At 48.8% G+C, this 70940-nt stretch overlaps 1 protein-coding gene and 2 long non-coding RNA genes across 7 annotated transcripts; 2 read left to right on the forward strand and 1 right to left on the reverse strand.

Annotated features, from left to right (window-relative positions):
• Positions 1–3636: 3636 nt before the first annotated feature.
• LOC121498073 lies at positions 3637–5227 on the forward strand. The gene is made up of 3 exons (XR_005989603.1): positions 3637–3821; positions 4085–4225; positions 4370–5227. It is a non-coding gene; the product is annotated as an uncharacterized LOC121498073 (long non-coding RNA).
• An 11511-nt stretch (positions 5228–16738) lies between these two features.
• On the reverse strand, positions 16739–35354 carry LOC121498109 (phospholipase A2 group V). 5 transcript variants are annotated; one of them, XM_041768110.1, is made up of 6 exons: positions 35085–35351; positions 23118–23375; positions 21807–21856; positions 20145–20289; positions 17867–17973; positions 16739–17139 (listed from the first exon to the last, which is right to left on the reverse strand). In XM_041768110.1, exons 3-6 carry the CDS (start codon positions 21844–21846, stop codon positions 17015–17017), a joined length of 417 nt encoding a protein of 138 aa, XP_041624044.1. In that variant the 5' UTR covers positions 21847–21856; positions 23118–23375; positions 35085–35351; the 3' UTR covers positions 16739–17014. The 5 variants fall into 5 exon arrangements, with proteins under 5 accessions (XP_041624044.1, XP_041624045.1, XP_041624046.1 ...); XM_041768111.1 differs by lacking the exon at positions 23118–23375 and having other exon boundaries at positions 35085–35185; XM_041768112.1 differs by lacking the exons at positions 23118–23375; positions 35085–35351 and adding an exon at positions 24891–28747.
• Positions 35355–36144: 790 nt separating this feature from the next.
• LOC121498110 lies at positions 36145–38726 on the forward strand. Its single transcript, XR_005989614.1, has 3 exons — positions 36145–36342; positions 36565–36615; positions 38669–38726. It is a non-coding gene; the product is annotated as an uncharacterized LOC121498110 (long non-coding RNA).
• Positions 38727–70940: the final 32214 nt, after the last annotated feature.

Here is a 70940-nt window from a genome sequence, read left to right on the forward strand (position 1 = left end):
GACAGAGGCTACATCTCTCATCTTTGTTTCCTCTGCTCCCGGAAATAATAGGTGCTCAATTAATGCTTATGGACCAATGAGCCCATAATGGATGGATGGATGGATGGATGGATGGATGGAGGTTGTGGGAGATGTTGCTGGGGCCCCACCCAGATCCCCTCCCAGCCCAGTCCCCCAATCTCCAGCTAAGCCAGATGTTTGGCTGCTGTGTGCCCACATCTCCTTCTCCTTGTCTGCTGGGAGCTACCACGTCTCCCACCCTGCCCACCTCTAACCTGTGTCTAGGGAGTGCAATACCAGAAGGGAGTAATTGCCCAGCCCCTGCCTCCATGCAGGACCCCCTGGGCAGCACATTGCATGTCCCAGAGCTCCTCCTGGGACCAGGCTGAGGCCAGACGTCTCGAACACCTCTTTGCTTAGCTTCATACCCTAGTCTGGCCTGTTTCACTTGTTGCCTTACAGGTTTCTCCTGTGAGCACGCCCTCAGTAAATTACCCATTTGCACAAGAATCCTGTCTCAGGTTCAGCTTCTGGAAAAACTGACTTGGGATGGATGGGTGGTTGGATGGATAGATGGATAGGTGGATGGATGGGTGGCTTCTTCACACAAGGATCCATGATCTATCATTTGTATGTGATTAGCTGTGTCTCCAGCAACAGGGCTGGAGGACCTAGAGCCACTCACACCCTCCAGCCTGTGACATGTGTAAGTGAAACAGTTGACCAAGCACTTATCCTACTTCTACATAAAGCTCAGTGGCTCATGTGAGGCAGGGTAGAAGAATTAAGAATCATGGGCACTGGGTTCAAATTCCAGCCATACCACTGACTAGCCATGTAACTTCACCTCAGGAATCTTGGGTTTCCTCCAGTGTAAGGATGAAAGTTAGAAGAAAATAAGATGAGGTCAGTGCAGTGCCTAACACATGATAATGCCTCTTTATTTTTTTTAAAAGATTTACTTTAGAGAGAGAGCAGGGAAGAGGGGCAGCAGGAGAGGGAGAGAGAGTCTGGAGTAGACTCCGTACTGTGCACAGAACCCGATGCGGGACTCGATCTCATGACCCTGAGATCATGACCTGGGCTGAAACCAAACATAGCTGACTGCACTGCCCAGGCACCTGGTAATGCCTCTTTACATGTTACCTGTAGCATTTTTGTTCTTGTTGTTATATAATGACCGCATCTGAAATCAAGATAAATCAAGGGAAAATAGTTAATCAATGTCCCCCTCCTTTCCACCCAATTCCTCTGTCCTTTCCACAGGACCGTGCAAGCTGGGTCAGTGAGATCCTGAGGCACGGTGATCATTGACTCAAGAGTTGACCACCCCCACTCCTCTGTTGGAGCTTCTGTGTGCCAGGCTCTGTGATGGTGACAACATCATCATCTGTTGGCAGATATGAGCATTATTATCCCGATTTTACAACCTCAGGCTCAGATCAGGGACTTCAATGTCCAAGGTCCCACAACCAGCAAAAGGGAGAACCAGGGTCCCACCCTGACTCTCCTCACTCTGCTCCCTGGCACCCTGTCCCATTTGTACCGATCAGGACACTTCCTATGACTTGATGGACTCCAACAATGAGGGCATTTATGACCTCACATGACGAGAAACCCAGGGGAAAGGTGGCCCTCCCGTGGCCTGGAGATGTCCTCAGCACCGGGTGTTCTCTCCTACTCTTGGCCACCCTAGCTGTGCTGCTCTGCCCCCTGGGTGGCTCCTCCCAGCTTCCAGATTGCAGCTGTGGGCCAGACTTCAAACCTGGACGTGACTACATCCACCAGAGAACATGCCATCCCTTTCGTGTCTATTTTCAATGAGCCCTACTGCCACCACCTGGCACATCTCCCCCAAGGACGCGCCACCTTCAACCATAGTGCTTCAAGGTGACGGGATCACTCTGGTTGGTTTCAATTCCTCAGGTTTTCCTTACCCTGGAGAGGAGAGAGTTAATGTCCCTGAGTGGTGGGTAGTGGCTGCAACCAGAGCTGTGGGGGTTGTTGATGGCCTTGGGTGAGCAAGTCCAAGGCTGGATCAGGAGGAGGACAGTGCCTAAAGCACTCCTCTCTCTGAGCTAAGCACCTAGAGCAGGGCCTGCTGGTCATAGAGTAGGTGACCAATATTATTTGTTATGAATGAATGAATGAATGAATGAATGAATGATGAATGAATGAATCCCAGGTTGGTCAAGTCGTGGGACTTTGGACCAAGAGGTGGGATTGGCAGATGGGATCTCAGGGCAGCCAGGACTGAGTCCCCAGAGTGAGGCAAGACCCTCTCCCCCTCCCCACCATCCTGTGAGTGCTCATTCTGGGCCCTTTTCCAATTCCTGGGATTGGGTAAGAGGCACCAAGGAGGGAGAGACTCACCGGCAGCTTCTGTTCTCCACGCCCATCTCTCAAGTAGCCTGGAGGATGTAGGAGGCAGACAGAGGACACAGTCACGGTGCTCCCCATTCCTCCCGGGGTCAGACTCACAAAGGGACAACCACGGGGGGGGGGGGGGTGGAGCCAACACTGAGCACCTGTGGTGCCCCCTCGCCCACTCCCCTCACCTCCCTGGGGCTTGGTATTGTCACCTGCCTCTTCCAGCTGCAGAAACTGAAACTCGGGGTGAGTCACTTGCTGCTAAGTGGCAGGGCTGGGAATCGAACCCAGTTCTCTCTGCTCCAGGGCCATGTCTCACCCTACCTCCCACACTCTTTCCTGGGACAGCTGGTGAGTCAGCCCTGGGTGCCCCTTTAGTGGGTGAGAGCCTCCCCCAGGGATGAGGAGGTGAGGCAGGGGCAGGTGGCCAGGCAGGAAGCAGCTCGGACAGAAGGGTGGCGGGTAATAATTGCACCCACCGTTAACAGTAGCGTCCTCACATTGGGAGCCCTTCATCTCACAGCTGGCTGAATCCAGTCCCTAGGCCACCTGGACCCCATGGGCCACCTCCAGGGGGCGGGGAGGGGCCAACCTGGGGGGGGGCACGATGGGTAGCTGCCTTCTCCATGACTTTGCCTGCTTTTCCAGCAGAGCCTCTCCCAAATGTCCATGCTCCTTTCACGCTTCTCCCCATCGCTGCGCTGTGCGGTGGGGCGGTGGGTCCTGTCCTCCCCTCTGCACCCCGCCCCCGTGTCAGTGCCCACTGGGGGTATTCACTTGGGGTGCACAACGCCCCCGCTCTTCCCGAGGTCAGCCCGGAGCCGGCCTCACTGGGACAGCCTGGATGGGAGGGCCTGGCTGGCTCTAGAGTGGGGGGGGGGGGGTCCTCTTTATCTTTTTTTTTTTTCACTTAAAGAAGAGATTTTAGAGTAGCTGGTGAAAACTCAAAGCAAGTCAGAAAAGGCAAGGCGGCGGAGTTTCCTTCCTTTCTGTCTCTGCTTTAGGTTCCTGGCCAAGCCTCGCTGGCTTTGGGGCCTCTCCTGGATGGACTGCCCTGGGCTCCTTGCAAGACTGGCCCCTTGGGTCATCCAGGGCTCAGGAGACAGTCACCCCCTGAGAGAAGGTCCCTGCCTCCCAGCAGAAAGCAACCACCTCTCACCCTGTCTCCCTGCCTTATTTCAATTCTCTGCTTACCTTTTCTGTGGGTTTTCTTAATCACTGACTCATTCAGCCCTTTGTATATCTTAGATTGGGAAGCGCACCTGCTTTATCACCTCCCAGCCCCTCCCTCCGAACTATCAGAAACCAGCCGCCTCCCTCTGCCAAGACCACTCCCCTACTGGCAGGAGACCCTGCAGGCAAAGGTCATTCTCACGGTGGGCTGCCTCTTCTGGAAGGATCCAGCCCCAAGATGAGGCTGCCACAGGGCCCGGTTCTGTCGATGCCTGCAGGTAAGTGCCCCTCCTCCGTCCCCAAAACCCCAAGTCCGGGAACCACGGAGCAGAAGGAAGAGGAAATAATTCAGCCAGGTGGCCTCTGGTTTCTTAAGAGGGAGATGGGAAAAGATCCTATTTTTCAGGGTTTCCCTGTGCTAGGAACCTTAAACACCTGATCTCATTTACACCTCATTACACGGGCCCCCACCAGCTGGGCACTTTGCCCTTCTTTTCCGGGGGAGGATCCAAGCTCTGATAAGTAAAATATTTCGCCCCAGGTAACTCACTCAGCAAGAAAATACCAAGATTTGTTCCTCTTGTGCCAGCACAGCTCATTGAGCTGAAAGATTGGAGACCCACCTTCTAGATCAGACTCCATGCGAGCCCCGTTCTATCAGGGCCACTGCTTCATCTGCCAGGTAGGAGGGGGGAGGATTACCCCCAAACCCCCAAACCCCAGCCTTTCACATATCACCTTCCAGATGTTTGGTTTAAGATTTCAATTTTCTTCTTCTTCTTCTTCTTCACTTTTATTAATCTAAATAATTTTTTTTTTTAAGCAGGAAATTAATTCCACTCTGGTAGAGTGAAAAACCAGTGTCACTTGTCATCAACGGAAAATGACCATAAAAATAAATGCAATGAAAATAAAACTCTTATTGGAGAGAGAAGTGCACGATCAGTAGTTGGGTCAGCTAGCAAGCACGGGAGGGGTGCCGAGGACCCCCAGGCTCCACATGGAGACCGCCTTCGCCTCAACATATTCTGAAGGACTGGAAGGAACTAGATAGGGAGCAAGTCATGAGCTCTGTGAGCAGCCCTGTTTGTCTTCTCTGGAGAGTCCCAAACCAGGCTGGAGGTGTGTGGGGGGCACCAGCTGGGTGATGCCATGGAAGGTTCTAGAGACGAGGGAGGAGGAGCACAGGGCCTGCTCTTGGGGAGCACAAGCACAGTGGGGAAGAAGGTCACGGAGTGCTGGACTGGGGGCTAGGAGACCCCCAGGCCAAGCCAGCTTCTGTTACTCTCTTGCTCCAAGGCCTCAAAAGGGATCAGAATTTGCCAGCCCCGAATATGACACTTTGTATACAAATTATTTGGGGCTGGTGGCAATTGAGTATCCACAGATGCAGGAAGAGGTCTCTGCCCATCCCTTATCTGCCTAAAAACAAGACACGAACTTCTCTTTGAGAAAAGTGCTCCCAACCCTTGTACTTGGAGAGAAGAGCAGCTCTTATCATCAGCGCCAGGGAGTCAACACTCCAGAAGCCGACTTTTCTAAAATAGCGTGTCCTGCATTAGATCCCCCATGTAGCTCTTAGTCATTTCCCCACAAGTTATATTCCTTGAGGTCCAAGCCGTCTCTCCTTTGCTAAAAAGGAATCCTCTGGGGATCCCTGGGTGGCTCAGCGGTTTAGTGCCTGCCTTCGGCCCAGGGCGTGATCCTGGGGTCCCGGGATCGGGTCCCACATCGGGCTCCCTGCATGGAGCCTGCTTCTCCCTCTGCCTGTGTCTCTGCCTCTCTCTCTCTCTCTGTGTCTCTCATGAATAAATAAATAAAATCTTAAAAAAAAAAAAAAAAGGAATCCTCTGAGTCTCACCACTTCTTTGAGTTTCACTTCTTTTCGGTGAACCCCTGTGCATGTCAATATTAATAAATACCACATGGCTTTTCTCCTGCTAATCCATCCTTTGTTAGTTTAATTTGCAGCCCCCCATGGAAAACATCTAAGAGAGTAGAGGGAAAGTTTTCTTCACCAACACTGACCTGCAGTTTTCCATTGGTACCAACATGGTCAGGGTGGAAAGTTCCTATTAAATGGAACGGTAAATAAAATAAGATGTACAACACTATGTCCATATTGAGTCTATGGGGGAAAATGTACTACACGGAAACTTGGCTGGAAAAATGGTCTAACATAGTGGGCAAGAGTGTGGCTCAGCAGTTGAGCATCCGCCTTCGGCTCAGCATGATCCCCGGGTTCGGGGATCGAGTCCTGCATCAGGCTCTTGCAGGGAGCCTGCTTCTCCCTCCGCCTGTGTCTCTGCCTCTCTCTGTGTGTCTCTCATGAATAAATAAATAAATAAAATCTTTAAAAAAAAAAGGTGTGGGCCCAGGGTCCTGCACAGAGGATCTGCCAGCTGTTGGGGTCTCCTGACTCCTGGATGTAGGATCTTAGGCACAAGCCACTGAACCTCTTTGAGCCTGTTTCTTTACCTGTAAGATGGGAATTATCATACTGTCTTCACAAGGTGTTGTGAGAGGTAAATGACAGACCCCCGGAAGGCACCTTGCACCCCGTCCGGCAGGTAGAGATCGGCCTGCAGAACACACAGCAGTTGCCGTCCTGCTCAGGGTTGAAGGAACGTCAGCAGCCGTGGTCATGGCCGTGGTGGCAGCATCTCCATCTTTCTTCTATTGATGTTTCCTTCCTTCTCCCCAGGGCTCATGCTCAGCCGGGCCTGCTTGTCGGAGCTCTATGGCATTAGCAAGCAGGCCATGGAGAGGTGACCCCTCCTTAGCCACCTGTCACTGTGGCTCGGGGGCCCAGGGCAGCCCATGGATGCCAGCCACTGGTAATTCTCCCCTCCTGGAGCAGCACACGTCTGGCCAAGGTCTGCCCTGAAACCTTGTCTGGGCGTCATCCTGAGAGGGCACAGCCATACAGAGTCAGCACATCTGTCCGGGGTGAAGAGGGCAGGCTCCGGGGTTCATTCCCATCTGCACTGCTTACCGCTGTGGTTCCTGGGGCAAGCTCCTTGACCTCTCTGTGCCTCGGTATCTTCAGACACAGGACAGGGTGTTCGTAATACTTCCGTGGGTTAATATGAGGATTCAGTGGAACCGTGGGGAAGCACACTTAGGATACTGTCCACACTGGGATCTGCTCCATCGTGTCAGGCACCAGACAAGGCAGTGGGGCTCATAGAGGAGTGCCAGCCCCAGCCCCCAAGAGGTCCCCGTTCCCATGAAGGGGAGATTCCCCCAGACTTTAGGATCTGAGAGGCCAGTTCAAGCCCTGGCACCACTAACGTGGGCAGGACCCCAAGCAGGACATTTTTTTCTCTGTCTCTCTGTTTCCCATTCTGCAAAATGAGATGTTTTGAGGCTGTATTGGGTCATGGATTTGACGAAACACAGAAAAGCATAAAATATTAAAAAGGTCCAGAGCGTTCTACATAGAAAGGAAGTCTGCAAGCTGAAGCATGTTAGAACTTTGACTGGATGCTCAATGTGATAGCACATCTGTCCCAAGATAAAGAGATCCTTAGAGAAGATAATAAGAGGTTCAAGGTTTACAACCAACAAGTTTATTTGAAACCTGAGTAATCTCAGTGTCCGGCAGCTGGCTCACTTTGATTTATAGGAAACCAATTGTGCAACATTCCAGATTTATTAAATCAGCTGTTTAGAACTGATGACTCAAAGAGTTTTTAGACATGGCAACCAAACAATTTTCAGATTCTCTGCTTCAGGGGCTCTCAGACTTGATAAATGAGTTGTTTACCAATTCCCACAATCTATCATTTTGGTCTTGATGGACCGATGAGTTTGAGGAGTGACTTTTCTGTCTAAAAGACCCATCTCGGGCAGCCCCTGTGGCTCAGCAGTTTAGCACCGCCTTCGGCCCAGGCCCTGATACTGGGACCCAGGATCGAGTCCCACGTCGGGCTCCCTGCATGGAGCCTACTTCTCCCTCTGCCTGTGTCCCTGCTTCTCTCTGTGTGTGTGTGTGTGTGTGTGCGTGTGTGTGTCTCATGAATAAATAAATAAAATCTTAAAAAAAAAAAAAAAAAGACCCATCTCCCTTTTCCCCCCTGCTCCTTGCTGGGTGCAGAGGAATGACCACAAGGACCAGGAATCTTCCAGGAAAGGGTTAAGTCAAAGGAAAAACCAGATCTGGGCAGTAGTTAAAAGGTTAAAAGCAGATCCCAACCAGGAATGATTGCAATGAGAGACAAGAGACAACTGAGCTCGGTTCAGAATACAGCGTGGACACATGAAGATCTACGACTGTAGATCTACGGAGCAGGTGGGGATGGGAAATCACTAAGAGGATACATCAGGGGTAAGGGAGGGGGATCGTGGCTAAGCCAACCCAACAGGATTCTTGCCAGAGGCAGGCCTGGGTGATCAGACACCACCTGGAGGATGACGAGGGGTGAGGAATTTGATTAGACATCAGGGTTATCAGATATGGAGGGTGAGGGTTTTGGCTAAACCTACTTGACAGGATTCTTGCTCTTAAGGATGAGGCTGCATCAAAAAAGATCTTAGAGGAACCTCACTCATTTTGGTTGGGGAGAGTTTTCATCAGCCCCTCTTCCTGTCCAAGGAAAGAAGAGACATTCTTTCCTCTGAACAGCAGGAGTCCATTTGTCCATTTATCCTTTGGTCGCCTTTTGTTCATGAAGGATCAGCCAACCCACCGCTTGGGACTTGGTCATAGTGGCTATTTGCTAGCTGTCAATGCGAGCGGTGGGGCCCTGAATGGGGGAATTTCTATGAAAATAATAGGAAGGCAATGATTAGTCGTTGGGAACCCAGTTTCTAAGGGTGGAAGTCGGGAAATTTCTAGATGTTGAGCTGGAGGCACCTACACGATGGAGTGAGGAAAGCAGTGGTGACCCAACAGACTTGCTGGCTTGCAGTTCGACGTCCTTGGTGACGGCATCGGTGTCCCGGTAAACTTTCTGAGCGGCTCACACAACAGCAGACGCCATCTATTGTGACTTCTCTGAAGCTTGTTTCAAGTCAGCCAGCTTCTGTTTACGGGGCATCGGGAAAAGGGTAGTATTAGTTCTCAGTGATGTGGAGTCAGGGAGGTGGGAGATTAGAAACTTTCATCTGGAGAATTATAGTCAGATACTGGAGAACCCCAATGGTGGGCTCTAGTTTTCCATTAAAACACAAAATTTCTCTCTACAGTCACCCCTCTTTCTGACCAAAGATAATCAAAGTACGGCTGTTCTTATTTACAAAATAATTATTCCAGTCTCATTTGATTTGGTACGATTATTTACACGAGGGCCGCAAAAATGAAGATTGACCCCATAGGCCTTTTTGAGTTTGCTTTCCTAGAACCTTTTCACTGGGAATTTCAGATTAGACACTTAAGAAGCCACTTAAATAATTCTGTATTTACTAGGAAGGCACACCTCTGGGTACATCTATAGATTGGGGGACTTCCTCTCCTCTCAAGGTCCCCAAGATATCCTACGTTCCCTGGGTCTGCCAGAAAGTAACCTTCCTTGCTCACCTGCAAGCCAGGTACCAAACCATTTTTATCAAGAGGGCTTTGTGAGCTTTGGCTCCAGAAAGTCAACCTCACGTCCCTAAAACTGTCTGGTCCTAGCTGATCCTATGCACATCATTCTCAGATATTCCCGTCAGAGCCTTGATTATATCACCAATGTTTCCACTGATGATCTGTTGCAAGGAGAACCGATTCTTAGTGAACTCAAGCAAATAGCTATATTGCCATGGAAATAAGAATACTCAACACGAGTTCCCGAACGTTGGAGGGAGCAGGTAAGGAGAACACATAAATATTTCATTTCTGTTTACAAAAGTAGAGCCTCCTAAATTGTTATGAGCACAGACAACCTACAAGACAGGAAAAGGCAGTTCATTACATCTGGAAAATGCCACGTTAAAGACCCAGCAATGTTCTCATGATCCTTGCTGAAGTGACTTAGCAAGATTCTTGCCCTTGGGGACGAGACTCAGGTACAGGGCTCAGTCAAACAAAGGCGTAGAGGAGCCTGGGGAAAGTTTAGATAAGCAGAGCCTTTGCAGTAACAAAGTTACTGGGGTGTTCTTGGCTTAAACAACAGAAATGTGTTAAAATTAACACGTTTTAAGAAAACATTCTATCATGAAAAATGTTCTAAAGATTTATTTATTTATTTGAGAGAGAAAGAGAAAGAGAGCGTGGGGAGGAGCAGAGGGAGAGGAGAAAGAATCTGGAGCAGACTCCCCGCTGAGCACAGCCCCCCCCCCATCTCAGGAATCTGAGATCATGATCTAAGCAGAAATCAAAAGTCAGATCCTTAACAGACTGAGTGAGCCACCCAGGCGCCCCCCGAAATGAAAAATGTTTCAAATAAATTGTTTCATTCCAAGGGAAAGTTATAAAATGGACATGGGTTAGGTGGACCAGGATGGTAATATATAATCCATTCCATATTTATTAGGAGGGCACACCTCCTACGCCTTTACCCCTGGGGGCCCCGCCCTGAATTTAGAAATGTATAAAATTAGAGCCAGGACCAGGGGTCTACGGAGTCTCTGTGGACGTCACCGGGCTATCCCCACGGACATAGGCAAGCATATAAATAAGCTTTGATCATCTTTTGTGACCCACGCAGCCTCCCAGTGTCCCCACACCTGACTGCTTTGTGCCTCCACAGCCTCCCCACACCTGACTGCTTTGCTCATCCCGGGAGCTTGTTTACAAATACAGATTTCTTCTGGTCCTCAACCAGAAGCTGTGATCTAGCCTGAGGATGTGTATTTGCAACCACAGGAAGTTCTGAAGCAGCCCTTCTACCTGCCAGGCTAGAGGGCAGTCCTGGGATGCACCTGGCACCCTGGGGCAGAGCTTTCCCAGCTCCACTAGGACTAAATGTTTAACCCTTTCTATTCCAGCAGAGAAGATGCACGAGGCCAGGAGATTGAGGTGGAGTCACAAGGTCCCCCTGTATCAGTGGTGAGGCCTGGTGACCTGCCCAAGGCCTGAGCGCGCACGAACTGGGGCCTTCATGCACAGTGCTCTTTGCTGGCTTTGGTGGAGACGGAGTACAGCTGTCGGTGCCAGACCCAGAGATCTGCGGTCTAACCCACCACCTTCCTGCTTAGACAGTAGCCTCTTGATTCAACTCAAAACCCCTTCATCGGCCATCTCAGGCATCTCATTCTTGCCATGGTGGGGAGCCCCTGTCTCCTTCCCTGCACTGAGCTGCTTGAGGGAAAGATTTGTATTGTGTTGTTGCTGCTATTCTGTGTCCTCAGGCCTCACCCTGATGGGCAGGGAAGGCCCTGATGGGAGCACTTGAGTGGACACATGACTTGTACTCCATGAGAGGCCCGGAGAGGAACGATGGCCCCTGGTGGGGACGCTGGGACAGATGTCACTCGGAGGAAGCACACAGCTGGCCTGGGCAGATGGGAGGGATTTAGCTGGGGGGTGGGTCAACAGGTGGCACAGGGTACCTCACAAATAAAGGCTGGAGGTGCCAAAATGTGCAGCCTCTGACCGGATGCACGGCCCGCTGCCCCAGGCCCAGCTTGGGGCTCCCCACAAGTGCTACCTCACCTATGGGTGCTTCTACTCCCGTCTGAGAGCTCGCCAGTGCTCCTCATGGGATCACCACAACCAAAGCGTCACCACAGCCACATCCACCACGGTAAGTGCTTCAAGGGCCAACCTGGTGCCACCTTCCACCCTGGACACCAACCAACCCCTAGGCCTTGTGTTTAGAGCCAATTCATTGGAGTCTTGGGCTTGGGTTTGATGGTCCTCTCCCACAATGGGTGCCATTATTGAGTGCCTACTGTTGTCAGGTGCTGCAACAGGTAATTTATGTGCATCGTATCATCAAACATTCCCAACAGCCCAGTGAGGAAGGTGTTATTAGCTCGTTTGACAGCCAAGAAACAGGCTTGGAGATTTGGAATCACAAGGCGAAAAAATACACAGAGCTACCACCTGAGCCCCTGTCTGGTCCAAAACTCTTCAACACTGGCTCCTCAGGATTAAAACTCGTGGCTTGGCTCTCAGTGTCCCAGTGACATACACTGTGTGTATGTCCAGTTCCTCTGCTGGGTGGTTCTAGGACGTTCGAGGACTGATGCCGATCACAGGCTTGGAGATCCACAGTCAGAAGCCCTGTTCTGATCTAACGCTTGAGGAGAATAAGGGGGTCCAGGGGAACTGGGCCCCAGGGCGCCTTTTGGGGGTTTGTGCAATTAAGCACAGGCAGGCCAGGCAGGCCCTGAGAGGTCATGCGAGCTATGGCTTCTCAAATCCTCTTGACAGCAACCCACAAAATATAATAGATTTCATGCCTGGACCCAGTTAGCCCCCCAACACACACACACACACACACACACATACACACACAACAGAGACACAATTTGCTGAAGCAGCACTTTACTGCTTGTGATACATAAACATATATAAGCACACACACACGACATACACACACACGTCATATGCAACCCTCTAAACTGACTTCATGACTCACTCATGGGCCATGGCTACAGGGGAAATTATCCACCAAACCTGCTCTTGTAAAAGGGGAAGGGAGCTGCCCAAGGTCATCCAAGATGCGTGCAAAGTCAGGACCAGAACCTCATATCTAGTTCCCAATACTTCTCATTTCCCCAATTTATAGAATGTTAACTCAGTTCAGTGTAGACGAGGTATTTGGATGGTTTGGGGTACAAAGTACCTACAGCCACCTACTTCTCTGAGTGCTGGGGAGGCATCTGAAGCATGGCAGTGCCTTTGGGTCACGGCTGTGGCCGTCGGTTCTCACTGAGCCAGTGGGAGTCTCGGTGGCCAGCTGCTCCCCTTCCCCAAAACCAGGTTTTCTGTATTGACCTGATTCTGACTCTGGGCTGTGGTTCCCAAGAAGATGCAGATGTGAGCCCTGCTTGTTCCCTGGTGTCTCTGCCCTGGTGTCACTGCAGTGCCAGCAAGGCACAGACCCTGCTCCTGGGGAGTTCAGGCTCTGGATCCGCACAGTCCCAGGGGTTCAAGTCCCCACTCTGCCCTTCTCAGGTTGTGTGGCCAAGGTTCCATGCTCAGCCTCCATCTGCTCACCCATTAAGCTGGATAATTACACCTGCCTGTCGGCTGTTGGGAGGACAAAGCGACATAAGCCGGAGGAGTCCCTGGCACGTGGCAGGCAGGCGGTAAGTGGTAGCTTTCACGGTCATCATTACCGATAAGGAAAAAAGCAACTCACAGGTAAAGGAGAGGGGACAACATCCCAGAAGGGAGGAAACAGTGAGAAGAGAGGCAGAGCGGAACACACCGGGCAAGACGGGAGGAGTAGAGGTTTGGGGAAGTGGGGAACAATTGGGAGACCAAGTGCAAGGGCAGCACAGCTGGCAGCAGAAAGTGCTAGAACGTCAGGCTAAAGAACTTGGCAATGAGGGGCACCCGGGTGGCTCAGCGGTTGAGCGTCTGCCTTTGGCTCAGGGCGTGATCCTGGGGTCCTGGGATCGAGTCCCACATCGGGTTCCTGGCAGGGAGCCTGCTTCTCCCTCTGCCTGTGTCTCTGCCTCTCTCTCTGCATCTCTCATGAATAAATAAATAAAATCTTAAAAACAAAAAAGAACTTGGCAATGGGGAGCCACTGGAAGCCTTAGAGGAAGGGAGCGCCTGTAGAGGTACAGTTGGAGTATGTGAAAGAAAGGATGGACCGAGGACCAGCAAACCTCCACCAGGACTTGAGTTACGCCATAGTCGTGGGCTTTCTGAATTCAGCAGGGAAGGGCGTTGTCACCATCCTGAGAGGCCTCCAGGAGGCGGTGGGATTTCTGAGGCTCCCAAGGGAGGCTCTTGCCACCTGAGTGGGATAAGTTGGATCTCTCTGACTGCCCCGGAGGTGAGCACTCTGGTTTCCTTCCCGAGCTGGTCCCGGGAGCAAGTGCCAGAAGATGTGCACATGTGACCAGAAGTTGGCCTTGTGTCAGAGCAGGCTCTGGACACACACAGCAGGCTGGAACCTCATTTCGAGAAAGCCATGCAGGTAGACCATGCCCCTGATAGACACTGGGGCACCGAGCTGTCTCCCCTGGCCCCTGAGGCCTGTCCCCTCACTCAGCGCTGGCCAGGCTAGGGAGGCATCAGGGACCGGGAGGCCAAAGGGACAAAGACAAGCCAGCGCTCGTCCAGACTGTACCAGCAGCCTCTGTGCTGCCCTTCCTCCTGCCCAGCTCCTCAGGCCTGTTTCCACTCTGGTCCGTGAACACCCTGGGGGCAGGGACTGTCTCGTTCACTCATCTGCCCATGCGGTCACTCATTCAGTCAACAAACACTTGTGAAGCACCTGCTGTGTGCCAAGCACACTGGTAGGCACCGGGAAGCCGGCTTTATCAATCAGGGTTTGATCGGAGCCTCGGAACGGCTAGGAGATCCCAACATATAAAATAAGGGACTTTTTTTTTAATTCTATTTATTCATGAGAGACACAGAGAGAGAGAGAGAGAGAGAGAGAGAGACACAGGCAGAGGGAGAAGCAGGCTCCATGCAGGAAGCCCAACGTGGGACTCAATCCTGGGACTCTAGGATCCCGCCCTGGGCCGAAGGCAGCACTAAACTGCTGAGCCACCCGGGCTGCCCTAAAATAAGGGATTTTTATGTGGATTTGGCTTCCATGATTGTGGAAGCCAGTTAAAAAAAAAAAAAAAAAAAGCAAGCATTCTGTGAGATGCTGTTTCTTTTTCTGCTGGTGCTGCTGCCTGAAATGCTGTGGCCCAAGCGACAGGGCAATTGGACCGGCAGGGATGAGTGGAACCCACGAGGACAGCCCAGAATGCCCTTAACCATCTCATCACCTCCAATGGAAGGAGCTGAAGCAGGTGGCCTGGCAGGACCTGGAGTGGCTGCAGCTCAGGTGCTCCCCGACACCCACACGGTGAGCCAGTAGATAAGGGCCCACACGCATCACCCGCGACAGCCTCTCGTGCCCCGCTCCAACCCTGCTTGTAAAAATCCTACCACTCCTACTCCACATCTGCTTCCGCATCTCATGCAAACATCTCCGGAGACCCACACCAGCCTGGAATTCTGCGGGGATGGAATTTCTGGGAAATGCAATTTCCGTGTAGCTAAAGGACACACGATAGATCCAGGACAGTGCACCCCTTGGGGGACCATGCAATTTTGAGAGATGAGCCCCCTGATGGGTCTCTTGTCACCCAAGAGTTGGTCAAATAACAGAGTCAAAGAGACCACCTCCTCCTGGGTTTTGGCGATTCCTGGATTTCATCATTTCCCCAGAGCTGTTCGCTGCCATGACAGGGGTCCAGGGCAGCCTCCGTGGAGGACCTCAGTGGGGTACCCCTCTACAGAGGATGAAGCCAGAGCCCCTGCCAGACTAACAAGCCGGGGACGGCCTCTGCTATCCAAGGCAGTTAGAGCAGAGAGGAACCTGGCCCTCGGATGGAATCCAGGGGATCCTCCTGAAAACCCCTATTATGGATGAACCCCCGAACCACCCCAGCTTCTGTTTTCTCTCTACGTGCGCTGGAGCTGAAGACAACGGGCTGGTAGTCAGGCCCCAGGGTTTAGAACCCGGATCTGAGATCTACCTCTAACTTCTGCTGTTGCTGTGCTGTGTGACTTTGGGAAAATCTCCCAGCCTCTCTGCACCTCCATTTCCTGGTACATAAATAAAAGTTCCCCAGAGGCCCCTCCAGCTCAAGCTCATCTCAGCCTGTGCTGTTGCTTTTGTAACCTCGAAGCTTCCCTTGTCCACAAATGCCTGCCTGTGCCTGTCTGAATGCAGGTGCCCTGGGCTGGGACGCCCGGAGAGGACAGCCTGCACGCAGCCCCTCCTGCAGAACCCCAGCGGCAAGACAACCCCTGCCCGCCACCTGTCCCTGACGGGGCTGGGGTCTCCTCTCCATCATTCGGGAACTCTTAACTGGGGAGAAATGGCATCAAAGTGAAGCTTCTGACTCTTCTGTGTGCCTATTTCACATTGGACTTGGGGAATGGTTTTGATTTAAAAAAATTGGGGGGATCCCTGGGTGGCGCAGCGGTTTAGCGCCTGCCTTTGGCCTACAGCGCGATCCTGGAGACCCGGGATTGAATCCCACATCGAGCTCCCGATGCATGGAGCCTGCTTCTCCCTCTGCCTATGTCTCTGCCTCTGTGTGTGTGTGTGTGTGACTATCATAAATAAAAAAAAATTTTTTTGAAGAGTAAATGGGACACGTGAGCTCCATTCTATGCAACACAGTCAAATAGACTCAAGTCGGTATCACTTTTCTAAGGCACTAGTACATTCAGAGTCGTCTCATAAAATTACATTTTATTTTGAAAAGTGTTCAGTGTTGGGAGTTTTTTAAAAATATAGATCCCATTTATCATGTGGTTATTTTGGGGTTTGTCCGCATAAGGAAGCCAAAGGTCCTTTCTTGGAAAGGACTCTCCTTTGTTTCGGAATGTGTGCTTTCTTCCCGCAGTCTTGGTATTAGATCACCCTTTCTTTTATGAATTGATAGATGAGGTGGGTTTTTTAGAATCCTTACATGGTAAAAATAAACCCCTCCACTGAACCCTATTTTTTTAAAAAAAATGTCCAGCTCTGCGGAATTCCAGAACCTCAGCATGCCCGTGTCAGCAGCAAGATGACCTCCGGATTACCCACTCTGCATTGGAAGAAACATTCTGGTTTCCTTTTTAAGGAAACTGGAAGTCACAGAGGTTCAGTAACAAGCCCGAGACCACGCGACTAGAGAAGCCGGTGCTGGGATTTGAACGCAGCCCTCTCTGGCCCGGAAGCCCAAGCTGGCATGATTGCCAAGCACCTTCTCCTCACCTCCTCAAGGAAGAATGGAACCCGGTGCTTGGCCAGAGAGGACCCCATGGTGTAAGAAGATGAACCCCAAAGAAGGCTTGGATCCCAGAAAACCTTCTATTTATGAATCCTCACCTTCTATTCCTGAGAGTCTCCGGTACCTTTGGGTCCAGTGCCCCAGTGGCAGAGGAAGAAGGGGTGCAAGGCAATCCCCAAGAGCAGAGACAAGTGCCCATGTGGTTTTATTTAAGAAGAGATTTTATTTAATATCTATATGGGGTCCATGTTGCTTTTACCTTGAGTAAAAATTCTCTAGAGGGTATAGGGCTAATCTGACTGCTGAAACTGAAAAGTAAATGCATCTTCCTGGAGAAGGAACGCGGTCTTTGGGGCCAAGGGCGGACAGCTGGCCTGGAGCTGGGGGCGAGCTCCCTGCATCAGAGGGGCCGACTTCATGAGTCGGGGTCAGGGACCCTGACCTTACCAGGTCCTACGAGCAGAGTCACTCTCCTGGAACTCTGCGGAGTGTGAAGTGTGGCCAGGGGGCTCCCCCAAGCCCCGTGGCCAAGACTGGGGGCCTCTCGCAGGAACCCAGCAGAGTCTGTGGGCTCCGTGTTGTAGGAGAAGGGGGCAAAAGTCCTGGTCAAGTAAGAGCTCCCTGAGGGTGACTAGGAGCAGAGGATGTTGGGGAAGTATTGGTAGCGAGGGTTGTAGCTTCTTAGGTTCCTCTTGAGACAGTAGACGAGCTTCCGGTCACAGGTGCAGAGCTGCATCTGGCAGAGGGGTCCATATTCTGCAAACAGGACACCAAAGGCACAATGAGGAGGGGAACGGGGGCTCCACCAACACTGCCTCCTGGGCTTGCTTCTATCTTCAGCAGACTCCCTGGTCTGTGTCCTGCCCCAGGAGGCTCTCCGTCCGATGAGGGAGGCACAGCTTCCACACTGGGAAATGCATGATCCGATGGAAGCGGTCTAGCTGCTGCCCCGGGACAGGTTTCAGCCCAGGGAGACACAGCCCCTGCCCTCTGGGAGTTCCCACCCAGTCTGACTGGTGGAGACACGTTCTCTCCCCTTGGACGTTCCCACTCTGACGGTGGAGACGGCCTCTGCCGGGAAGAAAGTCCAGTCCTCAAGGAGGAGACACGGCCCCCAGAAGGAGTTTCGCGAACTCAGATGGACCTGAGCTTGAATCCCAGCTCTAGCCGTGCTCGCTGGCAAGGCTCTGAATTCTAGTTTCCTCACTCGTAAAACGGGAAGAGTGAACACACTCCAAAAGGTATTTGGGGGAGCAAGTGAGAGGAAGCATGCAAAGCATTTGGCACCTGGGGAATGCTCCGCCTGCGAGGTTTCAGCCCTTCCCCAGAGGTCAGATACACCTGCGATAATCCTGCCCCTCCTGCCCCCAGCTCTGCCCTCCCAGATACAGGCCCGGGCCGGCTGACCCCGGGGACAGCTGAGCTCAGAACCAGCAAAGACCCAGGCTCTATCAGTGGCCTGAAGGGGAAGCCCCAGGCTTACCACAGGTGACCAGTCCCCGTGCAAATCTGTATTTGTAGGACTGTGTCCGGATGTGGCAGCCTTTCTCCTCCAGCCGCCCGTAGCAGTGATCATGCACCCAACAGCACCTGCCAACACAAGAGACGTAGATCCTGGATGGAAGGGGCATGTCACATTAGCGGGGGCCAGCTAGGTGGGTGAGCTCTGGCAAAGAGAGAATCTAAGGGTATGGCTGAGCACTTCTCTGCTCTTCCGCTGGGGCCGCCTGCCACTGGCTAGTGGTTCACTCACCTGCTCTCTCCCCCAGGGTCACTGTGAGCCTATGTTTCCCAGCCTCCCTTGAGAGTGGCTGTGGCCACACAACTAGGTTCCGGTGGGGGCATAATGGTCAGAAGTGATGTCCACCACTTCCAGACCTACCCATGAAACCCTCCCACACTGTCCTCTTCTTTCTCTCTTTCCCTGTCTCTCAGATGGATGGAGATGACCCAGCAGAGGACTCTGAGGGCACAGGGGATGGCAGAGCCACAAGATGGAAGGAACCTGGGTCCAGGCATTAATATGTGAGTCACAAGGAACTGTGATGTGAGCAAAAAATAAACGTCCAGTGTGCTAGGTGTGGAAGATGGCACTTTTTAAAAGTTGATTTATAGAAAAATAGAGAAGTCGTATAGAGTGTTCCTTTGTACCCCACACCCAGTTTTTCCCATTATCAACATCTTATATTAGGTGTTACAATTAACAAACCGATATTGATATCATAGATTAAATAACTAATCAGCTAAATCATGATGCACCACTATTGATTCCTTAATTGTAAAAAGTCCCTAGTTTATTTAGATTTCCTTAGTTTTTACTTAATGTCCTTTTCTATTTAAGGATCCTATCCAGGACACCTCATTACACTTAGTTGTCAAGTCTCTTTAGTCTCCTCTTGGCTGTGACAGTATCTCACATTTTCCTTGTTTTTGATGACCTTGACAGTTTTGAGGAGGGCCGGGCTGGTATTTTGTAGGATGGCTCTCTATGGGATTTGTCTGATGTTTTTCTCATGATAAGACTGGGGCTATGGGTTTATCTTGCTGCTCTAATCACTCCAGCTTTGGCCACTGGGAGCCCTTCCAGTTGGCTCTTGTGCTCCCTGACCTATCCCTATCTATGCGGGAGGTGGTTCTTTTGAATACTTCCTTATCTTTTGGGCTCACATGAAACTCCAGGCTCCTCCTATATATTTTCTGTCCTGGTCCTAGAATCAGCCATGTCTCCAAAGAGCCTTGGTTCATTGTTTTGGAGAATGGTGTTAGAGACCAGATCTGGGTACTGGAAGTTGCTTATTGCTCCTGGATGTTGTTTCTACTAGGTCCTCTCAGCTGAGAGAGCAAAATCTGTGTCCATATTAACCCATGTTAGTAAACACATCTGTACCTATTTCTGTATGTAACTACCTGCCTCTATATTAAGCTAAACAGGAGTTCATACTGACATCTCCACCTCTAATCCATCACCGCAGGGAGAGAATGCCCCTTCCAGCAGTGGAAAACTTGGCTCCCACCATCTGCCATCCACTTGCCTCATGGCCTCATTCCACTATCCACATCAGTTATCTCAGAATTTTCCAAAGTACAATCTCTTCTGCTCACATGTTCTAGAACTTTGACACTTCCCAATCAGGAAATGGAATCTAGGTCCCTTTCCTCTCAATGCCTTTGTGACTGCCTCCACCAAGTGACACCATAGAATTTCTGAGGCTAGACCCTTTTGCCCTGCAACCTTGGGATACTCACTCTTAGGGAATCCAGCAGTCACTGTGCTGTGGGGAAGTCCCAACAGCCTTGGAGAGGCCTAAGTGAGAGGAGCCGAGCCCCCCAACCCCTCTCTAGCCTCAGCTGAGCTCCCAGCCAGCAGCCAGCCACTGGAGTGAGCCATCTGGAAACTGGATGGTCCGGCCTCATTCAAGCTGCCCAAGTTGAAGCCAGGGGTAGGGGCAGGGGTGCAGGGACAAGCCATCCTGCCAAGCCCTACCCAAAAGGCCAATTCTGAGCAAAATAAATGATCATGCTCACTCTAAGCCATTACATTTTGGGGTGATGTGTTATGTAGCAATAGAACAACTGACACATTAGGTTACTGAGAAGTTACTAGATGTCTCTTGAGCAAGTCAGCTAACCTCCCTGGCACACAGTTTTCTTGCCAATAAAGTGGCGCTTTGATACTCCTCTTCCAGAACTGACGTGGAATTATGTGAGATAATGCGGGTGCAGAGGCTGAGAGCAAAGGATGATCATGATGACCAGCTCACCAATCGGTGCCATCCTTGGGGGTCCCCCGACCGCCCCAGCCACAGTAGCAGCCATAGAAGCCGTAGTTCGTCAGGGCGGTCTTTCCAGTCACCTTCTCAATCATGGACTTGAGGTCCAGCAAGCCTCCCGGCACAGCACGCACACCTGGAAGGCAGCCCACGGCTCCGGGTGAACACACTTGCCCCACATGCACCTGCCCCTTCTCCTGCCCTGCAGCCTGCAGGGATCTGGGTGTCTCCTCCTTATTCTCCCCATTAGTGGGACAGGACCGAGAAAGGGGAGGGCATGCAGAAGAGCTACAAGTCTGGACTCGGAGAATGCTAGAACATGGGTTCAAATCCTGCCTCTGCTGCTCATTCTCAGCACAATGTGTCACTTCATCTCTCCAAAGCCTCTGCCTCTTCATCTGCAAATGGGGGTGAGGGGCTAAAGTGAGCGCCTACATTTTGGAGCTATCCTGAGGGTTAAAATGAGAAGACATGTGTGAATTTTGAGCACAGCGGCAGACACATAGTGAATGACCAAGAAATATTAAGTGTAATTAATATGGTAGCTGTAGGAAGCAGGCAGACAGGTGCTTCCTGTCTCTCCTGACGATGGGCACCTCCCTCCCCATAAATAACACCATCTAGAACATCAGGCCCAGAACCTTTAGCAGGGTGGGATCCTCCCAGATCATAGAAGCCAGCTACCTCACCTTCCAGAATGGGAGACAATAGTTTGGAAGGAAAGGTCCAGGGTTTCACAGGGAGCCAGGGACTCCCTCCTCTCACTAGGCTTCCCGCCTCGGTAAGTCTCAGGGATCTGGCAAGACATCAGAGACTAGGACAGCTGTCGGGGGTTGTGTACACAGGGTCATGGGGCTCCCCTGTGCTGTGCAGTTACCTCCAGCTGGGAGATGGCGGCAGGTAAGGCATGTGTTGAAAACTCAGGCCAGGGACGCCTGGGTGGCTCAGTGGTTGAGCACCTGCCTTTGGCTCAGGGCATGATCCAAGGGTCCTGGGATCGACTCCCACATCAGGCTCCCCACAGGGAGCCTGCTTCTCCCTCTGCCTGTGTTTCTGCCTCTCTCTGTGTCTCTCATGAATAAATAAATAAAATCTTTTTTAAAAAGAAGGAAAGAAGAAAGAAAGAAAGAAAGAAAGAAAGAAAGAAGAAAAGAAAAGAGAAAAAAAGAAAAGAAAAGAAAAGAAAAGAAAAGAAAAGAAAAGAAAAGAAAAGAAAAGAAAAGAAAAGAAAGACAAGAAGACCCAGGCCAGCCTCAGCAGAGAAGGACCCAGGAACCACGGGATGGAATAGTTACTTATGAGGGTCTAGTTTTTCATTTGGGCCTCATTTTGTTTTGTTTTGCACCAAAGTAAAAAATATGCTTCTCACATTTGCAAGCCACATTTGGTCCATGTCAGACAATCACCTCTCTACCTATCACCATCTAAAATCATGCCACAGCCCCAACAGTTGGCTAAATGTCATCCCATGTCACAGATGAGGAGACAGAGGCTCAGAGAGGCAAAGGCTCTTGCTGACGCCTACACAGGAAGTGCAGAGCCAAGATTCAAGATCAAGTCTCAACAACCTCCAAGACTAGCCTCCTTTCCACTACTCTACTGTTCCTGAGGATAGAAGGTCACGAGTTCAGAGGTCATGGGATCAGCACTTACAACAAGCCAGTAACCAAGCCAGTGTGAGAAGGCTGTTCATCTCCAGGGTTCTGGAAGAGAAAATGCATCCTGTGATGTGCCTCTCAGGAGACGCATCCGGACCCCACCCCTGGGTTCCCACCAGGCCTCACCCTCTCCTGCTGGGCAGCACAAAGGTGACCTTAGCTGGAAAAGAGGCAAAAACCTCAAGGAGTTGATCCTGGGGGGTCCCTTGGAGCCAAAGAGCACTCGTGGGGTATGGTCCCCGGTAGAGGCAGGAGTGGACTTTCCCACCACAGATGCCCCAGCACAACTGCCCCCTCCGCAGGCAATGGCTAAAATAGGCAGAGGTTTCCTAATGGAGATTTGGTGGCACAGGTGACAGGCGGGAATTGACACAAGCTGGACATGGCCCTTAATGAAGGACGCAAGGACCAAGTAGGGAGGAAAGAAGCCAGGATGGAGGGAGTGATGGGGTCAGGGTGGGAGGCAGAGGGAAGCAGATGATGCTAAGTCCTCTGTTCTTTCATCTCTCGGCCCTGGCTGCCGGTTGTCAAGGATGTCTGACCTGCTGCTGTCTGGGGCGGGGGGTGGGGGCAGAAGCGAGGCGGCTTCACCCCTCTGTCCCAGCACAGAGAGTAGGGCCTGGCCCAGAGTGGGGCCTCCGGAAGGAAGCGCCAGCAGCCCCATGTGAGCAGCCTTCAGGGCCTTGCTGTGGCTTTGTGGGTCCCGGGCACTTTCACCTTCATGGGCCCCTTCCTCCAAAAAAAAACATTCTTTTAAGTTATATCTTACAACTGTGTTGGTATGGAAACAAATATGATCCAGGCGGGATGTAGTATGATATATCCATTATGGTTCTATTCATTTTTTCCCCCTGATTCTAAAACAATTAGATTTAAAACATTTCTATGAGCTCCAAGTACTGTGTCTACGTAAAGAATAAGTCGACCCTGGGTATTCATGAGGGCTCCTAAGAGTCAATATCACTGCTCCCATTTTTCCCAGCAGGGAAATGGAGGATCAAAGACCTCATGGAACTTGCCAGAAGCCAGGCAGCTTGTAAGAAGTGGAGGAAGGGTTCAACCCCAGGCCTGTGCACCTCTCACCGCCCAGCACAGCCTCCCTTCTCAGAGGGGTGACTTGCCTTTGAGCCTCGGAGCTCTACTCCGCGGGCCTGGAGACCCCAGCTTCCCTCCCCAGCACCTGCCTTCGGCAAACACATGAATCACCGGTCTTGACTCCCGAAAAATCACACCCAGAAGGCAGAGGAAATTCCATGCGGCTTGGGCCAGTGCCTGATTCTAACTTGGCCTCTCGGGGGTTCCTTACCGGCGCTGTCTGCTTCCCTTCCCTCTCTGGATCCCAAGGTCCGTGTTTATCCACAGCTGCTCAGCGGCTGACGGTCTGCCAAGGTTCCCCCGTCGGTGCCCGGCTGTCTCTGATCCCTGGGTTCAGTGGTCACTCGTGTGGCGCTCTGCCCCGAGCCCCTGGCACCCCTGGGGCCTGGCTCCAAGCACAGCACCTCCGCTCCCCGGGGCTCCGGCTGCAGGCGGGCCTCTCCGTGCCGCCCTTTGTCCAGCAGCTCCTCTGAGTTCCAAGAACATTCCTGAGGGTTCTGTCCACCCGTGGCCTCGCCTCGAGGGCTCCAACCGACCAGGGGACATGGCTCCAGACCCTACCCCTTCCACACCGGTCATCCCCGGCCTCTTCTCAGAGCCGCGACAGGAGGAAGAGGCCAGCCGCCACGCCCGGGCGCCCGCAGTGTGCCAGGATCTGTCCCCTGTCTCCGTAAGCCTGCCGGGCACCCTGGCAGGTGGCAGTTGTTAGACCTGCTGCTACCGTGTCTGCCCCTTCCATACTCATTTGTTGAATGAGGGGAGGGTAGTTGTTGATCTCACAGATGGAGAAACTGAGGAAGGGGAGGTGAGCTGCCCAACTCTGCAGCCCAGAGCTGTGGACCTACTCTGCTCCACTGCCAGCCCCTGTGTACTGTTCCTGGGGTACCTTTTCCGTATTTGAGGAGGCTTTGATGTCCCATGGGGACCTTTGAGGGGGTGCTGGGAAGACACAGCCCCTCCCAGGAGTAGCTAATTCCTAGCGATAACAAGACCCCCCCAGGGACAAGGCTTTCATATGTGCAAACCAGCCAGTCCCGAACTCGCCCCCCAACCCCCCTGTCTAACTCTCCTGCTCCCAGCCAATCTCTCCCCTGCCCTAAATCACCCCAGCGCCAGAAGCAGGCCGCTAGGGACCTAGGAACCCACCACCCCTGCAGCCTGGAGTCTGCGGAAATCCTCCGAGCTGGCCAGGCCCAAGCTGTTTGCCCCCTGCCTGGCCTTTCCCACAGAAAAGAGAGACTCCGGGCACAGCTTGGCTCTCGTTTCTTTCGCCTCCGGATCAACAACCCCAGTGCTTCCCCGAGTGGCCCCGCACGGTGTGACCCCACATGTGTGGCGTGTCCCCTTCTCTCAGAGACTATAAGTCACAGACTGTCTTCTCCATGGCAACCGGCTCCTGGCCTCCCCGTACCTGCCTGAATCGAACCAAAATCCCAGGCACATTTCTGAGCACCTTGGGCCGGGGCCATCGGTGCAGGGAACAGCATGAGGCCCCATGGAAGGGGGGTCCAAGAAAGATTGCAGAGAGGTCTCAGCGAGGAGGTGACAGAGGCAGGGACACAGCCGCCCTAGGGGCTGGAAAGTGGCCCATCGGTGGAGCTCAGAGCCGGCCCCCAGGAGAAGGATGTGGGATTGGCTATTTTTATCGAGCGACCACAGAGGGCAATGAGCACGGCGGTGAGATAATTTTGGAGTAAAGTGGTGGCTGAGGTCATGGGAGGTGGAGAGAGTGGAGACAGACAGCCTAACGGAAGCATGAAAGAGTGGGGGCCGGGAGTGGCTGGGTCCCTGGAGGGACAGAGCCCCCCTCCACGCTCCAGGACCCCCAGGTCAGGTCTCCGGCCACAGGGGACGGACAGCATCAAGCCTGCTGCACAACAGGCACACGAGAGACCTCCCCTCCATCTGGGGGGGAGACTCTGGGAGGGTCAAGGGCCTCCTCTCCCAGCCCCTCTCCCTCCCTGCACCCTGCACACCCCCACACCTCCAAGCCAGGCAGTCCCCAGATGCGGTTCCTCACCAGGGAGCCCTTCTCTCCGCCCCGCTGCAGGAGAGGCAGGCGCTGGGCCTGCGGGTTTTAAAGGCCTCTCTGCCCGCCTCCCACGCCCCGCCTGGGCCGCCTCCAGGCGTCCCGATGGCTCACATAGGAGCCCTGCTTCTCCCCCCGAGACCCCAGGGGACTCTCTGCCTCTCTGTGTTCCAAAGCAGCGATTCCCTGAGCGTGTCACAGTTCCCCGGGTGAGTTCCAGGAGAGACACCAAGGAGGGTCTGGCCTGGGCCACCTATGGTCCAGGGTTCCCCACCAGAGACCGGAGAGCTGGAATCCCCCTCCGGGGCAGCCCCCCCCCTCCTCCTGCCACAGCGCGTCTCTATCAGCCCTCCAGCCCACGGCTCCTCCCTCGGGCTCGACTCAGGGGCAGCCAGGTGGCACCCCCCCAACTCTGTCCTCGCCCTCTTCCTGTTGTTCCTCACCTGCCAACCCTCCCGGTCCACACTGCCCGGCTCCCGGGTTGGGACGACCCTGGAGCCCGTGAAAGCCCCACTCTGGGGATGCTGTGAAATGTCCCTGGAGCTGGCACCTCCCTTTTGGCACCTGAACTCCTTACGGAATTCCTGCATTCCTTCCCTCCGGGAAGGAGAGCCCACCAGGCTGGCAGTGGGAGCCACGCAGGCTGGAGTCCCCACTCAGCCACCCAGGAGCCGTGTGACTCCAGACAAGTCACCACACCTCTGTTTGTTCCTGTGATCCAGGAGAATAATGACTCCCGGCCGCCCCAGAGGCCCACGATGAGGCGCCTGCTGTATAAAATAAGGCCGGGGGGCACCTGGGTGGCTCAGTGGGTGAGCATCTGCCTTTGGCTCAGAGCGTGATCCCGGGGTCCCGGGATCGAGTCCCACATCGGGCTCCCTGCAGTGAGCCTGCTTCTCCCTCTGCCTGTGTCTCTGTCTCGCTCTCTGTGCCTCTCGTGAGTAAGTAAATAAAAAAGACTTTTTAAAAATGAATAAAATAAGGCCAAGTGGGGAGGTGCGTGGTGCAGGGGGTCGACATCACAGAATGTAGATGAGCTTCAGGTCCTGGGTTCAAATCCTGACTTCCCCACTGCAAGTGCAAGCTACATCTCCTCCGGGCTGGCTGTGCCCGGCCTGCCTCACAGAGTCCTTGTTAGGATGAAGCGAGTGAGTGCATTTATAACAGAGCAGTGGCCAAACAATGCCAGTAAGTAAATGAAGAGTAACCTTCTAGCATGTTCTTGAGGAGCACAGGCAACCAATGTTAGGCTCTGTTCTCCACTCTCTCCATCCCGAGCCCCACCCGTCCCTGACCCCCCTGTGCACACACTTTTCTGAGATGTGAGTGTGAGCTCCTTTTCCTCCCTCTTGACTTCTTTTCTCCCGTCACGGCAAACTCAGGAGCCCTTCTCCTCCTGAGAGCTAATGGCTGGGCACCCCACAGAACCCTGTGAGCCCCAGTTCTACACGAAAGTAACTAGTGTCTCCTACATGCAAGGTGCCAGTGGGGTTGGGATCCACCGTGAACAAGACAGAGGCCCGGTCCCCCTCACTTGCCCTCGGGTTCAGGGGACAGATAGTAAAGCACCGAATAAATCCACGATACGTCCCTGGGTGGGGGGATCTCCTCTCTATTCTGTATCAACTTTTCTCCTTCCCCACCAGGTCCTTCCTCCGCCTACGGACACTCACAGGCCTCGCCATCCTAAACCAAACAAGAGGAAATGTCCCTGCCTCCTCAGACCTGTCTCTCCAGATTTTTTTTCCCCTCTCAAAGCCATATTTCTGGACAGAGAAGCCTCCAGCTGCTCATCACCCACTTCCATCCAAACACTCTGCTGCCTGAACCCGCCGCTGTGTCCCTGCACGGGCTCCCAGGGATCCCCCCAAGCTTGGGCTTCACCCCTCGACCCTTTCACTCTCCAGCCTTGCGAGGCCACACTCTGCCATCCATCCTCCGCAGCTCACCCCCACCTCCATCCGGCCCCCACATGCGGGGTCTGCCCCCCGAGTCTGCTCCTCTCTTTCTCTCCCCCTCTCCTGGGGTGAGCTCGGCCGTGTTCCGGGATTGAGGGCTCATTTTATGCAGATATCCAGAGGCTAGCCCGGCCAAGCAGAATCTGGCATGAGCTTTGACACAACAGTGTCACTCCCTGAACAAACGGTTGAGTACTGGAAGGAGGAGGAGGTTCGGTGCCAGGTCCAAGAGTCTGGGCTTCAAGTCAGACAGAACTGGATTCATATCTGGGTGTCACCTCTGACTACCGGTGTCCCCTGGCCTCCTCGAGTCTCGCTTTTACCACCATTGTAGACTAGGACAGTGATGGAACCGGCTTCATTCTAGAGTTGTGATCACTCAATGAAGCGATGCAGACAGAGACTCTCAGCACGGTGTCTGGCACCCTATGGGTGCTCGGGAATCATAACTGTTATAAATATCAGTGCTGTATGTCACTGCACTAAACTGAGAGCCCCCCGAGGGTAGGCACTGTGTCTGCTTCACCTCTGTACTCCTGGCACTTGGCACACAGTAGGTGCTAAGTTAGGTTTGCTGAGCAAATGCATGATGACTCTGGCTCTAGCTTCATACCCATGGCCCCAGCCCACACTTCAAATATAATAATTAAATATATATATATACAATCATTATAATCCAAATACCTGCCTCGCAGGGTAGCTCAGTGTCCTGCAGGAACCCCAGGACCAAACTCATCGTTTCCCTCACAGCCCAGCCCCTGTCAACTCCCCTCTCCCCGGTAAGTGATCCAGTCATTCACACTCCAGGGATTAAATTGTCCCGACCACGTCCACCCCCATTGAGTAGAAGACTCTTGAGGGAAGGATCCTTCTCTGATTCATTTCTGACCCCAGCACCTGGAGCAACATCTGACACCTGGTAGGCCCTCAAGAAATATCTGTGTAATAAATTAATCCTCCCATAATCATGCTTGTTCTCCGGCACTTGCTGTGTCCATTTTCTGCAGGCTCGTCAGAGCTGAAGCCCCACTGAAGCCAGACACACTTGGACACCCTCTCCTCCTGAGACCAGAGCTGCCGAAGTGCCCTCAGCCTCATCAGAGGAGGATCTGCTGCCCCCCGGGAGGCTGGCACATAGAGCAGGATTGCCCAGAGCTCACTGGCAGATGGGCCATATGGAGGCCCCCTGACTCCTCCCTTCACAAGAAGCTTGCCAATCTCTGGAATGTTGTAGAACTCTTCACACATCTAGCCTCTTCCAGCATTTCCAATTGGAGGGAGTTTCAAGGCTGACCAATTGGGAAGGAAGGAGAGAGAAACTCCATACTGTGCCGCCGGCACAAGGCAAGTTCACCGATGGGGATCTTGAATCCTCACAAAATCTTGGGGGGGCATCGGGACCCCATTCTAAGTAAGGAAACTGAGGGGCAGATGTTAGGTGGCCTTAGAAGGCAGACCCAAAACCTAAAGCCTGGCCTGTCACCCCAGGTCCACTTTCTTGCCACTCCGCAAAGAGATTGACACCCAATAAAGATCTAAGGATTGTGATTTTCACAGGACCCCTGACCAAAGTGTCACATGACTTCCTCATACTCTAGATGGAGAAGTGAAAGCTGAGCTATAGTCAGAGCTCATAATTCTCAATAATTGCTTAGTGAGTGGAACTGGGTCTTTGGTTATAAACTTACAGCCCTGAGCTATATGCAGCCCTAGGAAGTCCTATGCTTGTCCTACTCAGTGACTTTCAAAATGTTGAAATCAGTTGGTAACGTGGAAGCATTGAGATCTCAGACAGGGGATCCCTGGATGGCTTCACGGTTTAGCGCCTGCCTTTGGCCCAGCGTGGTCCTGGAGTCCTGGGATCGAGTCCTGTGTCGGGCTCCTGGCATGGAGCCTGCTTCTCCTTCTGCCTGTGTCTCTGCCTCTCTCTGTGTGTGTGTCTCTCATGAATAAATAAATAAAATCTTAAAAGAGAGAGAGAGAGAGAGATCTCAGACAAAAATCCAGATTTCCAGCTTCTCTTTAAAAGACCTGGCGATCCCGGCTCTGGATTCCTACATGGCAACAGCTGGCCAGAGTGGAGAAGTACCTGCCCCCATCAACTGGACACAAGTTTAGCTTTGCCCTGGTCTCCACCACTCCTTATTGTCTTATCCCCCACGTGCTTTCCTGCTGCTCCCTGCCTGGAGCACCCTCTAGTGGCCTGTCCTAGAACTCAGGCTTGAGTCCTATCCTCTACGCCCGGTAGCACCAATGGGACAGCAAATGTGTCTTGAGAGCAGAGATCATCTCCTGTGCAAACCTGCGTTTCAGGTGCTGAGCTCAACGCCAAGCACATAGCAGTTGCTCAGTAAATGTACACTAAGGGCACCTGTCCCAGGACGAGGAGATCACGGAGGGCTTTCTAGAAGAAAAGACACCTGCATTGAATCTTTAAAAGCAGGTTGAGGAAAAAGGAACCCTTGTACACTGTTGGTGGGACTGTGAAATGGCACAGTTGCTGGAAAACAGCATGGTGATTCCTTCAAAAATTAGACGTAGAATCACTATATGACCCAGCAGTCCCATCGGTGGGTATGTACCCAAAAATTTAAAGCAAGGTCTCTTGAGACGCCTGGGTGGCTCAGTGGTTGGGTGTCTGCCTTGGGCTCAGGACGTGATTCCGAGGTCCTGGGATCGAGTCCTGCATCGGGCTCCCTGCAGGAAACCTGCTTCTCCCTCTGCCTGTGTCTCTGCCTCTCCCTCTATGCCTCTCTCATGAATAAATAAATAAAATCTTTAGAAAAAAAATTTAAAGCAGGGTCTCAAAGAGATATCTGTACACTCGTGTTGATAGCAGCATTATTCACAACAGCTTAAGTGTGGAAACAACCCAAGGGTCTATCAACAAGTGAATGGATAAATAAAAGGCGGTATATACATCCTATATACATACAAGTGGAAGGTTATCCAGCCCTAAAAGGGAAGGAAATTCTGATGCTACAACTTGGCTGGACCTTGAGCGCATTACACGAAGTGAAATAAGCCAGTCACAAAAGCACAGATATTGTACAATTTCACTTTATAGGAGACACTCAGAGTAATCAACATCACAGAAACAGAAAATGGAATGGGGGTGGTGGTGCCAGGGGACAGGAGAAAGGATAGAGTTAGCTTTTAACGGGAACAGACTCTCAGCTTTACAAGATGAAAAGAGTTCTGGAGATGGATGGTGATGGTGGTTACACAACATCATAAATGTATTTAATACCACTGAACCGTACATTTAATATGGTTAAGATGGTAAATTTGAGGTTGTGTGTCTTGTACCACAATAAAAAAAAAATTAGAATAAAGGGACACCTGGGTGGCTCAGCAGTTGAGCATCTGCCTGGGCGTGATCCTAGGGTCCTGGGATCGAGTCCCACATCGGGCTCCCTGGGGGAGCCTGCTTCTCCCTCTGCCTGTGTCTCTGCCTCTCTCTGTGTGTCTCTCGTGAATAAACAAAATATTTTTTAAAAAATTGGAAAAAACAGAATGGATGAGAGTTCACCAGGCAAGGATGCAAGGAAGGACATCCCAGGTGGAAGGAGCCGCCTACGCGGGCATTGTCATGCTGGCTCATTTGGGGGGCTACAAATGGACAAGGTAGCTGAGGGCATTAGGCAGTGATGTTCGAGTAACTATTTAATTGCTGGCTCTTGGAGGGGGAGACGAGCCCTGACTTGTAACATCTGCCCATTGCTGTGCTGTAAGCACTCGCACGTGGGCAATCTCACGCTCCTAACAGAACGTCAATGGATGCAGAGCAGGGAAGATGTACCCGAAGGAGCACACCACGGGGTAAGGTGAGGCACGCTGCCTGCTAATGAAGAGCCCATGTTCTGGAACCACTGCTCATTAGCTGTGTGACCTTAGGCAAGGTTTTGAACTGCTCAGTAATGGGGATAATCATTTTACCTGCCTCAGCCCAATGTTCCGAGCTGAGGCATGGCAGGTGTTTAGGGTTGTGTTGCATTTAGGATTGTGTTTAGGATTGAGCCCCATATTGCAGGGGCTTAACGAACATTTGCTGGGGCAGACCCATGCTTCATTTCTCAGAAAAGGGAACTTTCTCTACGTGTTTAGTAGGAAATGAGGAATGGGGGGAGGGCTGACTGAAGAGACGCACAGGGGTAGGTCACAAAGAACCTTGAGTGTCAGGCTGAGGAGTTTGGACTTTACCCCTGGTGGTGGTGGCCCAGAATGGCCTCGATCAAGAGCAAGATGATAGGAGTTCAACAGGAAATGAGAAACTCCTACCCGAGAACCCCAAAACCAAACCACGCAAGCACAGGACAGGATGACACAGCTCAGCCATCAGACCTGTGTCCCCAAGCCTGGTAGCACTTGGATCACAGAGGCAGCGCTGTCTTTGCCATGATGGCAGGACTGTGGTGCCCAGAGCGAGGGCTCCTAGCCGACCTCTTCGGGAGGGATGTGCCTGGTCCTGACCCCCCCTTCCCTGAGAGCATTTCTGGAAAACTGGAAAACATCCTGTGTCTGGGTCACAGGACGCCTGTCAGATAGAGGGAGTAGGGGCTGGCTGGCGCTTGGAAGGGGGCTCGGGGACCCAGCCTCTGTCTCCAAATTTCTGAAAGTCTGTTGAGAGTGAAAAGCACCGTGGTTGTCCCATGTGGCTCCAGACTACAGAGGCAGCACCAGGCAAGGGTGCCCTAAGGAGGCCCATTTGGGTTCAAGCCCAAAAAGTTTTTTTCTAATAGCCCAAATGTCCTGGAAATAGAATGATCTGTCTTGAGGAGGGTCAGCTTCCTGTCCCCAGAGGCACTTTTTCTTTATTAAGACCAGAAATATAGCACAAAAGATGGGAGCGGAGGAGGTGGGGCACGGCCCTGCTTGATTCCACTGAAAAGGGGGCTTTCTTTAAGTTTTAGGAACATGAGAGACCTGTCAAAAGCCCATGGAGTTAACCTAAGTCAATTATGAAGCATAAGTTCTAGTCTGCAAAAGTGTAAAAAAAAAATTGTAATTTTGCAACATTAAAAAAAAACACACACAGAAAAGTCAGGAGCCCTTCAGCTGCTCTCCGGCGTGAACAGAGCAGTCAAATAGTCTGTGCCCCTTGCCTCACCGGTCTCCCCACCCCCGACATTGATTCATGCCACGGTCATGTTCAGGGCTGTTGCAAAAAGCAACATCAACTGAGTGGGATCTGGACTGGGTGACCTCCAGGGCGCCCACCAGCTCTGACCTTTGGTGACAGCGCTCACTGTCACATGAACCTTGAGCTCTCCAAGCTTTTCTACCGAGGGCTCTGGCACTTACTGCTCCCCCCAGCCTAGAATACTAATACTTAGCATAGTATTAGCTCCGGGTCTCATCCTAAATGCCACCTCGTCCAGGAGGCCTTCCTTGACCGCCTACCCAAGGTAGCTCCTCTGCCTCCAGTTAAGCTCAGGTCACTGTTTTCCCCCTTCGTGGCACTGACCATCATCTTCAACTCTCATTTCTTTCCTTCTTGACTTGTTTAGGATTTCTGTCTCCTGCCCCTTCCCCTAGAGGCCAGGAAACTCGTCAGGCTCGTTCATCATATTTTCAGCAGCTAACACAGGGCCTCATACATATTGGTATCTGATATTTATCTGTGGAATAAAGAATAATTGAGGGGATGAACCAAGATGTGAGGGAGTAGCCATCCTCACCGGATTTGTCATTCCCTAAGTTGGCAGCCTGCGCTAAAGATACACTTAGGGGCGCCCGGCTGGCTCCGTCAGAAGAGCGTGTGGCTCTTGATCTCGGGGTCGCACGTTCGAGCCCCAAGTTAAGTATAGAGATTACTTAAATAAAAATAAAATAAAGATACAGCTGGTCGTATCTTGGGCTCAGTCTGTTCCTACCTATGTAATGGTTATTTTTCAATAACAAACTGAAGCCTGACTTCCCCCAAATACTTTGCTGAAAATGCAACTCCAAACACCTAGTCGACAGCAAGCACCTGCTCGGTTTTATCGTTGAAAAACCCACTAAACTGTTTGTTTTCTTTGAGCTAGCCTTCCTTTCTGTCTTTGTTTCTGTTGTTCCCCGCGCCCCCCGAATGTTCGTTGTCTTTTTTGCCTTGTAAACGCCTACTTGTTTTTTCACGCTGTAATGTCACTTCTTTTCTTGGAGAAACCCTGGAATAGGCTCTGACTGGCAAGATGCAACGTGGTGTCGGAGATTCTAGACTCATGATCCTGACGCTCACAATTCCAGGCCTTTCCTCTTGTCTCCAATCCCAATCCAGCCCAGCAATCATTTCCGGAGCAACTCCTGAGGGTAGAGTGCCAGCTGGGCACTGCAGGAAACGAATGCAGAGCTAAGGCCATCAGCCTCTGCACTCTAAAGTTTAGAATCGGGGTCTGTCTGTTAGGACGGGGTAACAAGAACAGGCCTTATGCCATGCCCATAAACCTACAATAGCATTTGAACTCCTTCCCTGGGCCTAAGAGGGGCTGTGCCCCCTTGAGATGCCTTTCCTGATGTCCTCCTCTGTTCCTGGATCAGTCTTCTTAACCTCTATGTCAGCACGTGTCACCTGCTGCCAGGGTCAGGGGTGTCTATCTCCCCCGCAGGCATGTGACCCTTCATGATCTGGCCCCACGACCACCCTTTCCAGCCTTGCCTTATCTATCACCTGCTCCCCCGTGCATTCCTGAGAAGAACACTTTTTGTTCCCCAAATATACAGCATAGAAGATACGGTTTGGCAGGTGGTTAATAAACGCTCCAGAGAACAATAAAACGGGGAAGGAGGACAGGAGTGCTGGGTGCGTGTGTTGGGAGAGGGAACCTGATGGTGGGCTTTGTCAGCTTAAATAGGGTGGCCAGGAAAAGTCTGACTGTGGAGGTGACATCAGAGCAAAGTGATGGAGGAGGTGAGGGAGCAGGCCACAGGGACATGAGGGAGAGGAGCGTCACAGACAGAGAGGACAACAGGTACAAAGGTCCTGGGGTAAATGCATGGCCATGAGTTGGAGAAACCATAAGGAAATCAGGTCTTCCTTTCTTAAAAAATAAAAATAAATAAAAAATAAAAAGCCTTTTAGTGAACCGCCATCCCAGACTGGATGAGTTCCCTACTCTGACCCCTGGATCTGGTGAGCTCCCTTATGACGGGACAATCCTATTCTATCATAGTGTCTCCCCCACAAGACTATGAGCAAACTGGGGAGGGGGACCATGCCTTTTATTTTGACATCCCTGTGCCCAGCAGAGGGTTTAATATACATTTGTTGACCGCCTAAGTGGATGAGCAAACTAGACCTTGAATCCGTGAGGATGTCTCATTTCATCCCTACGCTTGGCAGCACCTGGCACACTGGCCCAGACTGGGTCTGAGAAAACAATGTGTGTGGAATGACACACAGGAATAGCCAAGGCTTACAGACACCATGCGAGGCTCTCTATGAGGCTGACCCCATTTTACCCTTTAAAGCGATCCTATGAGGTGGGCGCTGCCACCGTAGGCCGTTTGCAGATTAGGACACCAGGGATCAAAGGAACAGAAATGGCTCACCCGTATCACACAGCTGGTAAGCAGCAAAGCCATGAGTTGAACCCAATGGGTCTGACCCCCAAGGCTCCATTAATCCAGCTCAAAGTTAAACTACCTTCCAGAGAGAGGGGACTGGGCATGGGGGTGGGGAGAGGAAGGCTCCAGGGGGCCGGAGGAGGAGGCCAGAGAGGCCTTCCTAAGAGGGCCGGAATGGCATCTTCTGGCTCTGTGTTCCCTCCCACGTGCACCAAAGTGTCTGCACCCAGCGGATGCGCAGAGAAGGTTAAGGAACTGGTGATGATTCTTTTTCCCGAAGACGAATATTTTCTTGTGGTTTGAGTTCAAAAGAAATGCAAGCAAAGCCTCAGATTAACATAAACACAGATTCCAACTCTAACCCTCTTCATAACTGTGCCTGGCTTTGCCCCCAGGTTCAGGAACAACCTACTGGGTAGAAACCCCTGGTTCCCTTCACATGTGGCCTGGCCTCCGTAAGAACCACACAGCTCACAGGGTTTGCCACCTTACTAGGAAAGGGACCACAGGGCCCTCGGGAGACCCGTCTAGCAGAGCCTCTGCCTTGTCCACCCTCCCCAGGGACCCTTTTTGCTCTCCAGACCCCACCTCTCCCACCTCTCCCAGTCCAGCTGGTCTGCCCTTCCCAGTATATGTGACTGACCTTTCTGGCCCGGCCTCAGCTCCTGCTCCTGTGGCCTGCTCTCAGGAGCAGCCCCATCAGGCTCCAGGCCCTGCCGGCTCCCTGCCCCGAGCCACAACATTGGGATCTACAGGCTGGGAATCTCGATAGACTCTTGGCTTCCGGAATCCTAAAGGCCTGAATGGGAGCGAGTGATGAAGACAGGTCTGAAGGTGGCGAGAGAAACGTCTGCCTGCACCCGACCAGGCATTCTTCTGCTCAGCCCCCAACAGCCTTCACAGATGCAGGAAGTCCAATAAAAACCCAGAGCCTGGGGCTGGAGGTATTATCAGAGGGGCCTGGGCAGTCAGCCAGAGAATTCCAGTGGGGGTGGCTTTGAGTTCACAGTGATCCAGGTCACAGCCTTATCCGGCTTGACAAGGCGGTTGCTAATCCCCCCAGCCTGGAGTATTCACCCCCAACCTCGAGCCTGAGCTCAGAACTCTCTTAAGGATCTGACAATCTGCCAAGTAACGTGGCTATTGGAGCATCTGGGGTCCTCAGGCTTGGCTGAGACGGGGGCATGAACACAGAGCCCGGGGATGGGATGCTCAGAAACACAAATGGGGAAGAACAAGAGTGTGGAATGGAAGGTACTGGAGCCACTGGGGAAGCAAATGTACTAGAAGTGAGCTCTGAGAGTGGGGACCAGTGGCCAGGAATGCAGTGGTGTCAACACTCACTCAAAAGTAATTTCCTAGGGGTTAATGAATGGGAGCAGGGGACTCCTTGCTTGGAGTTTAACGGTCGAGACAGCACAGGAATGAGCACGCCACCAACAACAGTGCAGAAGTGCAGGAATGGATAAGCCCAGAGCAGGAGCCTAGAGAGGGACTCCCTGCCCTGGCCAGTGGGGGCTCAGGAATAATAATACAGCAGCCACTGCAATAATAGGGGTGGTGTTAAGGCTCACAGGGTGCTTACTGTTTGCCAGGCACCATGCTAAGTGCAACACATGATTTGCCCCACTGAATACAGACATTAACTCCGTGGGGGGAAAGTGCTATTCAGACAGGCGGCCCAGGAAAGTGGCCAAGGTCACACAGCTAACCAGAGGCTCCCGTGACTTTAAAGGACTCTGTTCGTCCAGATTGGTAGCTCCTATTTTGACTGCTTATAGTCCGTGACGCAATACAGATATTAATCTTATTTTTTTATGATCAGAGTGGAGGAAAACAAATTCATTAAAAAACCATCTAGAAATGTGAAACTTCCTCATAGTCACCCAAGATAATGACCGGTAAGAATAATTTCTCTTTTTCTTCCTGTTTGTTTTTTTCTAAGTTGGCTTTTGTGTTTGTTTCAAGTTTTTGTTATTTCTTTTTATTTATTTATTTTTAGTTTAGCTTTGGGGTTTTGTTTTTTGTAGAATTGTTGCCTCATGGATTAAGTGGAAATTCCTCATTGCCCTTTCTCCCATCTCATCTCTTTCTCTCCTTCCTTGCTCCTTCTCCTTCCATAGGTAAACAGATTCTGAAATTGCTGTATATCCAGTGCACAGTTTATGCTCCAGGTACATACATATATCCATAAACTATATGTAACATTATTTCTTGTTGCTGTGGTTGTCGCAGTTGTTTATTTCTCCACAAATGGGATGATAGCATACTTAACGTCCCACAACTTGCTTTGTTCACTCAATCCATATTGGTCCCTCTGGGTCTAATTTCTTCTTTGGTATGTATTGAAAATGGCAAGCTTGGGTCATAGAGTATTCATATTTTTTCCTAAAATTTTATTTTGAAAAATTAAAAATTTGAAATCTACAGAAAAGTTGCAAAATGCATACAGTGAACAGTCATAAACCCTTCGTTCACAGATTGTTAACATTTTCCTGCAATTGCTCTACTTCTGTTTCATACATACACACACATTTGAGGGGAGATTGCAGATACTTTATCCTAAAGAATTCAGCACCTACCATCTAAGGACAAGATATTCTCTTACATAACCCAATATAATCATGGCACTCAAGAAATTCAGCATTGATACAATAATACCATTATCTACTGGACATTAAAAATGTCTAATATTGGGCAGCCCGGGTGGCTCAGCGATTTAGTGCCACCTTCAGCCCAGGGCCTGATCCTGGAGACCCAGGATCAAGTCCCACGTCAGGCTCCCTGCATGGAACCTGCTTCTCCCTCTGCCTGTGTCTCTGCCTCTCTCTCTCATTAATAAATAAATAAAATCTTTTTTAAAAAAAAAGTCTAATATTCAATTTTCCCTTATTGCCAAAACAACATCTTTTATGTCTAATTTTTTTTTTTTGCTTTTTTCCATCCAGAATCCAAACAAGAATCAGGCATTGCATTTAGGTGCAATCTGTTGTACTTCTTTAACCTTCTTTAATAATCTACAAAGTTCCTCAGTTTTTTATTTAGTCTTTTATGATATTGACATTTTTTATTTTTTTAATTTTTAAAGAGATTTTATTTATTTTTTTGGCAGAGAGAGTAGAAGCAGGAGGAACTGCAAGCAGAAGGAGAGGGAGAAGCAGACTCCCCGCTGAGTAGGGAGCCCAATGTGGGCCTGATCCCAGGACCCTGGGAACATCACCTGAGCTGAACACAGATGCTTAACCAACTGAGCCACCCAGGTGCCCCTGATATTGACATTTTAAAATCTGGGTCATTTGTCTTGCAAAGTTTAGATTAATCTGGTTGTTTCTTCTTGGTTATCAGATTATACATGTTTGGTAAGGATGCTACCTAGGTCAGGTGGGGTGCATGCACTTTGCTAGTTACCCCAAAATTCTGTTCTGAATGGTTGTACCAGTTTACATACCTAGCAGCACCATGGCCAACACCCCATAATGTTGTATTTGTCAATTTTTCCCAATCTGATGCATATGAAATGGTATATCAACACCATTAGTGCAGTTGAGCAATTTTGCATATCCTTAGTGGCTGTTTGGACTTCCTCTTTTATGAATGATCCATTTGTATCTGTGTTATTTCTGACCCCTTTTTCCCCAGCTCCACCCCCATTCTTCCCCTGCTCAGCTCTATTTGGGGACAGGGGCACATTGAGAGGGGTACACTTGCCATAACAGCTGCTTCCAGGAAGCAAAAGACTAGCAAGATATCAATCTTTTGCTATATATGTTGCAAATATACGCTCTAAGACATGCCAACTGTCTTTCAGCTTTATTTATGGCATCTTTTACAGTATAAAAACTTTTGACTCTTATGTAGTAAGTTATCACTCTGCTTTGGTATCTTGTTTGCAAAGTTGCTCATGACTCTGAGGTCAAAAGAATGGTTTTCTGCAGTTTCTTCTATCTGAGTTTGCTTGTGAGTATGACAGGAGCCAGGAATTTAATGTCTCCATAAAGGTCAATTATTTCAACACCTCTGGTTGAATGATCTAACCTTTCCCCTCTGATTTTAATATTTACTCTGTGACATAAATTTCCACCTACACTTAGGTCTGTTTCTGGGCTTTCATTATTTCACATTCATCTACCTGTATACACTTGCCCTAGTATCACTCTGGCTAATGACTATTACTGCTTAAGGCTTCATGTATCCTAAAGAAAGTCTCTCTTCTTCCTTCTTCTTTAGAAACGTTTTGGTTATAACTATGGAAAGAGCCCAGATGTCCATCTACAGACGAATGGATAAAGAAGATGTGTTGTATATATATATACAATGGACTACTACTAAACCATCAAAAAAATGAGATTTTGCCATTTGCAATGACGTGGATGAAACAAGAGGATATTATGCTAAGTGAAATAAGTCAATCAGAGAAAGACAATTATCATATGGTCTCACTTGTATATGGAATTTAAGAAACAAAACAGAGGATCATAGGGGAAGAGAGGAAAAAATAGGGCAAAATCAGAGAGGAGACAAACCATAAGAGACTCCTTTTTTAAGATTTATTAATTTATTTATTTATTCATGAGAGACATAGAGAGAGAGAGAGAGAGAGAGGAGAGAGAGAGGCAGAGACACAGGCAGAGGGAGAAGCAGGCTCCATGCAGGGAGCCCGACATGGGACTCTATCCTGGGTCTCCAGGATCACACCCTGGGCTGAAGGCGGCGCTTAACTGCTGAGCCACCCGGGCTGCCCATCATAAGAGACTCTTAATCATGGGAAATAAACTGAGGATCGTTGGAGGGGTGGGGGGTGAGGGGGTCAGGTAACTGGGAGATGGGCATTAAGGATGGCATGTGATATAATGAGCACTGGGTGTTATGTAAGACTGATGGATCATTGCCCTCTACCTCCGAAACCAATAATACCACATATGTTAATTAACTGAATTTAAATTAAACTTTTCAAAAAAGAATTTTGATGGCAATTAAGTAAAAAGAAAACGTTTTGGTTATTCCCAAAGGGTTTGGTTAAACCCTTACTCCTCCACATGAATTACAGAAGCAATTTTTTTCAAGTTCCATGTCAACTCCCATTGGGGCTTTATTGGAATTACATTAAATTTTGTAGATGGCTTGCTGATCTTTCATCCTGCCAACTCTGAGCTTGGCATAGACTTACTATTTATTTGGGTCTTCTTATATGTTCTTTGATAAAGTTTTCAGATTTTTCTTGGAAAAAAATCTACTATATAGTTAGTAGATTTTTTTACTTAAATCTGTATTTTTTGTTCTTCTTGTGAATAGAATTTTTTTCCTATTACATTTTCAAATGGTTGTTGGTAGTATGTGAGTATGACTTGGTTTTTGTTCCTGTATTTAGCAACTTTGTCAAATTCTTAGACAGCAGTGCTGTCTCTGCAAAGAGAATCATAGTGTCTACAAATGATGATTTTTTGTCTTCTTTCCCTAAATTTTATACCTATTTCTTTTTGTCATCTTACTCCGTTGGCTAAGATTTCTAGTAAAATAATGAATGGCAGGTGTGAGAGCATGTATCTGTGTCTTACTCTTGACTTTAATTGTAGTTTTAACATATATTTATTGAGTGCCTGCTATATGATAGGCACGTCACCAAGCACTCAGCAAAGCAAAATAGGTTTGTCATGTCAAATTGCACTTACTCTTTAAATTCCAAAAAAACTCGCAAAATATAAGTATCACACTTAGAATCATTTAGGTATGTTCAAAAAATCAGTTATCTGAAATTATAAAAGCTCCTTGTCTCCTTTATTGAATTGGTTTAACTAAGTTATTTGTGATTATTCATTTTAGATGCAAACTTGTTATTTTTCAAACAAATAATCATTTGTGATAATGCATCAACAGTCAGAACTTTATCTAAGTATTAATATAAAATTCATTTATAATAAATAACACAGTAAAAATTGAGGAGGAAAAAAAAACTTGTAGGAAGGCCTTGGTGGCAGAGTCCATTAAGCATCCAACTCTTGATTTCGGCTCAGGTCACGATCACAGGGGTCGTGGGATGGCACAGGCACTGTGCCGAGCATGGAGTCTGCTTAAGATTCTCTCTCAGAGAGAAACCAAGAAACAGACTTTTAACCCTAGAGAATAAACAGATGATTACAGAGGGGAAGTACATGAGGGGGAAATGGGGGAAATAAATGAGGGGATTAAGGAGTGCCTTTGTTGTGATGAGCACTGAGCAATATATGGAAGTGTTGAGTCACTATATTATATACCTGAAACTAACATCACACTGTGGGTTAACTACACCAGAATTAAAATTAAAAAGGTAATAAATGTATATATAAAAAAGAAGAAAACGATTCTCTCCCTCTCCCCCTTCCCGCTGCTGTCTTTAAATAAATAAATAGCTTAATAAATAACTAAATAAATCTTTAAAAAAAACAAATAATATTATTTAGGATAAAAAATCCCCATATCTCCTATGTTAATGGAGAACAGATGAAAATCAAGAGCAATTAAGCAAAAAATTTTAAAAAAGAAAGCAAAAATATCAGTATTTTACATATATTCAAAAAACAGAAAAACTTCGATGGCACATATAGAAAAATCATTAGAAAAGTAGTAGAAAAAAAAAGAAAAAAAGAAAAAAAAAGAAAAGTAGTAGAACAACTGGAATGATTCAATAGACTGCAAGAGGCAATGGAGTGTTGGCAAATGTTCTACAACCAACTCTTGTGGGGGGAAAAAACAAAACAAAATTTGATGTGTAGAGTTCGCCAGTTCTGAAGGATAGTAAGTGTTCCCACTACAACTGATTTCAAGCTACCAACATGACACCACCAAATGTGGAAATGGAAAGCAATTTGTTAAGTTGGACTTTATTAACATTAAAAACTTCTGCTCTGTGAAAGACACAAGCCACAGACTAGAAGCAAATCCTTGCAAAACACATCTGGTAAAGGACTTGTATCCAAAATACACAAAGAACTTCCAAAACTCAACAGTAAGAAAGCAAACAACCTAGTTACAAAATGGGCAAAGATTTGAGCAGACACTTCACCAGAGAAGACATGCAGATGGCAAATAAGCAGATGAAAAGATGCTCCACACCATATGTCATCGGGGAAATGCAAAATAAAACAACCACCATGGCACACCCATTAGAATGGCTAAAATCCAAAACATGGACAACAGTAAATGCTGGTGAGGATGGTGGAAATGCAAAATGGTACAACCACTTTGGAAGCCATTTTGGCTTCCAAACTTTTTTTTACAAAGCTAAATATAGTCTTACCATATGATCCAGCAATTGTACTTCTAGGTATTTACTCAAATGAGTTGAAAACTTACACCCACACAAAAACCTGCACATGGATGTATATAGCAGTTTTATTCATAATTGACAAAAACTAGAAGCAACCAAGATGTCCTTCAGGAGTAAATGGATAAACAAACAATGGTACATCCATACAGTGGGGTATTATTCAGTGACAAAACATATGAGTCATCAAACCACAAAAAAGACATATAGAAAAGTCCTAAAGGCTGGTTACTAAATGAAAGAAACCAATCTGAAAAGTCTACATAGTCTATGATATCAGCGATAAGACATTCTGGAATAAGCAAAACCAATGGAGACAATAAAAAGATCATTGTTTTCCCGCAGTTTGGGAGGGGGAGAATGGATATCTAGGTGAAGCATAGGATGTGGGGTAGCTTTAGGGCAGTGAAACTATCCTGTAAGATATGGTGATGGTAGATACATGACATTATGCATCTGTCAAAACCCATAGAATATACCACACAAAAAGTCAACCTTAACATAAACTGTGGGCTTTGGTTAGTAATAACGTACCAGTATCGATTCAGCCACTGTAACAAGCATGACACACTAATACAAGATGTTAACAGTAGGGGATACCATGTGCACATCCAGATTAGAAGGAGGTATGTGGAAATTCTGTCCAAACCTAAAACCCTTCTAAAAAACACATTTTAAAAAACTCATTCTTCAAAAACCATTGTTGCAATAAATGCTTTTATATGGTTACATACATTCTCGATTACAACACAAACATGCTAAAGATTTTATTTTCTTTCTTTGTGCAGAGCCTGTTTAGTGCTTGACTGGCTTTCATGTTCTAGGGCAGTGCTGCCCAAATCTTTTTGTGCCTGTAGATTACCTAGGGATCTTGTCAAGATGCAGATTTTGATCCACAGATCAGGGGTGAGGCTTGAGAGTTTACATTTCTAACAAGCTCCCTGGAGATCCCAGTTTTCCTGCCATGTGGTCTACACTCCAGAGTAGCAGGACAGGCAAACAGACAAGCTAATGGGACCAGAAAACCCAGTCTCCACCCTCTATAACCTGTTTTCTAAATAAGAGGGAAGAAATACCCAATTTCATGGCAATGCTTATCAGTGTTTTTCAGGGTGATTTTTACATCCATCTTCAAAAGGCTGTTTCCCCTGCCCTTTCTCTCTGAATCACATGTATTTTCCATTTCTAAAGGCATTGGAACTTTTTGTTTCAGCTACATGAGGCAGCTGAGATTAGAAGCTCCTATGCCTGAGTGAAATTCAAACGAAGGTCGATCACACCTTAATGGCAGCCCACAGGACCACCAAATATGTGTGTATGCACAAGCCAAGTGCATGTAGTAGCATCCTAGAGGCTTTGAAGGTCACTCCTGGGGTTGCCCAGACAATGGCTATTTTGGGTTTAGTAAGGACATGGTGCTTGCTGGAAGGAGAGTCTTGAGTCAGGTGGCAAACACCGTAAGAGGGAGGTGGCTGCACTCTACAAACTTCATATTCCCAGATTGCAACAACTCGGAGGGGATGGGGGTCCCAGTTCTGCCAGGAACTCTCTGAGCCTCAGCTTCCCTATCTGTAAAACTTGGATGCTTGAGCTCCATCCTCATTAACGGCCTTTCCAACACTGCATCCTCTACTTGTATTCTGAGCATGTTCCTTCCAAATCGGGGCTTGGCTCTTTTTCCAGCAAGGGTTTCAAATTTCTAGCTGTATCGCTGCCCGCCCCAACCCCATGCTCATCTCTCCGTTTGGTCCATTGAGCAGCCTTCAGACAAGGCTCCAGCTATCCGGCTGCCTGACTTCACATCTCAAAGCTTGGGGAGAGTCCCTTTCTGGGATGGGCAGCCTTTCCTGGACTCAGATAGAGCACCTTCTCCCCTGCAACTTCCACCTACAGTCTCCATTGACCTCAGATGGCCTTGGGGACAGCTGGCTGGAGAATTTCCTGTTTCTGTCCTGGAGTCAAAGATTTCGCTGCAGTTGTGACAGATTCAGAAAGTCAACTAAGAGAGTGACAGAGTCAACAGCCAGCACCAACCAGAACACCTACCTGCTGTGAGGAAATCAAACTCTTGACTTAAGCCAAACTCAAACTCTTTGAGAAGCCAAGAGCAGACATTTCCCTGAACCTTCCTTGGACCTTCTTAGTTGTGGGTCCTGGGGCTCTGGAAACTTCAGAGCACAGTTCTTTGCAGTTGTGAGCCAATCACGACCCAGACAAGCTGCCTATCAGCAAGCTCAGCGCCTCCCAAAAGTGGGGCCTAGAATTAATGGCATTGGGCCTGGTGTCTGGGATGGGCCCTCTATATCCACATATTCATAATCCATTCATTCATTCATTCATTCATTCATTCACTCAACACACATTTATGGAGCCTCTTGCATTCCACAGGGCCTGAGCCACATGCTAGGGAATGAGATGCAGGTCATTTACTACCTCACCCTGTCAGCCCACAGCAAGTGCCATCTGAGTTTTCAGCTCTGAAGAGGGGATAGGGGGCAATTCCTTGGCCTCTCAGCTGCTAACAGAGCTTTTCCCTTGCAGTGGCCTTCCCTGCTCACTTCCAGTGTCCTGGTACCATCTGCATGGTTAGAATTAAAGGGACAAGTTTTTTTACAGCTTCTCAAAGTGTGACCTGGGGGACAGAGGAATATGAGATGCAGGGAGCCTCCTGTCTGAAGGAAAGAGGGGCCATGGCTTGGTGCTTGGAAAGCCCCCAGACTTTGAAGACCTCCTCATCTGGCAGATGGAATGGACACATAAATACTAATATCCAAAGATTTATATCACGTTATTGAAAAGCAGTGGGCTGGTTTATTACCGAGGGAAGGCAAGGAGGAGGCTGTCCCCCGGGAGAGGTGCTTCGATATAAGATGTGTGGAAAGAGGGATGCCTGGGTGGCTCAGTGGTAGAGCATCTGCCTTTGGCTCAGGTCGTGATCCCAGAGTCTGGGATCAAGTCCTGCATTGGGCTCCTTGCAGGAAGCCTGCTTCTCCCTCTGCCTGTGTCTCTGTCTCAATCTCCGTGTCATCAATCAATCAATCTTTAAAAAATGTGTGGAAAGAGGAGTTCTTTTAGGCCCTGTTCATTCCCAGCACAGGGGAGAAGCCCTGTTCAGTTCATTGTTGGCTGAGAGATTTGCATGAGTGCAGCACTCACTCCTACTTGGGGCAAGTGTGAGGAGACCATGCTGGGTGCCGAGTCTTCACAGCGGAAAACAGAATGAAGTGTGCTCTCTGGCAAAGATGGAAAGGTGGTTTTATTTGTGTCCCTGGATTGAATCCCAGAGCGAGATGTGAGCAACGAGACACACACCCAAGTTAGAAGGGAGGAATGGAATCACCAAGCTGTATAGTTCACGAAAGGTCATTGAAAGTCCAGCCCCTGCTACCATGAATGACTTGCTCTATCCAGCCCCCAAGTGGGCTCTTGGTTTGTTCCTAACTTTGCTCCAACACTAGCCTCTTGCTCACCTGTAAGTCTTAAAACTATCCTCAAATGAGATTCTGTTTAGCAAGCCTAAATCTGTCACAAAACTCTCTCTCTCTCAAATATGGAATTGATTGAAGATAAGTGCTGATGAATAATATTCCATCGTTCACCATATGGCTTCACTGAACCATAGGTTGAGCTGACGAGGCGGGAAGGTCTGCAGTCATCTGAGCCCTTCTAATCTCTCCATCTGCACTTTACCCGCTGTGCTTCATCCAATGTGACCTTTTCTCACTTTCTCCAACAGCACACTTCCTCCTGTACCCAGCCACCTCTGCCTAGAATGCCCCTCACAAATTTCCCCTAGGGCACCCCTCAGGCTTGAAGTCTAGCTTATTTAGAAGAAAAGTATTTACAGAAGGGCAGCGAATCCCATGGAATCACTGGGAGTGCCAAAAAGCATGCTGAGTTTCCGAGCAAACTCCCAGAGTCACATCACAGAACTGATCTGCCATGGGAGCTGCTGCTCTGGCAACAACATGACTAGCGCTCCTTCACCCATCATGAAGCTGGTGTCACAGGTCCCATCACAGAACCATGCTTCCACCATGACACTGTGCCAGCAAAGTGATGCTGTATGTCCTGCCCTCTTCCCATCCACTCAGACCTCAAACAGGTGTATCTGATAGGAAGAATCTTAAAATAGATGGAATCTTAGCTGCAAGAAAGTCTTCTAAACATAGTTTTAAGCCGTCAAGCCTCCACAGTACAGGAAGATACACCAGAAGGAGCTGAAGTAGATGTTGAACAAGCCAGCCCATAGATATCTTTCATAGTCTGTCTCTTTGTTTAAATGTCATACACATTCTTCTTCCCATATTTGTACCTCACTTTCAATGATGTGGTCCCTCTTTGAGCTTATTTTCCCAATGACACGAGGAGTTCAACATGGCCATATGGTAATTCCATGTGGAATTCACTTTCAGTTTAATTGAACCAATTGTCCATTACCTAGTGAAGGTCAGTATCTATTAAAGAAATTGAAACAATAATTAATAGCCTTCCTAAACAGAAACTGCCAGACCCAGATCATTTGACTGGTGAATTCCACTAAATATTTAAGGAAGAAGTTAGACCAATTCTGTACAATCTCTTCCAGAAAATAGAAATAGAAGAAATACCCCCTAATGTTTTCCATAAGGTCAGCATTATTCTGATACCAAAACCAAAGACATTGCAAGACAGGAAAATTACAGACTGTTCATGTCTCCCACGAACATAGGTGTAAAAATCCTCAAATATATTAGCAAATGGAATCCAATAATGTATAAAAGAACTATACCTCATAACCAAGTAGAATTTATTTCAAATATAGAAAGTTGGTTCAACATTTGAAAATCACTTAATGCATTTCATCACATCAACAAGTTAAAGAAGAAAAACCACATGATCATTATAATAGATGCAGAAAAGGCCTTTCACAAAATCCAACATTCACTCATGATAAAAACTCTCAGCAAACTGGGAATGGAAGGGAACTTCCTCAGCTTGATAAAGAACATTTATAAACAAACAAACAAACAAACAAACAAACAAACAAACCCTACAGCTAAAACCATACTTAAATGAGAAACTAGATGCTTTCCTACTAAGACCAGGAACAAGACAAGGATGCCCCCTCTCACCATGTCTATTCAACATTATTCTGGAGATCCTAACTGTTGCAATAAGGCAAGAACAGGAAATAAAAGTATACTGATTGGGAAGAAAGGAATAAAACTGTATTTTTTCACAAATGACATCATTGTCTTTATACAAAACCCCAAAGAATGAACAATAACAACAAAAGACCCTGAAACTAATAAGCAACTATAACAAGATTGCAGAATAAGAAGATAATCTACCAAAGTTAATTGATTTCCTATATAGTAACAATGAACAATTGAAACTTAAAATTAAAAACAATATCATTTAAGCACTCCAAAAATGAAATACTTAGATATAGCTCTAAAAAAATATGTACAAGATCTATACAAGAAAAACCACAGAACTCTGATGAAGAAACTGAAGAACTAAATAAATGGAGAAATAGTCCATGTTCATGGATAGGTAGACTTAATATTGCTACGATACCCATTCTTCCCAATTATTCTATAGATTTAATGCAATTCTAATCAAAATCCCACTAAGTTATTTTGTGGGTATTGATGAACAGATTCTAAACTTTATGTGGAGAGGCAAAAGATCCAGAATAATCAACACAATACAACTTTGTTTGGAAGATTGACACTACCCAGCTTAAAGACTTACTATAAAGCGATAGCAATCAAGACAATGTAGTATTGCTAAAAGAACAAATGGATCAATGGAATAGAACAGAGAGCTCAGAAATAAGCCCACACAAATAGAATCAACTGACCTTTGATAAAGGAACAAGGCAACTCAGTGGATAAAGGATCGTCTTTTCAGCAAATGGTGCTTGAGCAACTGGACATCTACATGCAAAAAAAAAATTAATCAGTCATGCTTTACAAACATTAATGCAAAATGCATCATAGACCTAAATGTAAAACACAAAACTGTAAAACTCCTAAAAGACAAAATAGGAGAAAACTTAGATGACTTTGTGCTTGGATGACTTTTGAGATACACTGGATGACTTCATTAAAATTAAAAATTTCTGTGCTGCAAAAGATAGTCAGGAAAATGGGAAGACAAGACACAGACCAGGAGAAAATATGTAGAAAAAGTTCACATATTTGTTTCTCACAGAGGCATGGGTTTGCAATTCTGTAAGCACTATGTTTGTCCCAGAATTAAACAAATACATAAATATGTTGTGAATAATGAAGTTCCTGTTAGAAAAAGTTCTAAGTAGGGAAGGGGGGGGGCGGTTAGGATGAACCCTGTGGTGTTAGGTTGGAATTGGAGGCATTAGTGTGAACTCATTGTGTGAGGGCATGTGAGTGTGTGTATGTATGTGCATGTGTGTGTGTATGTGTGTGTGTCTTTTTCTAGCTGTGACTGCTGAGAAGGCCCAGAAGCAGGGACACCCCAGCAGCAGTGAATATCCCTGGCTCCTGAATCTGTTTCTAAATACCATCTTCAAAGGGGGGTGGAGAACCAAGGCTCCTAGGAGAAATGGCTGATTATGCAAGACAAGCTTTGAAAATCTTGTGGTGTCAGAAATTAAGGAAGTGCCAAGAAAAAAAAATGATGAGGGTGTGCCAAAGGACATAGGTTTTAACCTGAATGTGTATTCCATGGCCAACATGGAACAATCTAAGAAAAAAATAAATAACGATAGCATTAAGTGATAACCCATAGATGAAAATGATGAGTACATAAAATATAAATAAATAATTGAGTAAGGAAATACAACAGAAAACTCTTGCCTACAGCAGAATTTGAATTCCTAATGTATAAGGAATGAGGGGATTGGAAGAAAAAAAAAACTGTTGCAGGCAAGAACCATGGATCCATGCCAAAATTAATGAGTGGAAGTATAATGAGTAAAAAGGATATTTGCATGGTCTCAAAGTATCTCCCCCCAAGATACCTACTAGTTTCAAAGAGAAAAATAGTAACTTTCCAGTGGAAAAACCTGGCGGACACCACCTTGACCAAATGATTGAGTGATCAAAACCATGTGCCATTGATAAGACTCCCTAAGAAGAGCGCAATATTCCTTCCATGATATTCTTGCCAAAAATGCATCATCTCAGTCTGGTCATGAGAAAACATCAGACAAGCCCAAATTGAGGGACACTCCACCAAAATCTGAGCAGCGCACTTCCAAAATCTCAAGGTCAAGAAAAGCAAAGAAAAATGCAGCTGTCACAGATTTGAGGACACTAACTCGATACGAAAATGACACGGTGTGGGACCCAGACTGGATCTTGGACCTGAAGCAGACTTAACAGGGAAACTGGAGACAACCAAATAAGGTCTGTAGATGAGTGAATCACGTTCATTTCCTGGGTACTGCGTCCTACTGTGACTCCGCGGACGATGTTCACGGTCAGGGAGCTGGCAGCGGGGTTTACAGGAGCTCTGCTTCTGCAACTTTTCTGTAAATACGAATGTATTTCAAAATAAAAAGGATTTCCCCCCACCAAAAAAAGAACAAGGAGTCATTTTTTCTCACAAGGGAAAATCAGGAAACAGCAGAAATTAGTAGAAAAATTCAACCACAATCCTGATACTGAAAACCACCACTTCCAGTAAGCTGACTCTTTTAATTATTAATAAGTTAAGAAAACTTTCCTGAGCGCTGACCATGCTCAAAGCACATCCCATCCTAAGAAATTGCAACCCACCCCTCACGGCGAGCTCCGCCACCCCCTCTTGCCACATTGCATTATCACCAGCTCACACGCTGTCTGATTTCCTTATAGTGTCTTGAGTTTCTGTCTGTCTCTCCACTACAGTGGAAGCCCCACGAGGGTAGCAATGTTTGTTTTGTTCGCTGATGTACTTCAAGTGTTTAAATGAGTCCTTGGATGAAGGACAGAAGGACCCATCATAGACTTTAAATTCTTAGGAAAAATCCCGAAAAGATGGGAAAAGGGGAAGCCACATGTGATGTCACCAGAGTCCTTGAGTGTGGGGGCCAGGACATGACTGCAAGGGCCACCCAGGATCTACGAGGAGGAGGCAGTTTTCCAGCTGTAGAACCAGTGTTCCAGAAGCTGAGACAGATAACAGAAGACCAAGCACCAAGCCCATCACCTCGGCTCCCTGACTTGGACTTAAAATAAATGGCTTTCAGAGTGAAAATTCCAGATCTCAAAGATCAAAGGAGACTAACAGAGATCTCTGGAGGTTGTATTAATTTGCTAGGGATTTGTACTGGATACCAAGTGCCACAGATGGAGTAGCTCAAACAACGGAAAGAATCATGTCAAGTCCTGGAGGCAGAGGTCAAGAGGTTGGTGGGGCTAGTGGGGGGGGGGGGTCTCAGGCCTCTCCCCTGGCTTCTGGTGGCTTCCTGGCAATCCTTAGCATCCCTTAGCGTATAGAAGCATCCCCCCAGTCTCTGCCTTCATCTTCACACGGCCTTGTCCCTATGCACACATCTCTGTCCAATTTCTCCTTCTTGTAAGGGCACCAGTGATGTTGGATTAGGGTCCATCCCGATAACCTTACCTTAACTAATCACTTCCGCAAAGACCCTGTGTCTGAATAAGGTCACACTCTGAGGTGGTGGAAGTCAGGACTTCATCACAGGAATGTGGAGGGGGACACAACCGAGCTCATAAGCCACTCTAGCACCCAAAGTAAGTTGTATCCTCGAGATGAAAACAGGCTTAAGGGTTGTTAGTACAGATTGGGTTATTGTAGTGTGAGTCCCCTCAGTTGGGTTTTCTCTCTTTTATTTTTTTTTAAGATTTTATTTATTTATTTGAGAGAGAGAGAGCACACAAGTGGGGGGTAGAGGCAGAGAGAGAGGGAGAAACACTCCCCGCTGAGCAGGTTGCCAATGTGGGGCTCGATCCCAGGACCCTGGGATCATGACCTGAGCTGAAAGCAGATGCTTAACTGACTGAGCCACCCAGGGGCCCCGGGTTTTCTATTGTATAACACAAGTGCCTGACTTGAACTTTACTTGCCAAAGCATCCACTGCAAAGACTAACTCAAAATGTCCATAAACACATTGCCAGCCACACGACTAGTTAAAGAGCCAGGTCACCCGTACTCACCCCCCACCCCCACCCCTCTCTCAGTTTCTTTGTACTAGAAATCTTGGTTGCTTTGGATAACTGATCATTTGAGTAGTTTTTTGCTTTCTCTTCCTGCTCTTTAAATTTCCGCTCTTATATTTGGGAGTTTTGGGTTTTTTTTTTAATATTTTATGTTTTTAAGTATGTCCACACCCAACATGGGGTTCGAACTCACAACCCCGAGATCAAGAGTCGCATGTTCCACCAGCTGAGCCAGCCAGGACCCTCTCACCCCTCCCACCTCTTATATTTTAAATTCACCCACGAAGAATGAGCCTGCAAAAACCTAGGCCCTCGCCCCAAGAACAGCAGAACCCCAGGCCAACACACACTCTCTGTACCCGTGACCTCACTGCGTGGCCCCAGGTGTGTTGTGTCATTCCCAAGTCTTATAAGTTAATAAACCCTTATTTTTTAAAAGCTTCCTGGTGGTTATTGCTGAAGGGCATCTTGCAAGCACAGTAAGAACCGCAAGGCCTGGTCCAGCCACAACATTGGTTATGGAGAGGCAGGTGCGCATCGGGTACTGCAGTCACCACCTGTCTCAATCATCAGTGGCTTAAAACAGTGGAAGTCTCCATGTGGCTCATGCTAAGATGACTGAGGGTCCAGGGGACTCTCTGGGACAGGTGCCTCCAGGCCGTGGCTCAGGGACCCAAGCCACTTTCATTTCTGGTTCTGTCACGAGGGGCAGAGAAAGACTGAGATGTGGCACGTGGTTTTACCTTGTTTCAGCCTAGCCCTGGCCCTCAGCACTGACGCTGGGGTTCCGACAGCCAGAACCGGTCCCCCTGGGCCTGTGTCTCTGGAAGGGGGCCTAGAGAAGGTGGGGAGCAGGTGGCAAGTCTGTGAGTACCACAGCCTCTGCCACACTGAATTTTTGGGGACTGGTGTCAGGGAGTGTTTGTTTAAGGCCATGGAAACTCAATTCTTCACAAGTATTGCAGGGCAGGGGGAAAAAAATTCCCAATTCTTTTTTTTTTTTTTTTTTAAATAAGAGCTCTTTAAAAATAAGAGCTGGAGTCACTGTGTGGCTCCCGAGAGCATTAATCAGCCCCATCTGCAAACAGGTGAGCACTGGGGACAAGGTGGAGGCAGTATTTTAGGGGGAATTCTAGGATAGTCCCTGGCTTTTTCTGGAAGGGAGTGGGGAAGGAAGAGAAGAAAGATGGACAAGAAGAGAAGGTGGAAGCACTGGCCCAAATCACTAGGCGGGGGCCACCTGCCCTACTCCACCCCTTCCTTCCTGGGGCCCCCAGAGGCAGGACAAGTCCTCTTCACATTCCGAGATGCTCACTTGTGTCCTGGAACTTCATAGAATTAGTACGTACTTGCTGTGAATAAGTGATTGATTGATTGAATGAATGAATGAATGGATAACACAAAATGCCCTGTATTCTATTTCCAGATGCCACATTTAGCAGAAGAAAAGAGTGATCCTCACTCAGCCCATGGCCTGTTGGCCTGAGAATGGCAGACGGCATCTGTCTTCTCCTGGAAGCGCTGGCAGGGAGATGACTGGCCGTCACTCTCAGGGCAGGTCATGGGAGTTCACTCAGTCAGGAGCGAGGTCCATAGGACATATATTTTTAAATGATCTCTAAAATTTGGGCATCAGGGTCACCTGGGTGGCTCAGAGGTTGAACTAAAGTCTGCCTTTGGCTCAGGTCATGATCCTGGGGTCCTGGGATCGAGTCCCACATCGAGCTCCCTGCAGGAAGCCTGCTTCTCCCTCTGCCTGTGTTTCTGCCTCTCTGTGCATCTCTCATGAATAAATAAATAAAATCTTTAACAAAAAAAGTAAGAAAGAAATGAATGCTCCGTCAGGAGTATGAGTCCTGGCTCACTGGCTGTCTTTGAGGGGGGCTGCATTGTGCATGTGTGTGCATGTATGTATGCATGCATTTGTAAGGAGGCATATGTGAGCATGAGCACGCATGTGCATGATTTGCTATGTATGAGAGGGCATGTGTGCACATAAGTGTTGTACGCATATGTGGATATATTGTATGAAAGGACGTCTGCACCAGTGGGTGAGCCCCAGAGTGTGTGAACTCATGAATATGCATGTGGGGGGGGGTGTTTGTGCACATGTATATGTGTAAGGAGTTGGAGAGTCTTGCAAAGAAAGGGTGCTGCTTTAATTCTAAAGAAAAAACACTGGAGATCTAGTTCCATGGATGAGATTTCCAAACCTTGAAACCAGGGTGGGGACAATTACAACGTGTCTCATGGGGGATACATAACCAATGATCTCAGAGATCTCCCCAGTCTGTTGTGATGATTCAGTGGCAACCTTCCAGAAACTTCAGTCAAATGAGGAGTATGGCGGTCTCATTAAGGCATCGTGAAGAGGTCTCGATGGATCTGAGGCTTACATGTGTATGAGATGTTCAGTAGAGCTGGCAGGGGCCAGGAGGTCATGCAACTCTCAACATGAAGACCCTCCTGCTGTTGGCAGCAAGCATGGCCTTTGGTAAGAGCTGACCCGGATCTCTGGCCCGGGGAGGGACATGCCCTCACCTCTCAGTTTCCTGTCCCATGGCAGCAGGCTGTCTCTTGGTGGGCAGAAGAGAAAGGCCACTGGAGGGTTGGGAGGGTAGCAGAGGGGGACAGAGGGGGAGGACACAGGCGCCGGGCCCCATCACTAGGCGATTTCCTTCTAAGCCTGCGGATCTGCTGGCTTTCTGGAAATGATCCCATTGGCAACAGAAAGGAAGCTGTGCCCAGTTATGCCTACTATAATTGCTACCAACAGTGAAAGATCCCCCGGAGATGCAGAGAGAGGAGGAGTCTGCCCCAGGCATCCCTTCCCTCTGACCACTGGTGGCCCCAGCACACCCAGGAGCTGCAAGCGTAAGGTGGGTGCCCCATCACACAGAACCTCAGGAGGTACTGGCTGGAATGGAATGGAAAGCATGTGGAAACTCTGCTCTAGACTGTTCCAGAGTCACTGAGTCTCTGCCCAGGGTCAAGGCGATGAGACCACAGGGCACCAGGCTCCCCAGAGCAATCGGGGGTTGGGGGGAACCCCAGTATGGTCTTCTTGTCTTGCTGCCCCCACCCCTCCAGGACAGCTGCTACTCTGTCTGTAGTCACATGGCTGTGGCACCAAGTTTCTGAGCTATAGGTTTGCTTACCACAGGACACAAATTGCGTGACAGTCCTACCACACTACCCAGTCTCCTTTGTTTGCTCTCCTGAGCGTCTGCTGTGCCAAGCACTGTGCTGGGAACCAGAGCAGCATACAAAGGGACAGTGTCCCTGCTGTGAGAAGCTCAGAGCTGAGTGGGAAGTAAAGGAAATGAAACACAACATGGTGGACTCCAGTAGGAGGTAAGCCAAAGGGCAAGGGCCCCAAACACACAGCCTGAGGTGCAAGGAAGGTTCCTGAGAATGGTGACGCCCAAGCTGAGTCTTAAGGGAGTCAGAGGAAAGAGGAGGGCTGGGGCTTTGTGACAAGAGGGCACAGTAGGGTCAAAGGGACAAGAGGGAGCTGGCGTGTGCTGCTGCAGGGGTGCGGTGAGGAGCAGGAGCAGAAGAGCAGTGGGTGGAGGGATGCTTCTGGGAAGAGAGAAGGGAGCTGACCCAGCCCAGCCTTTGGGGCCTTTAGGCATCTAGACTTTGTTCTAAAGCAACAGAGAGCTCTTAAGTAAAGGAGTGACCCAAACAGATTTGCATTTCAGAGGACTGACTCTGGCTACAGGGGGGATGGAGAGGAGGTGGAGGGCCACCACTGAGAAGACCACGTGGCCATAGCAGTCAAGAGGTAGTAAGAGCTTGACACCGAACAGTGGTCATCAGGACCACCTCACACCTGTCGGAATGGCCGGTATCAACAAGACACAACGGGTGTTGGTGAGGACATGGAAGAAAGGGCACCCTCCCTGCACTGTTGGGGGGAATGTCCATTTGGTGCAGCCACTACGGAACACAGTGAGGAGGCCCCTCCAAGGATTCGTAAATAGAACTACCCTAAGATTCCACCTCTGAGTATTTATTTATCTGAAGAAAATGAAAACACTGATTCAAAAAGATATCTGCATCCCCACATTTATTACAGCACTATTTATAGTAGCCAAGATACGGAAGCCACGGAAGTGCCCACCGACAGATGAACGGGTGAAGAAGACGCGGTGTGTGTATATATACCGTGGAATCGATGCACACGGATTCGGGAATCGGCAGCAATGCAGAGAGCTGGAAGTGCTCCCGCATTTGATGCATGTATACACCCAAACCATTAAAAAGAATGAGATCTTGCCATTTGCAACCATGTGGATGGACCGAGACGGTATCATGCTTGGAGAAATAAGCCAGGCAGAGAAAGACAAACACTCTATGATTTCACTTCTATGTAAAATCTTTAAAAATAGAATAAAATAAAATAAAATAAAAACAAGACAAACAGACTCACAGATCCAGAGCAATCTGGTGGTGGCCAGAGGGGGTGGGGGAGGATGGGCTATATAGGGGAAAGGATTAAGAGGTACAAATTTGGGGCCTCTGGGTGGCTCAGCGGTTGAGCATCTGCCTTTGGCTCAGGGCATGATCCCGGGGTCCTAAGATCGAGTCCAGTGTCAGGCTCTCTGCATTGAGCCTGCTTCTCCCTCTGCCTGTGTCTCTGCCTCTCTCCCTGTGTCTCTCAGGAATAAATAAATAAAATATTTTTTAAAAAAGAGGTACAAACTTCTGGTTATAAAATAAAAGAGTCACAAGGATGAAAAGCACAGCACAGGGGCTAGAGCCAATCCTACTGTAACAGCTTCATATGGTGACAGAGGGTAACTAGACCCATCGTGGTGATCATTTCATAATGTATAGAAATATTGAATCACTGTCTTGTACATCTGAAACTAAAAAATTGGCTGTCACTTATCATTTCAAATCAATGATTAATTAATTGATTAATTAATTACAATATATAAAACCACAAGAGTGGTCAGGACTGAAGGGGTGGATGGTGACATTCAAATGCACTTGAGCTCAATGGATGGGGCAGAGGGTTGGGGAGCTGAGTGGGTCCAGGACCGTGTGTATGGAACCACTGAGGTAAAGCCCCCAGGAGGAGGTCCTGGTGGGAGAGGGGAGGAAAAGTTCTGTTTAGAGCGTGGAGTTGAAGAGGCTTCCAGAACACCCACAGAGGGCAATGTGCAGGAGGCATATGGATATTCCCGGGGGGCTCACGGCTCACGGGAGGGGCCAACTGGGGGCCCGGATTCAAGAGTGGGCAGCAGAGCTAAAAACTGGAAGCCCTCACCCCTTTGATGTTTCAAGGCCCAAAAAGGAGATAGAGGGCAAGAGACAGTCAGAGAGGGAGGAGGAGAGATGAGAGAGAAGGTCAAGGCATTGGCAAGGAGGAGGTGACCCACAGCGGCCAATGCCACAGACGAGTCTTCCAGGATAAGGGCTGGCAAGCATGCTTGGATTTGGGGCAGGAAGACCACTGAGGCAGGAGGACCTCGGAGGCGGCTATTTCCATGGGGTGGTGAGTTCAAGGTCAGAATAGAGTGGGCAGGGGAGCTCATGGGGAGGGGGGTCAGAGACAGGAAGTATAGACAACTTCCTGGAGAAATGTGGGCTCTGAAGGGGCAGAGAGAGATGGGTGGTAGCTGGCAGGGTCTGCTCAGTGTCCCCAGATAGCAGATCCACGAGTGGGATCCTGAGCGAGCATGGCTCCTGCCCAACAGCCTGAGTTACTTAAGAGCAAAAATCACGTCTCCCCATCACGACCTCTTCATGGAGTCATATATCTTTAACAGGCTTTTGGTTGCAAGTGACAAAGTGCCCAGCTAAAAAGAGGCTTGCACAACAGGGAAGCCCGATTCTCACATGACAGGAGTCTGGAAAGAGGGCAGCGCCAAGGCTGGGGCAGCTTCCCAACCGTGTCTACAAGGACTCAGCCTTTTCCCAACCTTCTGCTCCACCGTATTGGCCATCTCTACACTCATGATGCCAAGACTCGTGCTGCTGCTCCAACATCATGACCCGCAAAGGAGGGGGTTTGCACCTGGACATAGCTGTCATCAAAAAGAAAGGACAACGGATGCAAGGAAAGCCTTTAGCAGAGTGTCCCCGTGCTCGGCTGCTGTGCATCCCCATCAGACCAGGCCTAGCTTCCCAAGGACAAGAATTCTATCTCCCCATCAGTCAGAAATATCTGAAGCATAGGCACTTGTCTCAGATTGAAGCTTCTAGAAGACAGGGGCTGTGTCTTCTCCCCTGGGGTTCCCACCAAAAAGCCAGAGAACATGAACACCCCCTCAATCCAGTGTTTATTTCTTATAATTTCAACTTAATAGGACCACTGTAGGAGTCAACTGTGTCAACGCCATAAAACTGATGCCCACTGTTTTGCAAGACACTGGATCGCCTCCAGGAAAAAGCACCAGGGCGGTAACAACCGGTGGTGCAGAGGGAGGGCCCCTGGATGCTGAGAGCACCCTCACCCTGGAAGCCTCCTACCTACCCAATACTGAGCTTCCTTCTCTGGCACCCCACTCCCTACCCTAGCCGAGCTCCCTGGCAAAGAAGAGTACGCCCTTCTTCCATTCTAGAGACAAGCCAGGAGCTCTTCTATCCTCAGATAGAAGTCTTCTATCCAGAGTGAGAAGCCCAAAGCCTGGGCTGTGTATGCCTTGGCCCCCTTCCCCCTGCTTCCTTGGGCAGATTTTCCCATTTCCACCACTTGGCCAAGCCTGACTTCCTGCTTAGCAGTAGCAGCTATATTCCTGGAAGCCTCCTCTGAATAGAGATATTCATCCGTCAACTCTGTGTGTGTGTGTGTGTGTGTGTGTGTGTGTGTCTGCGCACATGCATGCTGTTGGCACAGAAACAAACTGTTACAAGGCAATATAGCATAAGGGGTTAACAATGCAGGCTGCAGTCACCCTGGCTGAGTCAGATCTGCCCTCCACCCACAATCGGAGCCTTAGTTTCTTCATCCAAATGCAGACAACATCGATATCCAACAACACAGGCTTGCTGGAGCATTAAAAGAGATGACAGACCTAAAGCACGGGGTCTGACTTGTGGAAGGGTCATCCCTTCCCTCCCCCTCCCCAGAACCTCCAGGGCACAGTGCTCAGAAGGGCACTGCATCTAGTTTAATGCTCTCCTGCTGCCATCTTCAAATCCTTCCTAATCCTTGTCCTTCCTAACAAGGGATCCCGCATTTTATTTTGCAATGCGACCCACAACTTGGGTAGCTGGTCCTACCCTCACCTGGAAGCTTCTTCCTTTCCAGGCATCCAGGGTTCAGGGTTCCGCTGGGCTATTCCCACCTGTTTCTTGAATCACCAGGACTGCTGGATGTGGCTCCTTACACAAAGGCACCCCGCGTAGGGGGCACCATGAGAGCTGAACTTGACCGATGCACAGCTCAGCTGGCTCTGCACTCACCCCGAGGTGGTGCATTTCTGTAATGCCCAGAAGGGGTGGCTTTTTCTAATTCTGCACCAAAATACTTTGTTTGCAGGCAGTACCCTCATCACGTTCACCCTCACTCATAATAAGAGAAATGCAAATTAAAGCTCCACTGAGATACTAATTTTATCTGTTAGGAATAGACAAAAATCCCAAAGTGTGACAACCTGCTCTATTGCCAAGGCCGCATGGGGGAAGCCAGCACTCATCGATGGCTGGTGGGAGAGCAAAATACCCATTGAGGGCAAATTGGCAATAGCTATCAAAATGATAAATGCATTTATCCTTTGCCTCAGTGACCCGGCTTCTGGACATTTGCCCTATGAATGCACACACACATATACAAGCACATGCCCAGTGATTCATGAGCAATTTTTTTTTTTATTGCCACATTGTTTTGAGTTGGGTTGCAAATAACCCAAGTGTCCACGAAGAGAGGACTAATTAAATAAACAATGATACAACCTCAAACTGCAACAGACTACATCTGCTGGATGCTGGAAGCTTCCTCTGTTGCGATATAGCCAATCTCCAGGATTTGGTGGCCAGTGAAGACAGCAAGACCGGCGGTATAAACACGATGCTACCCGTATGCAGGGAAGGGCAGAAGTGTGAATATGTATTTGCTAATATTGCCAGAAACATTTAACACACAAGAAGTTAATTTAAGTGATTACCTACACAGAGAGCAGGGCTGGCAGGGAAACGAGTGGGCACAGATGGGGTGCAAGGGAGATTTCTCAATATATAATTTTTTAATTAAAAAAATTTCTAGGCCTATGAATATGTTTCCTATTCAAAGGAAAATTAGCCTCATCAAACACACACAAACATTCCTCTCCCTGAAACAGACAGTAATTCTCAGAGACAATATAGCCTAATCCAGGGATTAGCCAACCATCGCTTGCCGGCCAAATGTATCTGCTGCCTGTTTTTATACAGCTTGCAAGCTAAGAATGGTTTTTACATTTTTAAATGGTTGGGGGAAGGGAGGGATCAAAAGAAGAATAATACCTTGTGACATATGAGATGCTCCAAAAAAAATTTTTAGTGCTCCAAAATTATAGTGGCAATAAAGTTGTCTCATAACACAACCATGACCTTTGGTTTTCATATTGTCTACGATTGTTTTGATGCTACCACAGCAGAACTGAATAGTAAGTTCACTCATTCCTGGCCTAACAGGGTGTTTCTCAAACTGTCCCGGTGAGGGACCAATCCTTTATGTCTTTAATCTGTCACAGATCGCTACGTTGGCCAAAAAAATATGAAATACGAACATAAATGTTTTATTATTCATGAGCATAAACTCACTGTGTCAAATCACTTTGAGATTTCCAAATGCTTACTCTCCACCTCTGTACATACCTCCTTGGAGGTGGGAAACGACCGGCCCTGGACAGTGGACCCCACTTTGGGGAGCGCTGGTTGAACCTATATCGAGGAAAGCCAGCCGCCCTTTACAACCTCATAATTAGTGCTACGTGTCTGTCCTTTGACTTAACAGTAAGAGACTTACTGCTGTGTGGGTAAAATCGTTTCCTTTCCTGCTCCTCTTCAGGACTGGCTGGAGGAGTAATGATGGGACCACATTATTCCCCCATAATTGCTTTTTGGTTTCAATGGAGGCCCTAGGTGCCCTTTAAAAAAAGCCACAATTAAATGCTTGCCCGGAGCTTTTCTTAGTGCCTCACTCTGTCCTGGAGAGGAAGGGAGTGACCCGCTTGCTGCATCTCTCTCTCCAGGAGACACTTTGCACTCCTCAATTGAGTATTCTTCCAAGAAAATTTTCAGCAAAAGTCTTTGTGTGCAAAAAATTGGAGGCCTTCCGTTCCTGAGAACATTGCTTTTACAATCTCACCTTGAATTATGGGTTGAAAGGATATGCTATCCTGCTTAGGATTTCATCATTAAACACCTGGAAAGGAGCAGCACTGCAGGCAGCCACTTCTCGAAAATGAAATCAGCTGTCCCTGGGATTGTGGGGTTGGGAGGAGAAGGAAAGAATGAAGAAGGCCTGAGGGTAGCTGAGGAGCCTGTACCATTTTCAACCCTTCCTTACTCCAGCAGGGCTTTGGACAGTCCTTAGATTTACTCCCAGAACTTGAGTCTCTCAGCACCAGCTTCTGGGGTGAAGAAGCAAAAGGAGAGGAAGAAGAGCTTCCAGAAGCTTCCTGCCAACCTATCCAGTCATTGCCAAAAAGGGCAGTCCAGGGCTCCAGGGCACAGTAGGTCCCTTCTCCCTGACAACCACCCCAGCGGTGGAGATCATCTCCCTCTTTCCCTGCAGAACCCTGCAGAGGTCCTTCTGTTTGTGTTTCAAATCCAAACTTCTCTCTCATATCTGTGGCTTTGCCAGATTGGCTTTGGCGAAGGGAGCCAGCCACCTATGCCAGTCTGCGATCTTGGCAGAAGAAAAAGGGAAATATATATCACAATACCTTGTGTACGATTTTATTTTATTTTTTTTCCTTGTGTATGATTTTAAAGCACACACAGAGACACTAAATATTTTTCAATGAACCATGTATCTAAATAAACATATGAAGAATAAGTTGGGAGGGAAGTGAGAGGATGAAATTAATAACATAAAACCAGTGTCTTGCACAAATCAACAATAACAGTGTGCAGGGAGGAAAACCAGTGGTATAACAGGATAAGCAACTGGTTGCTTTGATTCAGCAACCCCGCTCCTAGAAATTTACCCTGTCATGCATACTCACACACTCATGCAAATGTGCACACCCACGGTACATGAATAGTGTGTAAGGGACAGTAACAATTCAAACTCAGAGCTGGCTTGATCCAAAATCTAGTATTTCAATTGCCCCTGATGTTAAAAAGCTTCACCAGAATGTCCATGTGAGTAGCAGCCAACACACCTGCCAGCCGAGCCTCATGGTCCTCGTTTACATGGTCTGGCCAGGATGAAATAATAATTTCTCAATTTTTGCTACTGCAGGGAAGGAAAAATTCTTCCTCTACTCTTCACGGTCTTCCCACTGGACTAAGCATTAAATTTACATGAGACAGATTAATAGGAGAAAAAGCTAGCGTTTTATTACATAGTCACGGGGGTCCAATAATGAAATTGAGACCTAAAGAAATGACCAGGGCAGGCAGTTCTTACACTTTTTAGATGAAGAGACAATAAATCTGATAAAATGACAGAAGTAAATAATTTTAAACTGAATTGGGCTAGGGTAGTAAGTAAGTAAAAAGTAGCAAGGGCTGTTTATATAGACTTCTTGGCTCTAAATTTCCCATCTCTGTTGAGAGGCATGTCTCTTTACCTCCTGGTACAAGGGAGGGTACCTTGCACATGAGAGATTGATTTCCTGCTTTCAGAGGGACAGAAGGGTGGAGGGGGAGGGCTCTGAGTGTCCTTCTTGCTCAGGCTTACGTAATTTTTATTTAAGATAATCAATAGGCCAGGGCACCTGGCTTGCTCAGTTAGTGGAAGATGTGACTCTTGATCTCGAGGTTGTAAGTTCGAGCTCCATGTTGGGTATAGAGATGACTTAAAAATGAAATCTTTAGGGCAGCCCAGGTGGCTCAGTGATTTAGCGCCACCTTCAGCCCAGGGTATGATCCTGGAGACTCGGGATCCAGTACCACATAGGGCTCCCTGCCTGGAGCCTGCTTCTCCCTCTTCCTGTGTCTCTGCTTCTCTCTCTCTCTCTCTCTCTCTCTCTCTCTCTCTGTGTGTGTGTGTGTGTGTGTGTGTGTGTGTGTGTCTCATGAATAAATAAATAAAATCTTTAAAAAATAAATTATAAATATAAATAAAATATTTAAAAAATAAAAATTTAAAATTAAAAAAAATTAAACATAAAATAATCACTATGTCAAAGTGGCACATTTTGGGGCAGCCTGTCCTTGGCCCCCGTACTCTTTCTCAGCTCTCTTAACAGAAATCATACATAATCCAAAAATCATTTTTATCTTGCCTTTGTCTTGAGTTTTAGGCTAGAGTTCAACTGATGCATCCTGCCTGATGCAGGTAGAATAAAGTCAGGTGTGTGCCGCAAGGCAGAAAGTGACCATCTGAGACTGCAAATCTTCTACACACGATACAATGAGACATAATTAGGTAAATGAATGAATGAAGGGTAGATTGGGAGAAGCTCAAGGATAGAAACCACACCCGGTTCACCTGAATCCTATCCTGCATGCAACAGCTGCTGAGGGACCAGGACCCAGGTGGGGCCTCAAGATTCTGGAGAGACACAGGGCACCTGGGTGGTTGGTCAGTTAAGCATCTGCCTTGGCTCAGGTCATGATCTCAGGGTCTTGGGATTGAGCCCTGTGTTGGGGGGGTCCCTGCTCAGTAGGGAGTCTACTTCTGCTTCTTCTGTCCCTCCCTGCCCTGATTGTGGGTGCACTCTCTCTCTCTCTTTTTCTCTCTCTCTCTCTCTTTCTTCCTCAAATAAATAAACAAAATCTTTTTAAAAATCTTAAAAAGAAAAAGAATCTGGAGAGACACATGAATGGTGCCTAACACAGTCTACTCCCTGAGCCACCGAGCTCCACCCATGCCTTCCCATTCTAGCCAGCTTCCTCTGCACAGCTTGGGGCCCATCATCGTGTGGTAAGAAGATGCCCTCACTCCTACACGGAGAGGGAGGCACAAGGCCAATGGATCAGAGTCTTCTTCAAGACCCAGTACACATCTGCTAAAAGACTTTAATCAAGAAGGCTAGTGATATCCCCATGTCCCAGCTGTTTCAGCTGCTTCTAAAGTCTTAGCTGATACTCATCATCTCCTTCCTCCCACGTCCATTTCAGATTCCTCTCATTCTTAGCCAGCACTTTGGCTTATTTCTTACTCATATGGTATGGCATCTATCACCTTAACTCAAGAAGATGAACTTGGTCAAGCAACCCACATGGGCCCTGGATGTGATTCAGAGTCATTTGGGCAAGGAAATTTCAGAGTTGCAAGCACCCAGATCACAGTCTATAGGGGGGACCATAGATGCCAGGCAGACCCATCCTTGGCCTGCAGACTCCCCACCTCAGGGCAGGGGCCCTAGCTACCCAGGTCTGAGAATGGTACTGCTGCTCTCTTGGCTCAAGAAACTCTGAGACTCTTGGAGAGATTTTCCCCCAAAGAGGAAAAGGGTTAGCCCTTCCTGAAAGAAGGAAGAGGGCTAACCCTTTGGAAGAAGCCAGACTGCTCTAGCCACCTTCCCACAAGACTATTTCTACTTTGATTTTCATGCTTCTATTTGGCCAGTGAAGCGAGGAGGCTTTCACTGGTCTCTGAAGACCTTGACAATGAAATCCAGACCATCTGAGCTTCCACATTTAGTTCAAACCTAGCCCAGGAGGCTTTTCAAGGGCAAAGCTACTGATGAATTCCCTTCCCTAAGGGAAATGAATCACATCAACCACTTTCTGTAGCCTGGATGAGATGAAAAAGCCAGCTGGCTGACTGAGGGACTTCCCCACTTTTCAACTGGGTCATGGCCTGGGAGTAATTTCCATTCGAATGAGAGTGTGATGGAGAAAGGTACTCAGGAGCCTGGATGTTGACAACAGCAGCAAAAACAGTGCATCTCAACATCTCCCACTCGCTGGCACTTACTTTGTGGCAGGTCCTAGGCCAAGCCCTTTTTTTTTCTACTGAAGTATAGTTGACATACGACATCACATCACGTTCAGGGGTACCGCACAGTGATTCAACAATTATGTACATTATGGAACCCTCACCCCAGTAAGTGTCATCACCATTTGTCTCCATACAAAATTACTAACATATTATTGACTGTATTCCCTACACTGTACTTTTCATTTTAAATGCATTTTTTGCATTCAACCCTCTCAGCAATCCTATGAGGTATTACTGTTTTTCCCACTTCCCATTCATTCATTCATTCAATAGGATGTTTATCGCAAGCACTTTTAATGTTTCGGGTGCAAAACCAGGCACAGGCAAAAGCCAGACCAGCAAAGTCCCTGCCTCTTGGTACTTACAAGGCCCTTTGAGGACACAGATGCAGCCAATAAACAAATTATAAGGGAAAAAAGACAGTCATAAGTAATATAAAGAAAATAAAGCAGAAGAATAAGAGAAGGCAGGGTATGAATCCAAGAGACAGTGGCCAGGAAAGGATTGCACAGAAGAGATCCGAAATGAGGTTATGAAGAAGTCAGCCCTAAGGTGATCAAGGAAAAATCAAGCCAGGCAGAGGAAGCAGCTAATGAACGTCAGGGAAAAGAGGCAGGACTGAGCTTGACATATTTGAGAACAGAAGGAAGGAAATCGTGGTGCAGAACAAAAGCAGAAAGAACCAAAAGAGGTGCAGTTAGCAAGCAGTAGACCAGAGGAAATGAAATCAAGCCTGCTTAATCTTGCTTATGTGTAAAATCTTTTCTCAGGCAGATAAGCAAGAGGAAAATAAATAAAAGAAGAACAAAGAAAAGTCTTAGATATCTGGAATAAAATATGGTAAGAGGTGTACAGAGAACCGAAGGCTTTCAGAATTAATAATAATAATGAACTTGTGTCTCTGGATCAAACCATACCTGAAAGCCTCTAATCTTTTTTTTTTACACAAGTCAGTAGATTTCCTTTATTGTTTAAATCAGTTCAACTCAAGTTTTCAGTTACTTGCATTAAAACATCCTAAATGATTTGTGTACATTCTTATGTTTAATATTTTTTCAACTTCCCTAATGAAATAGCTCTTATTAACTCCACTGTATAGACGAGAAACAGAGGATGCAAAGGGTCAAATGATTTTTTTTTTTTTTTGCAAAGAGTCAAATGATTAACACAAATTCTTACTTTGCTACTGGCAGTTGGACTGAGGGTTGAATGCCCATGATACATCAGCGCTATGGAACCACAGCGGCAAGTCTTCTCGAAGCCTGAATCTCAGGATCTTTCCACACACTTCGACCAGTCACTTGGAAGGACAAACGACAGAGCCACGAAGTCCACCACCAGCAAGGAAGACAGAGAAGAGGGCATCATTTCCATGCGCCTTTACTTTTTTCGTTTCAAGCGTTTGATTTTTTTTTTTTTTTTGAAAATCTCTAACATATACAAAGTAAACAAAATATATCATGGGCTCCTCCACGCTCATCACCACGCTTCAACATTTATCAACAATCTGCCTCCTTTTATCACCCATCCCTCCACCCACTCTGCACCTGCACTCCGCTATCACCATCATTATATTTACGGTTCTTTCTTAGAGGGAAAACATACATCTGCTGAAATGCAGAAATCTTAGCCGGACAAGTTTGACGCGTGGATACACCCACGTAACCCAACATCTCATCACAATATAGAACATTTCCGCTTCTCCGAGACTTCCCTCCCGTCTCTGCCCAGGCAATCTGCTGATTGGGTGCACCAGTCTGCTCGGGCTGCCGTTAAGGAAGTGCCACAGACGGGGCGCCCGGAATAGCAATTTGGAAAGCTAGAAATCCGGGATCAAAGTGCCCGCAGGGTTGCTTTCTTCTTGTTGGCCTGTGCATGGCCAACTTCTCCCCGTGTCTTCACAGGCTCTCAGGACGAGCCCCTTGCCACTCCCCTGTGGGTATCTGTCCTGCCTCCACCCCAGAAAGAATAGAAGTTTCTCCTCCAGGACTGTGGCCTTTAGGCCATTGAGGTTCTTGTGCCTTTCAACCCTTACACGCTCTCACTTCACAACAGCGGTGCATTGTGGTGTATAAAGAGCAAATGGACTTGTCAAATCTAAGAACTAAGAACAAATATCCTAACTTCTCTGAGCCTCCTTTTTTCTTACCTGAAAAGGACCAGAATACCTAGGGACTTTCTGCAAGATTTAGGTGTAATGCCACTCCTCCCCTCGGGGTGGAGCTCCACGGTGACAGTTGGACTTGGGTTGGCCCAGGAATTCCCCAGGAAGGCCCTACTCAGGGACGGTCCCTGCATATGGGGCTTCACGGAAAGAGGGGTGCTTATTTCCGCAGCAGGCAGCATGCAGGAAGAGAGGGGGTCTGTGGTGGGGCCAGGCAGAGCTAGCCCCCTGCCATTGTGGGGCCACCCACCCAGGGACTCGGGGGTAAGAGCCCCGCACAAGAGAAGGACCAGCTGCGCAGCCCACACTGGGCGCACCCCGGCCGGCGGCAGCTTGGAGCTCTCGGGAGTTTAGGGCAGGTGTCAGGGCAAGAACTCGAATGTCCAAAAGTTATCCAGGTCCTCATCCCGGGAACCTGTGGCTGTCACTTAATGTGGCAAAAGAGATGCGACAGATGTGATTAAAACAAGAATTAGAGACGAGGACGTTATGCTGTTATGTCCGGGTGGCTCCTCCATGGAATCACGCAGCGTCCTTCACTGCAGTGGAAGGCAAAGTGCGGGCTGACCGCAGAAGAAGAAAGTGGGGTGACCTCCGCAGCGGGACACCAGGCTGCCGGCCTCGCAGACCCAGGAAGGCACCGTGAGCCAAGGGATGCAGCTCCAGATGCTGCAGGAGCCCGGGGCCTCCGGGAGGAAGCCCAGCACTGACTACACCTCCATCTCCGCACAAGGAGACTGTGCCCCAAATCACTGGGGCTTTTGCCTCCAAATAACACGTGTCAGGGAAGGTGTGGACCCCGGAGCAGGTTCCTGGATTGGCAGCCCAGAGTTCGGGCCTTGCAGAGAACTTTGGAAACAGCACTGCCGTGACTGGTGACACACTGACCGATGACCCTGTGCAAAGCTCCCCTGGACGACACTGGGCCTGCCCGTGCTTTGCCTCTTCTTCCACTGTCACTAACAGCCTCATTCTTGTCTTGGACGTGGGCTCAACCTAAAGGGCTGAGGAGGGGACTTCCTGATTCCCAGAGCCACTGAGCAGGTCCTGAACACCCCAAACCAGGTGAATCTCACCGGGTTCCCCTTCTCAGGGATTTTGCCTCTCTCTCCCTCACCACGCAGACCAGTTCATTCCTCCTCCACCACCTCCTTGAAGAACCGGGGGGAAACCGACCCAGTCCCAAGACAGAAGCAGCCGGGACCAATCAGCAGGTGAACCACGCCAGGCCAGAGAGGACCTGCCCCCTGCCCCACTCACGGAGACAAGGAGGCAGTGGCAGGTGGATCCACGCTGGCTGCCAGCTGCGGAGAAGCACACCTGGGGTGGAAACCCAGCGACATCTCTTGGTGACTTAAGGAACCGGCTCAGTGGCTCCGGGAATCTGGAAGCTCCTCCTCAGACCCTAAGGCCGAGGACTCGGGCTGTGAACGTGTCCAAGGTCCGAATGAGGCCAGTAGAGACTGTGAAGGCTGATGGGCAGCTTCGGTGCTGAATGTGGAGCCAAGCAGGCCCAGCTCCCTGCAACGGGCAATGCAAGTCCACCCCGTGTCGCCGCTGACCCGTAAGGAGCCAGGCAACCTCAGCTCCTGGTTCGGCTGTGGTACAGCTGCTCTTTGGGCAAACGGTGCCCGTCCCCCTGACCCGGGAGAGGACAGCGTAGATGCTGATGTCACCACCGCCTCCGTGGTGATGTCTTGTCCTCTTCCTAATTCTGCACATCTGTGCTGTTCCCCTTTACTGTGATTAAACTGACCGCAGATTATTTTATTTCAGACTCTTCCCTCTTGAATCAGCTCTCTGATTTGTTGGTTCTGCTTTTTTTGTGTTATTATTTATTATCATCTGTCTGGTCTCTGTTGCTTCCTTCCTACGCTCCTTCTATTTTGTCGTTCTTTTTCTAACTTCCTGCATCAAATATTTCATCCACTTATTGTATTCTTCTTGGCTTATAAATGCATCGAAGGCAGTAAGTTTTCTCTGTACGGTTTGATCGGTAACCCTGGAACATGAAATGTTGTGTTTCCATTGTTATTCCGCAAGACTAAATACATCTTCGTGTCCGTAACAGTCGTTTAGAGTTACCTGTCCAGGTGGTTGGAGACTTTTCTCTTGTCTTTTGTTAATTATTACTGCTTCTTAATGCATAATAGACCAAATCTCTCCTCTTTTTACCTTTTTTTTTTTTTTTTTTGTAATTTATAGGACACAGAATTAGGCCAGTTAGATTCTTTATATCATTGTCTAATAAACATTGACTGAGCATTGATTATGTTCCAGCACCATTCCATATGCCCAGAACACATCAAAAAACCCCAGATATCGGGGATCCCTGGGTGGCTCAGTGGTTTGGTGCCTGCCTTTGGCCCCAGGGTGCGATCCTGGAGTCCCGGGATCAAGTCCCACGTCGGGCTCCCTGCATGGAGCCTGCTTCTCCCTCCTCCTGTGTCTCTGCCTCTCTCTCTCTCTCTCTCTCTCTCTCTCTATGTCTATCATAAATAAATAAATAAATAAATAAATAAATAAATAAATAAATAAATCTTAAAAAAAAAAAACAGATATCTGACCATGGTCCTTGTGCTGGGAGAGGGATGGGGAGTGGGGCGGAGGGAGGAGACAACTGATGACCAACAAGCTTAATTAAGTAACATAGTACGTTAGAGGGTGACAAGTGCTGTGAAAATAGAAAAGGCACAGCAGGGTCAGGAGACAGGGCTGTACTTGTAAATAGGGTGAGGGGAACCTCATTGAGAAAGTGACATTTGAGCAATGAACTGAAGGACACGCGGGTATAGACCATGCAGATGTCCGGGAGAGCCCGCCAGGGCCCCGGGGTGGCCGGACAGGAGGTGGACAGAAGGGCTCAGGGTCTGGATATAATTTGAGAGGAGAGCCAGCAGGCCTTCCTGCCGGACTGGATCCCTGGAGTCGAGGATCGCTCCGGGTGAGCACAGCTCTGCACCTGCGAGAAGATCTTGCCTTCACCCGAGATGGGAAAGATGGAGTGGAGCAGTTCAGGGGGCAGGTCAGGGGGCAGGTCAGGCGTTTGCACCCGGCCGTGCGGAGTCGGAGATGCTCCGCTGGGCGTCCGCGTGGAGATGTCGAGCAGACAGTAGGAGATGCGTCTCGAGTGGCTGGGCTACAGGTCTAAGCTTGGGAGTCACCGGCCAAGCAGAGCAGCCCTGGGGAGAGGGTTTCAAAGCTGTGGTCGTTGGTGGCATCACGGCGGGGCGAGTAGGAAACCATCCCCATGGGCTTAATGAGGCTGAAACCAGCAGAAAGTTTAAAGCTGGTTCCCCTTGATCAGCTGTTGTGTCAGCTCTTGGGTCTTGAGACCCCACTAACTAGCTGTCTCTGCAGAGCCTGGCCTCAGGGTCAGCTGACGAGGCTCCAGCCCAGGAACAAGCGAGACCCCGTATTCCCGACCCGAGATAACGAGCCCAAGACCCCACCAGGATGTCCCAGCTCTCGGAGGTGCCCACGGCCTTCTCCTCGTCCTCAGATAACCTCGGGAAGGCGGGGCTGGTCGTGCCTGGATCTGTTGTCGAGTCTCCACCCACCCCGGTGGGTGCCCCGGTGAGCACGCAGGTAGGCTACACCTGTGCCACTCGATGCACGAGCTCCGTCCTTCCTCACCACTCCTCATAGGTTTCCCGATCCTTTTCATCAATACGTGTGTTAATCCCAACCCCTGTGATTAAAAAATCTTGTTCTCTCCCCCTCTGGGGAGGCAGGCTCGAGGCCTGACCTCTGGTCCCCCTCCTTCGGCCCCCTTTCCTGGCAGCAAACCTGATGCCACAGTGACTGGCTTTGCCACGCACCGGGCAGATGGACTTGGTTGGGTTTGCTTGTGTTGATGGAGAAGAGGAAAGTTTCAAAGACGGCCTGGGACACCCCAGTGGAAGGCACTGGAAAGGAAGACTCAGAGCAGCCAGCAAAGGGAACTGGGGGGTGGCCAGAAGGTGGGAGGGAGACACAGAGAGGGAAGGTCCTGGAAGGCAAGGATGAGCCTTGGATCGGTGGGGGAGCAGGATCGGCGTGTTCAATGCTGGGACAGGCCCACCAGGATGAGAACTGAGAAGGAGCGACTGGACCAGCAACGTGGTGGCCAGCAGTGACCTGAGGAAGGACTGTGTGAAGCCCGGGGGGGCGAGGTTGACTGACCAGAGTGTGTATCCATCAAGATCCCAACGGGAAGGAAAGATCCCTTCAAACTGAGTAACTCAAGGATAAAGGGACTTTTGGCCTTTGCCATGGGTGTAGGGAAACCCCGATGAATATGTAACAGTGGGTAGAGCTGTTACCATCCCCACACCTGAAGAGTCAAAGGAAAGAAGCAGCTTCCAGAACCCAGGGAGAGCAGTGAGTAGAGGGACCCAGGAGCCGTGGCCTTGACCTGAGGGACTCACCCAGCCCCAGGGGAAGAAACTCCCTGACCTCACTCTCTTCTCTCCTCTGACTCCCTGTGACCAAACCTACCAGGGACCCTTGGACGCAGGTGCAGAGGTCAGCCTCCCCGGAGCAGGCAGGGCGGGAACAGGGCCAAGAGGGCAAATGGACACCATCCGGGACAGAGTAGATTTGAGAAAATGGTGTTCACTATGTTCCCCGCATTTTTAATTCCATTGTGCCCAACATGAGCAACAGGGCTGCACCAGAAAGAAGTACATACTTAGGACTCGCTGAAAGGAAAGAGTGTTCTTTAAATTTGAAACAATGAGGTCATGAGAAGTGTCGTGTGTCTTTGTGGGATGTTGTGGGATGGCTCTTTCAACAGAATGTTTCTAAAGAACACGGAGTAAATCACGTGACAAGAAAAAACCCATAGTGGCCCTGATCAGAA

Source organism: Vulpes lagopus, chromosome 8, assembly GCF_018345385.1.
Source record: "Vulpes lagopus strain Blue_001 chromosome 8, ASM1834538v1, whole genome shotgun sequence".
Classification (NCBI taxonomy): domain Eukaryota; kingdom Metazoa; phylum Chordata; class Mammalia; order Carnivora; family Canidae; genus Vulpes; species Vulpes lagopus.

Coding starts and splice junctions, on each gene's coding strand:
- LOC121498109 (XM_041768108.1), bottom strand. CDS start 35,184: ATGTTGTGGCTCGGGGCAGGGAGCCGGCAGGGCCTGGAGCCTGATGGG. Junction 17,974..20,144: donor CCCAAGGATGGCACCGATTG/GTGAGCTGGTCA, acceptor TTGTGTTGGCAG/GTGCTGTTGGGTGCATGATC. Junction 17,140..17,866: donor ACGGGGACTGGTCACCTGTG/GTAAGCCTGGGG, acceptor TCCTGTTTGCAG/AATATGGACCCCTCTGCCAG.